Source organism: Lissotriton vulgaris, chromosome 6 (genome assembly GCF_964263255.1).
Source record: "Lissotriton vulgaris chromosome 6, aLisVul1.2, whole genome shotgun sequence".
Classification (NCBI taxonomy): Eukaryota; Metazoa; Chordata; class Amphibia; order Caudata; family Salamandridae; genus Lissotriton; species Lissotriton vulgaris.
Window position 1 is genome coordinate 233,877,709 of NC_141694.1, and position 72,089 is coordinate 233,949,797.

Below are 72,089 nucleotides of genomic sequence, written 5' to 3' on the forward strand. Positions count from 1 at the left end.
AGGGGGGGGGGGGGTGCAGCGTTCAAAGCACATCAGCGTGCATAAATACGAAAATGTTTTTATCTATCACGTACTTGACATTTTAAAGCTTTACATATTTGCTATTAAAAAACCAATGAAATTCACAGAAAAAACCATAGGTTATAGTGGATATATAGTTAGGAATTTGCATTTACAAAACCTTGAAAATTCAATGAAAAAACCATAGGTTATAGTCCATATATAGTTAGGAATTAGCATTTACAAAACCTTATTTTACTCGCATAAAACCATTGAAATTCCATATATAGTTAGAAGCGCTAACTATATATCGCGCACCCGCAATCCACTGCTGATGATGTCACATATTACATCATTCATGACATGGTCAGTGACATCACTGATGACATCACTGATGACATCTCAAATGACATCACTGATGACAACTCAAATGACATCACTGATGACATCTCAAATGACATCACTGATGACAACTCAAATGACATCACTGATGACATCTCATTTGTCATCACTGATCACATCACTCATGTGATAATACAATGAACCTCTTCAGACTCTAATATAACCTTACATACACTCAGTATAAACAGACACTCACAGACTGTCACTCATCCATGGAGTTACTCACACACCTAGTCAGTCATGCAAAGAATCAATCACACCTCCATTTCCTCAACTATAAAGTTATACACATCTTACTTATTCAAACATATAATAACACATATTTATTCTCTTATATAATCCCTGATACAAGCTCACAGTGATCGATACAGCCACTCACACATTCACTGGCTCTTATGTTCAGTTATTTATATATCTCAACTCTCACATGTATTGTGTTTTACATACGTACTTACTTGCACATGTAGCAATGAGAAATCCATTCACTCACCAACACACCCATGCATAGTCAACCGCCCATATAGCTGTTTCCACATGCACTCTTGAACTCATACTCCTAGTGAATCAACTGCTTACACATCTATGCACAGAGTCACGCACCTCCCAGCCACCCACACACACACTCAGCCTCCCATTCAAATACTTGGGCAACCAATCAATAACCCATATGGCCACTCTTATAGCTACTGATCAACACATGCAGCAGCTTACACAACAACAAACATACTGATGCACAAATTAAGACAGTTTAGTCACTAACCCATGCACTCAGTGAGACACATTTAATCACTCACTCATACAGTCAGTCATGCACCTACTAAATTCTTCAGCCAGACACTTATACATTCACTCATTCTTCAATATGTGAAACATATTTAAACTTTACAGACACATACAATCACTGGATGTTGTGATCAGTGATGTCATCAGTGATGTCATTTGAGATGTCATCAGTGATGTCATCAGTGATGTCACTGACCATGTCATGAATGATGTAATATGTGACATCATCAGCAGTGGATTGCGGGTGCGCGATATATAGTTAGCGCTTCTAACTATATATGGAATTTCAATGGTTTTATGCGAGTAAAATAAGGTTTTGTAAATGCTAATTCCTAACTATATATGGACTATAACCTATGGTTTTTTCATTGAATATATATATACATATGCATATACATATATATATATATATATATATATATATATATACATATACATATATACGTATATACATATATATATACCGCCAGTAGGTAGTTATAGTTAGGATTTTTTTCAATGTTAAATCTCAAAATTCTATTTGGAATAACTTTGGCACCGGTTGACGAATCTGCTTGAAAATTTCCTCAAAATGGCCTCTTTGAGCACCGGTCCTCTCCTTAAAGTTTGGGGGGGATTCGTCAAGCGGGGGCCGAGATAAAAGGGGGGTCCCAAAACACGTTTTCCCTATGTTAATTTCCATAGGGCGGTCGATTTCACTTTTAGCCCGAACGGCTGAATGGATTTCCACCAAACTTGGCAAAATTGTAGGGACTGGTAGCCCGATGTGCCTTTGCTATGTCTCAAGATATGTGCTCCAGTGGATTTTGAGTAATTTAGGTTCAAAAAAATATATATATCTATAGGCGCGCTCCGGTACGCGCACCGGGGAGCGCACCCGGCGCGCCACGCAACTTGCGCGCAGAAAGCTGATTGGGTCTCGGGTGTCTGTAAACATTCTAAACAGTCCGGAGCGGCTGCCATCTTGTGTCTCGGTAAAATCGAGACACACGAGGTGGCAAAAACAAAGGAGGGAATTGACCATAAGGGGGCAGGGTAGACCCCCCCTGGCCCCCTAGGTTTGATATGGGGGCCATTAAAGGGCCCCGCGGGGTCTCAAAAAGAATATATATTTTTTCGATTTTCGCTGGGGGGGCGCTCGGTACGCGCACCGGGGAGCGCTCCTGGGAGCGCACCTGAGAGTGTACTATGGGGAAAAAAGAATCACTTTTAAAAATTGTATGTTTATTAATTGTTCTTTTTGTTGTTTTTTTTTTATTTAAGTACCAACATGTAGGTATCAATGCAGAGTCTCTAATTTAATATACACAGTTTCCTTTGTAGATATCTTGCATGTTGTTACAGAAGTTATTGTGGTATATGGAATTCATAACATAGTCTGTCAGGAAAGCAGAAACAACATGGAGTCAGGAGATGATAAAGAGATGTTAAATACACATTGGAGATAATATAGTGGGAGAAAGGAAGTAACTATGAGCAAACTTTCTATGTCACACAATAAAGTTGCACAGTATATTATAAGTCTCACTTTATATTTTAAACATTTTTGATCTACTTGATGAATTACATATAAAAATGAATAATGGCTCGAACAATTTTTGATTATTAAATATAAATTTATTCTTCTGATTCTTTTTCATAATTTAATAATACTTCTAATAAAATGTTGTCTGGAATCTCTTCATTTACATTCTGTGTTTCCATTGATTCTACACACTCAAGTAATTCAAGGTCCAGAGACTCATCCATAAAGTCAATGTTATCATTTTCAGCATTTTTTTCCATTCTGGTTGTTGTTCAAAACCATTTCAAAAGATATATTCTTTCCTCCTTCCATTTTGTTGCTGTAAATTGCATAAAAAATAATTATATCAGTAGAGATAGGGCACTGTTGGGTTTAAGTTCAGACATGTAGTTTGGATTTTTTAACAGTGAAGTTATCTTTGAGCAGTGCATGGTATCAGGCTGAAATTAGAAATATAACAAAGAGTATGTGATGAAGCCTAAGTAAATTTATAATAATACAAGGGAAGCCTAACTCAATCCATAACTATAACAGAGAAGCCTATTTCAATCTATAACTATTACAGAGGGATAGTATATAACTAACAGAATATTTTTTCTCAAATTAACTTAAAGTGCACAACATACTTCACTTTCCAAACTAACAACTTATCTTTGAGAAAGCAGTTGAAGTTGTCAGTGTTATTTCTTTTCAAATGTACTTCAGGAAGCAGTAGTCAAAATGGCTGTGTTTCCTTCTCTTTTTTTTATTTATTCATGTACATAACCAATCAAATGTCAGGAAATAATCGTAGAAAATGAAAGAAACTTTTTAATTGGTTGTAAATTCTCACACTTCATATGTGTTTTGGTCATGTAATTTACCTCAGGATATTTAGTCAGGCCTGTAGCCTAAATGTCTCAATGGAATTCCACCAAATTTGGGCAAATGGTAGGGACTGCTATGTAGTAGGGCCTATTCTATATTTGATGAAAGTGTCTCCAGTTGTTTTTCTGTAAATTACTTTCCCACCTTTTTTTATGGAGCGCTTACCGGGGCGCGCTCCGGTACGCGCACCGGCAGCGTTACGGGAGTCCTCCATTTTGTGTTTCGGTACAATCGAGACACAAGATGGAGGACAAACAATGCTCGGAATGGGTAGAAGGGGGCACGGTAGACACTTCCTGACCCTCTAGGTTTTCTGAGGAGGGCTTAGGAGGCTCATAAAGGCTAAAAAAAAAAAAAATCTTGAATTTTCCGCGGGGGAAGGGCCCGGTACGTGCACCGGTGCGCGTCCTGGGAAGTGTACTTTGGTGAAAAATAGTGAAAAAAGTTAGAAAAAGATAAACGTTTTGAATGATCAGAGGTAGGGTAGCTCTGAAAAGAGCTTTTGGGTTCCGTGATTGATTTAGGTACCTACAAGTAGGTTCCAATGCACAGTCTTAAATTCAGGAGGAAAATTCTATTTCCCTCATCTGAGAAGTGCACACCATCTCCTCTGTAGATGTCTTGCATGTTGTAACGCAAGTTATTATTGTATATTGAACCCATTCCACAGTCTCTCATGTAAGCAGAAACAGATTTATTCACATGTTTCCGTGCTTTTTCAAATTGTGGACAAAATTGGTTGGACCAGTTCCATTTCTGTCTTTGGCATATATTGGAATATACCAAGGCAGTTTGTGGAAAAAGTGTCATCAATTGATCAAAGGTGTCCTTTAAAAGCATTTCCAGACCAACCCCAGTCATAGTGCCCAAATCATTTCCAACACAGTGCACTATTAAGAGGTCAGGGTTTGGCAGATGAAAAAAGGTTTTCACCAATGGTATCAATTGATGACATCTCAATCCTCTCTGGCCAATCCACTTGATTTCCAGATTTGATAAATCAAGGTTGTGATAATTTCTGTTAGCTGCATACCTTTGAGCCCAGTGGATGTAGCTATGTCCAATAATCCATACAGAATACATGATGTGAGAAGGTTCTGGTGCAGTCAGATGAAGTGTGGGAATGAAATGGCAGTTGGAACAGTAGGAGTTTACAAAAAAATAAGTGTGGAGTTTCCCTGCTCTTGAATCACAAGCAATGATTGGTGGATTCAGTTAGTTGAAAACTGAAAGTTAGGGTGCATGGTTGTGTTGTGTGAAAGAAGCAATTTGAATGGTTAAGAAAAAGTCACTAAAAGCAATAATGCCCTGGATATGCTGGTGTATTGAGAGGTCAAACATCCTTGCCGACTTAATTTGCAACATTTTAGAATAAACTTTTGAACCTGAGAGTTCAGTTAGGAGGGAGTTGCTATGGTAACAGATAGAAAGACCAGAGAGGGGGAAGGGTGTTGGTTTGAAAATAGTGAGGGAAGACATTTGATTGGTTGAAATAAGGCATTTGTGTGTAAAGATAGAGATTTTCTATGCCAGTCTTGGTTTCAGTGTATTAAGTGCACACCTTTTGCTCTGCTAAAGAAAAATTGGTGTGTTTGTCTGACACTGTTTTCAATCTCCCAAAGCATTTGTAAAGGTAAGTAATGATTTATTTAATTTAGATAGAGACTTGTTTGCTGTATGGAGAATATTTGGAAGCAGATAGTTAAGTTTTAGTAGTGAAATTGAATGCCTGAACATAGGTTCTGCGCAGTGTTTCCTAAATGTTATTCAAAAAACGATTTTGGGGGCAAATCAATGGTATTTTCATTTGGCCCTTATTTATGATTGCCTTGTGCAACAGGTGCATCACTTTATACATGGGAAATAAGTGACGCTCTTCTGGCGCAAGGTCTTCATAAATAAGGCCCTGAGTTTCTTTGCTCTTGGTTTGTGTTCTGCTTTTTGATAATGCTTGATATCAACATTTGCAAGGTAGAGGATTTGTATTTTAGGAAACAGTGAGGTTTTAAAAGTGAAATTTTGTGCTTGTACATAGGTTCTGCCCTGTGTTTTTTAAATGTTAATCAAAAAACGATTTTGGGAGCAAATCAATGGAATTTATATTTGGCTGTTATTTATGATTGTCTTGTGACACCAGTATGTCACTTTTAACATGGGAAGAAAGTGACGCACTGGTGGCGCAAGACTTTCATAAATAAGGCCCTGAGTTTCTTTGCTCTTGGTTTGTGTTCTGCTTTTTGATAATGCTTGCTATCAACATTTGCAAGGTAGGGGATTTGTATTTTGGGAAACAGTGATATTTCAAAAGTGAAATTTAGTGCTTGTACATAGGTTCTGCCCTGTGTTTTTTAAATGTTAATCAAAAAACGATTTTTGGTGCCTATCATTGGTATTTATATTTGGGTCTTATTTATGATTGTCTTGTGGCGTAGGTATGTCACTTTTAACATGGGAAGAAAGTGACACACTGGTGGCACAAGGCTTTCATAAATAAGGCCCTGAGTTTCTTTGCTCTTGGTTTGTGTTCTGCTTTTTGATAATGCTTGATATCAACATTTGCAAAGTAGAGGATTTGTATTTTGGGAAACAGTGACGTTTCAAAAGTGATTTTGAGTGGTTATACATAGGTTCTGTGCAGTGTTTTTTAAATGTTATTCAAAAAACGATTTTTGGGGCAAACCAATGGTATTTTCATTTGGCCCTTATTTATGATTGCCTTGTGCAACCGGTGCATCACTTTATACATGGGAAATAAGTGACGCTCTTCTGGCGCAAGGTCTTCATAAATAAGGCCCTGAGTTTCTTTGCTCTTGATTTGTGTTCTACTTTTTGATAGTGCTTGCTAACAACATTTGCAAGGTAGAGGATTTGTATTTTGGGAAACAGTGATGTTTCAAAAGTGAAATTCAGTGCTTGTACATAGGTTCTGCCCTGTGTTTTTTAAATGTTAATCAAAAAATGATTTTTGGTGCCAATCAATGGTATTTATATTTGGGTCTTATTTATGATTGTCTTGTGGCGTAGGTATGTCACTTTTAACATGGGAAGAAAGTGACGCACTGGTGGCGCAAGGCTTTCATAAATAAGGCCCTGAGTTTCTTTGCTCTTGGTTTGTGTTCTGCTTTTTGATAATGCTTGATATCAACATTTGCAAAGTAGAGGATTTGTATTTTGGGTAACAGTGACATTTCAAAAGTGATTTTGAGTGGTTATACATAGGTTCTGTACAGTGTTTTTTAAATGTTATTCAAAAAACGATTTTGGGGGCAAATCAATGGTAATTTCATTTGGCCCTTATTTATGATTGCCTTGTGCAACTGGTGCATCACTTTATACATGGGAAATAAGTGACGCTCTACTGGCGCACGGTCTTCATAAATAAGGCCCTGAGTTTCTTTGCTCTTGGTTTGTGTTCTGCTTTTTGATAATGCTTGCTATCAACATTTGCAAGGTAGAGGATTTGTATTTTGGGAAACAGTGATGTTTAAAAGTGAAATTCTGTGCATGTACATAGGTTCTGCCCTGTGTTTTTTAAATGTTAATCAAAAAACGATTTTGGGGGCTAAAAAATGATAAGAAAGGTAAACAGAGAACTGCTTTTTACAAGAAAAAGAAAAGTGTAGAGAAGATTGTGGATCAGGCTTTTGAAGTTAAGAAAAAATTATTTATTTTAGTAATTAATAGAATTAGGATACCTAATAAGGCAATTGATGTTTTCAAATCGAAAAGTAGATGGAAAAGAATTATTAATCGGACAAATTTTTGTGAAGTATTTTCTGGCGAATGGATGCATAGTTCAAGTTCTGAGCCATTTTTCAATGAGGAGAGTTACTTTCAGGAAAATGATTTGGTTCATGCAGTTGACACCAGTGGTCGAGCATATGAGGTGAAAGATGGTTGTGTGATGGAAAAAGAGAAACTTGTGTCTAGAGATGCAGAAGAGGTGTTAGCACATGAAGTTTTAGGGAGATGTACTAAGGGTCCAGTGTACACATGGAAGTGCAGTAGTATTTGTAGTGTGCGACAGGATTCAATCGATTTGCTTCGAAATTTCTTACGTACATTTAGTAAGAAAAGTCTCAAACAAAAAATGAAGATCTTGCAAGAGTTAGATCCTTGCAGAGTGAGAGAAAGCACAGGTTTGCATGGGCATTCACTGGCTTGTCTTTCTAGAAAAGTATGTCAGAGTGTTTTTGATCATTTTAGGATGTTAGCAGTGCATCATAATAAGGTGAGGAAATTAGTGAGAAAGTTGTATTATGCAAAAAGTCCAGCACTTAAGCTTAAACAGTTAAACAGTGCTCTTTTGCATGGATCTGAAGTGGATGTGAAGACTATTTGTGAAGAAATTGAGTTTTGTTATTTTGGGAACAAAGAGGACAGTGTAGAAATGGATATAGTAATGGATGGTAATGTGGAAGATAATGGACAGATTTCAAGTACAGAAAAGTTTGACGAGGAAATTACCAAGTTTAAGGTGAAATCAAGTGAAAGGCCTAATTTAACTTGTGTCTGTTGTCGACTGACTCATTATAAGATTCAGACTAGGTTAGTTGATTTATATGCGAAATGTGAATTTGAAAATAATAGTGAATGGAAGGATTTTGTAAGGTTTTTGTTGGTGGAGAATTCTTTTGATTTGAGTTTTGATCAGCGTATTAGTAATTATTGTTTGAAAAAATTAAATGAAAATAGAATGCCTGCTAGAGCAGTTTATAATAATCTTCAGTTGATAGATATTCCTTATGAATTGATGGATTTAAATACTTATGAATCAATTTTGATTCAATGTGTCCATCCTTTTCAAGCTATTGTTCGCATGGAGCCTAAGTTAGGAAAATTACCTCCTACAGATTTACAAAGAGGATTAAAGGGAAGAGTTGTTTATTTGCCTCTAGATGTGAAGAAAAATATTGATACAATTGGTGTAGAAAGAGTAGAAGAGGATCCTCTAGTTATTCTAGTTAATGGGGTTCCGACAAAAAGTAAGAAAATCTGGCAAGATTTAGTGGATGTTAGGAAAGTCAAAAAGGCAACGTTGTATTTGGTCAAAAACAATGAGTACTATAAAGATGTAAGTGTTGGAGCAGAGGAAACAGCTACAGAAGAAGACAGTGATTGTTCAGTTGGCCAAATTGAAAAAGTTGATGTGTCTAGAAATGAAGAAATATATGAACATTATACTGTTCATCCTTTGCATTCCAAAGAAGTAATGGGGAATGCAATTGACTTGTTTCAAATGAAAGCAGCAAAAGGAAGTCCTATTAGTGTATGGGAAGAAAGTTTGGAAGCTCGTTGTTTTCCACAGTTATTTCCAACAGGTCGTGGTGGACAATATGACGATCGACCAGTTCAAATTCCTGCAGCTGAATACCGGACTTTAAGATTATATGCTGAAGATCCAAGGTTTCGTCAATGTATTCCGTATTTGTTTCATCTACTGTATGAAAGTGATTTGTCTGGTCTTTCTTATGCAGTTAATCATATACTGAAAAGTGGAGCTCATCTGCAAAATGTTTCTGCAAGGGACTTTATGGAGAAAGTCAATCTGCAAGATAGTATTTTGGAATCTCAGCTAATCAATCTCATGGCATGTCAACGTGGAACTAATGAGTATTGGTTCCGTCGTCATGGAGAATTGAAATGTATGCTAAGAAACTTATGAACTCCTACATGGTTCCTCACTCTTAGCTGTGCTGATAATGCATGGGACGACTTACTTCAATTTCTACGAGAGGCAAATGGAAACATACAAAATATAGAATTGAAAACACCTGGAGAACTGTGTTCTTTGGATCCAGTGAATGTTTGCAGAAATTTTAATCATAGATTTGAAGCTATGATGTCTTTTATTACCAAAAAAAAATCCTCCCCTTGGAGAGGTTTTGGATTTCTTTTGGAGGAAGGAATATCAAGCGAGAGGTGCTCCTCATATACATATGTTGTTATGGATTAAAGATGCACCCAAATTTGGAACTGATTCGGATGAAACAGTGATGAGTTTCATTGAAGAATATTCAACATGTGCTGTTCCGAAATCTACTGAAGAAAACAGTTTAAGGCAACAAGTTTAACGTTTTCAATCTCATCGTTGTGGAAAGTACTGTCGTCGAAAATTTAAAAACAAGGAAAAGTACTACACGAAATGTCGTTTTGCGTTTCCACGACCAGTGATTTCTAAGGGAAGAGCAAATAATTTGATGTCATCTCTACGACATACTGTGACGAGGAAATCTCCCAAAAATACATACAATTTGAAAAGAAATGAAGAATCTAAGTACATCAACGATTACAACCCAGTGATTTTGTCCATGTGGAATGCTAACATGGATATTCAGTTCGTTGCTGACAATTCTATTGCTGTGGCTCGATATGTGACATCTTACATCACTAAAAAAGAAAAGACAGAACTGAAGGAAATGTGGGAGGACATTTTACATGAAAAGAGTCTAAGCAAGAAATTATACAGTTTCAGTCTGAAGATGTTGACGCATCGAGAAATTGGAGCATATGAATGTTCTGATCGGTTATCATCAGCAAGTCTCTATGCCAAATCAAGAACAATCATTTGGGTGAGTCTAGGTCTTGCTGCAACACGAAACCGAATTTTGAAATCTGTACAAGAAATTGAATATTTGGCAGAGAAAGAACCAAACAGTACAGATATTTTGAAGACAAATATGTTGGATACATACTATCCAAATAGAAGTACTCACCTTGAGAACACTTGTTTGTATGAAGTTCTGCAAAACTACAGTTATAAGAGGAACATCACAGAAGATATCAATAATGGAAAATCACAGAAAAATCACCACAATCCCATTCCATCCATGCCCTCCATGATGTTTACATTAAAGAGACCCCACAGAAAGACTAGGCACATGCACCACTCACTAGCCCTGGGCAAAAGGCCCCAACAGCAGCCCAAAAAATCAAAAACCACAGAAAAATCAGCACAATCCCATGCCATCCATGCCCTCAATGATGTTTAAATTCAAGACACCCCACAGAAAGACTAGGCCCATGCACCACTCACCACCCCTGGGCATAATGGATGAAAGCTAGGCAAAATGGGTGCAGGCCTGAGAACACTGCCTGCATTCAAAATGGCCCCTTGCCTCCCAGCACATGGCCAGGGCCTGCCTGTACCAGCACTCAAAATGGCCCCCACCCACATGGCCAGTCCCCAGGAACACCCCAAAAAATCGAAAAACACACAAAAATCAGCACAATCCCATGCCATCCATGCCCTCCATGATGTTTACCTTAAAGAGACCCCACAGAAAGACTCAGTCCATGCACCACTCACTAGCCCAGGGCAAAAGGCCCCAACAGCAGCCCAAAAAATGGAAAACCACAGAAAAATCTGCACAATCCCATGCCATCCATGCCCTCAATGATGTTTAAATTCAAGACACCCCACAGAAAGACTAGGCCCATGCACCACTCACTACCCCTGGGCATAATGGATGAAAGCTAGGCAAAATGGGTGCAGGCCTGAGAACACTGCCTGCATTCAAAATGGCCCCTTGCCTCCCAGCACATGGCCAGGGCCTGCCTGTACCAGCACTCACAATGGCCACCACCCACATGGCCAGTCCCCATAAACACCCCAAAAAATCGAAAACACGCAAAAATCACCACAATCCCATTCCATCCATGCCCTCCATGATGTTTACATTAAAGAGACCCCACAGAAAGACTCAGTCCATGCACCACTCACTAGCCCTGGGCAAAAGGCCCCAACAGCAGCCCAAAAAACCAAAAACCACAGAAAAATCAGCACAATCCCATGCCATCCATGCCCTCAATGATGTTTAAATTCAAGACACCCCACAGAAAGACTAGGCCTATGCACCACTCACTACCCCTGGGCTTAATGGAGGAAAGCTTGGCAAAATGGGTGCAGGCCTGAGAACACTGCCTGCATTCAAAATGGCCCCTTGCCTCCCAGCACATGGCCAGGGCCTGCCTGTACCAGCACTCAAAATGGCCCCCACCCACATGGCCAGTCCCCATGAACACCCCAAAAAAGTCGAAAAACACACAAAAGTCAGCACAATCCCATGCCATCCATGCCCTCCATGATGTTTACATTAAAGAGACCCCACAGAAAGACTCAGTCCATACACCACTCACTAGCCCTGGGCAAAAGGCCCCAACAGCAGCCCAGAAAATCGAAAACCACAGAAAAATCTGCACAATCCCATGCCATCCATGCCCTCAATGATGTTTAAATTCAAGACACCCCACAGAAAGACTAGGGCCATGCACCACTCACTACCCCTGGGCATAATGCATGAAAGCTAGTCAAAAGGGTGCAGGCCTGAGAACATTGTCTGCATTCAAAATGGCCCCTTGCCTCCCAGCACATGGCCAGGGCCTGCCTGTACCAGCACTCAAAATGGCCCCCACCACATGGCCAGTCCCCATGAACACCCCAAAAAATCGAAAAACACAAATAAATCACCACAATCCAATGCCATCCATGCCCTCCATGATGTTTACATTAAAGAGACCCCACAGAAAGACTCAGTCCATGCACCACTCACTAGCCCTGAGCAAAAGGCTCAAACAGCAGCCCAAAAAATCGAAAACCACAGAAAAATCAGCACAATCCCATGCCATCCATGCCCTCCATGATGTTTACATTAAAGAGACCCCACAGAAAGACTCAGTCCATGCACCACTCACTACCCCTGGGCAAAAGGCCCCAACAGCAGCCTAAAAAATCGAAAAACACACAAAAATCAGCACAATCCCATGCCATCCATGCCCTCCATGATGTTTACATTAAAGAGACCCCACAGAAAGACTCAGTCCATGCACCACTCAATACCCCTGCGCAAAAGGTCCCAACAACAGCCCAATATTCGAAAATTCCAAAATTGTAGTTGCAGCAACTGTAATGCCCCAAACAAACTTACTTGTGAAATTTCTAATCCAAAAGTGATCCAAAGAAAGTCAAAAAGGCCTCAAATCCAAATATCCAGCAGCATCCACAAAAAGTAATCCTTCCAGGTCAAGACCTGAATGAAAGTGACCAGCACATGAAGAAAGCACTGGGAGGAGACTGCTGGACAGGAACAGGAAGTTTGGGACTGTGGGGCACTTCCTTCCTCCCACCCCCCCCCCAAATGGACTCCTTGCAAAAAAAAGTGCAGGCAAATGTCAACCTGAGGAGTTATTCTGATAAAAATCATCATTTTCAGAAGGTTTATGCTGCTTGCTGGTGGATTTCTTGTGCAGAATTGCAAATTCTGTAATTTTACGAGTGCGAGATTGTTGCTGCCCACCGCATCTACGTGTTCTCAATTGCGAACTCTCGCGATGCGTGCTGTGCAAGGTGGCAAGCCGCGATTACGTAATCTCGGTCGCCAAACTCCCGCGGGATCCCGCAGCAAGATCCAAAATGGCGCAGCACTTGCAAAATATCGAGAAAAACAAATCAGCATACCCTGAATGACAACGCCGCAATATTGTATCACCAAGCAAAAAAATCCGCAACGTGCAAATTTGCGGATTTTCGGCAAATTCGCGAGAGTTTGCGGATTGCGAATTTACCAAAAATCCGCCAAATCCGCTAGCGGAAGGGATTTTACGCCCATGCTTAGTCGTCATCGTCAGACTGTTCATCAGCAGCAGAATACACCACTTCTACTTCTTCTTTGTCATCACCCATAAGTGAAAGCCTTGCAGGAACCTTCCTTTTAGCAAGCTTTGTCGGCTCATGGCATGCTTCCCTCTCAGACTGCATTGGTGGGTGCCAATCAAGATCTAGATCATCAGAAGGACGGGGTCTTGAAGAAGAACTTGTACTAGCCTTCCTTGACCTTTTTCTTGCTGGGGATCTGGATGACAATGGATCATAAGGAGGAGTGGCTTGCTCGGCTGATACCTCCGCTTTAATCTCGATTTCCTGATGTGCCCCTACTTCTGTAGAAGCAAGCATTGTGGGCAGGTGTGCCTCTCCATGCACCTCTACTTGCGCCTCTACTTGCGCCACTCCTTGCACCACTCCTTGCGCCATTCCTTGCGCCACTCCTTGTGCCACTCCTTGCACCACTCCTAGTGCCACTCCTTGCGTCACTCCTTGCGCCTCCTCTTGTGCCTCCCCTTGTGCCTCTCCTTGCGCCTCTCCTTGCGCCTCTCCTTGTTGCACCTGTGATTGTCGTTGCAGCAATGGTTGAACACTTGTCAGATGAGTTACACCCTGCATTGATTGGATGGTACTTTGCGATGAGTCAATGCCAACATTACTGATTGAAGGTGAAAGAGCAATTGAAGAGGCTGCCTCTGCGGCACTCATGGACTTGGGCCCGGGGGACACTGCTGCTGCAGGCGTAGTTTTTTTTTACCAAAAAAAGTGTCTGTCAGCACACCAGTCTCCTTGGGAAGTGGCGCCACTTGCTTCTTCTGCTCCTTACTGGCAGTGGCACTGGCAACTTTCTTGGTAGAGGAGCTACGGCCTCCTTTCTTTGGGCCATCTTCTTCAGATGTCAGAACAGCAGGACGCAGTTGCACGAGTTGCAGAGTTGTCTGTGGCCACCACACATTATGTCACATGACGTTGTGCACACACCGCAGCAGGACTTCTTCCTGGCACTACATCAAGTGATGATGAGGAGGATGATTCCTGGTTGTCAGTCTTTGTGCACCTGAAGCAAAGGAAGCCAGAGGAACATCAGTTAAATAAATGTTGCATATGTTGTGCTTCAATTAATATTTGCAACTAGATATTTATTATAACACAACACACCCAAAAACAGAAAGACACTAAATAAAAGTTGCAATTCTAATCCAAAATGGATGTTTAAATTAATAGAAGGGAGACCACACAGAGAGAGTTGTTTCATGCACCACTGACTGCCCCTGGGCATAATGGATGAAAGCAAGGCAGACTGGGTGCAGGCCTATGGCACAAAGCACACTGCCTGGCTTCAAAATGGCCCCTAGACCCCCATCCACATGGCCAGGCCCTGGACCAGGCCTCAAAATGGCCCCCACCCACATGGCCAGGCCCTGGACCAGGCCCCAACAACACCCAAAAAATCGAAATACACACAAAAATCACCCCAACCCAATGGCATCCATTCTCTAAATGATGTTTAAAATCAAGAGAACGCACAGAGAGAGTTGTCTCATGCACCACTGACTGCTCCTGGGCATAATGGATGAAAGCAAGGCAGACTGGGTGCAGGCCTATGGTACAAGTCTTTTTAACATAAACAAGGGAACCCAGAGAAATACCCTTAGACCATGGGTAATATACTTTTTAGAGAGAACAGGGGTCTTCAGGGAATGCAATAAAAGGAAGAATAAACATATAGACCACGATAAGTACTATAGTGCAACTTCCCAACCCATCCGGGCAGGGAATATTTAATTTTTGAATTTAAAAGGAATCAGGTTGACCAAGAGAAGGTCATGTACAGAGAGTTAGATAGGGCACAATCCTGTACCTATCCCGAAAAGTAGAAAAACCCTTAGATTTAAGGAAAGAAAAAGTTTTAACAGGCAAAGAGAGTTTTGGAGCCAATTGTCGCTTGCAAATTAATAAACAGTCATAGCAAGTCTCGACATACAGTGTATACAGAGTAATATACAATTGAATTTCAGCAACACTGTTTTTTAACCGTCAACGTTTCGATCCCTTGGCTCCTAATGAACCGGGATCATCATCAGGACTGTATTAATCACTGCCTGTTTCCAGTAAGAATGCCTGTAGAAGTAAAGAGGGAGAAAAATAAAAGAACAGCATCAGGCATCCGCCTGAGTAGGTGGGAGTGAGACAACAATTGACAGTAGCGAGGTCAAAGTGTGGCTGTCCAGCCACCATTAATCAGAGTCCATATACAATTGATTTGGAGTGCACGCAGTGTTGGCATGCAATTGTGGGGCAACTCGTGGTTCAGTAAAGGCTACATCATCTTACAATTGAACAGGTTGTACACCTATATCCAGTTTAAAAATCAAGTGAGTGAAAGTAATGAAGCCAGGCAGCTAAAAACCGGCGCAGTGAATCAGTGAAGAGATTTCAACATGAGATGCATCGTAGTAATTCGATTGGTTTGATCGCATATTTTGGAGCAATTACGTGACAATAGTGAAAAGCGATTGAATGGATACGACGCAGTGAATAGGTGAACAACTTTTTGGACTACAAGGCCAGCTAGTAGAGCGAAGACACGCGAAGTCAGTGGAAGGTACACAATGTGACTTCATGCATGCGTGTGGACGGCGCAGTGAGTCGGTGACAGAATTCCGGATTATAAGGCCAGCTAACCGAGCGAAGACGCGTGAAGTCAACAGAAGTTTCAATATGTGGCTTCATCCATGCATGTGGCCAAGATTGAATTAGAGCCATTGGTGTCCGTGAAATCAGTGGCATTTCCTTAGGCATACATTATTGGCGCGTGCTACTGGTTTGCGTGGGGTGTTGGCGATTTGTAAACATGCCGGAATCATGCAAGAAATTGCAGCCGCAGTGAGGAGTTAGGAGATCCACTAACCTGCCAAGGTGCAGGGGTTGGCTTGGTCGGGCGCTATGGCTTGATCAGGCGCTTTAGGGCGTGAGGGGTATTGTCCGTAGCCCAAGGCTAGGAGTGCCTGAAAAACGGGAATTAGACTATAATCATTCAGGCTTAGTAGGATGTTGAAATTACTAGATGCGGGAATATTTGCAATTACCTTAACAAAAGAAGTGTGGCCGTGAAGTTATGAGTAGTTGCTCCTTGAATTGTGTGGGTCAACGATCTCGACTGTTGAGTGAGAGGAAAAACCATTAGGGGTGGGATAGTGAAATGGGAGGGAATTAATCCTAATGTCGCGGGGGGCCCGCTCGGCGCTTACCTTGTTCCTGTCTTGGCATCGACAGTCGAACGGAAGTGCTGCCGTGGGTTCACGGGTCTTAAAGCGTGTGGGGGCTCGTAGCTCCTTAGGTAGTAAAGCCGCTTGGGTCAGCGGTCTCTTACTGTTAAATCAGAGAAAAACATATTAGGAGCCGGGATGGCTCAGGAGGGAGTAACCTGATGCTATCAGGAGACCAGGTCGGCGCTTACCTTCGTCCGCAGTGGGATAGGCGGAGGGGGGAGGGTGGAGACACTATGGTCTCGTTGCACAGCTCCGGCAGCGTGGATCCGCTATGCACGTGATACTCAATACCGGCAGGCTATGATTCATGAGCTGCCAACATAAAGGGCGGACTAGCCGTTCAGACCGCATCTGCGGCGGCCATGATGGAGTGGTTAGACGGACAGGGAGGACTGGGTCCAGGGTAGGGATTTGGTGATTTGGTGCTGGGTGTGATAACGTGAATGTGGTTAAAAAGTGCACAATAACGTGGCTGTGATTCTAAGGTGCACAAACCATTGGCTAGGTGTTAGGTGTTATACTTTGGGTGTAGATGCCGAGTGAGGTTCATGCTCAAACAAAGTAAAGTGACTGGCCTATTATGCCCAGCATTTATACAGATAAGATTACTAATACAAGAATATCTGTATGACAGTAGTAGCAGTAATGCAATGCATGCATTAAGTACATTTAGAATATATACTTGAGAAAAACTTTTTGTACTGCATGCAATAATGTCAGAAGTCCAGTACAACGGCAATCAATTGTTCAAATGTCATTGAAGGCAGAAAACAGCATTAATTTTTTGAGTTTTATGGGGGACTTGGTGTGCAGCAACTAGTGCGTAGATTAGAGCAGGGAAGTCCAATCCTCTGTCCGGTTTAGTCCATTCCGGATTGAGTCCAGCATTATTATGCACTTCAACTCCTCTTTGTTTAATAGACTAGTCATGCTGCCTCCTCTCTGGGGTAGTTTCAGTGCCTTTAGAACAGTCCAACGGATGTCATCTTCGTCATGATTTGCTTCCATGAAGTGTTCTACCAGTGGGGCGTTTGGTGTCCTGCATCTGATGCGGCTCCTGTGCTGGCAGATGCGGGTTTTGACTTTTTGTGATGTTTGACCCACATAGATTTTATTGCATGGACACTGGATGAGATAAATGACATTGCTTGTATTGCAGTTTGTCAGTGTGTTACATTTAAATGTGATATTGTTGAACACTAGTGTTTTACCTTCAATAGTCAAATTACAAACAGTACACCCACCACATTTGACATGTCCAACAATGGGGGACAGACCCCATGCCGCTTCAAGAGTAGAGGAAAGGTTTGGACTAGGGAGCGCAGCTCGGACCAGGTGGTCCTTTAAATTCTGGCTTTTTTTGAAAGCGAATAAGGGCCGCTAAATTTCTAGGATACCTGCGTAAATCACGGGCCAGTGTTTTAAGACCATTTTCCTTAGATTATTGGAGAGGGGAGAGAAAGTTGTTACACAAGCTATTCTGTCCATATTTTTCTTGGGGTTAGGGACAAGCAGTGTTTCTCGTGGGCGATACCATGCCCTTTTCAAGGCGTTTTTGACAATTTTTCTAGGGTAGCCCCTGTCTTTTAGTTTGTTGGCCAAGATAGCACCTCCTCTAAAGTAATCCTCCTTGTGTGAGCAGTTTCTCCTAATCCTTAGGAATTGGGAGAATGGTAGCGAGTCCCTCAGAGCCCTGGGGTGGTTGCTACTGTATTCTAGCAACGTGTTTCTCTCAGTAGGTTTTCTGTATAACCGTGTGAGGAGTTCACCTTCCTGATGGAAAATTGTTAAGTCCAAGAAATTTATGGAAAAACTGTCAGATGTGGAGGTGAAATTAAGGCCTGAACAGTTGTTGTTCATCCAGTGCATAAAGTGGCGCAGAACATCGGTGTCGAATCTCCATAACATAAAAATATCATCGATGTATCTGCGCCACATGATGATACCGGAGAAGAAAGGGTTAGATGGTAGCAAGATGACCTCTTTCTCTATTTCATCCATAAACAATATGGCCAAGTTTGGGGCAAAAATAGCGCCCATGGAGGTCCCCTTTATTTGTTGATAGAAGAGGCCTTTGAATGAGAAGAAATTTTGAGTAAGGCAAAGTTCCAGTAACTGACAAATGAATGACGTGGGGATAGCATGGGGGCGTTGGCGTGTGTCTAAGGTCTTCTGTATGACACGCAGTGCCGCAATTTGCGGGATATTAGTGTACAGAGACTCCACGTCCATGGTGCACAAGGTCTCAGTGATGGGATTGAAAGGGTGGTGCTCGATCAAATTGATCATGGACATGGAGTCTCGTACATAGCAGGCTGTCGGGGGGACAAATTCTTTTATAAAGAAATCTACAAATGCCTCTAGGGGTTCTAATATTGAGCCGCATGCTGATAGAATAGGGCGGCCTGGAGGGTTGGTGAGGTTTTTGTGAATTTTCGGTAGTGTATATATTACCGGGGTCCTAGGACTTTTTACATTTAAGTAATTGAATAATTTTTTTGTCAGAAAGCCTTCTGATACAGCATCTAATGTAACTTTACGTATCAGTTCTTGAATATCCTTTGTGGGGTTAGATGCTAGCCTCAAGTAGTGATCCTTATTATCTAATTGTCTCTGAATTTCTGCAGTGTAAGAGTCAAGTTCCTGTATGACAATCCCACTGCCCTTGTCTGCACTTTTAATAATTATGGAATCATTGGTTTTGAGGGAACAAATAGCCTGTTTCATCTTTAGCGTGATGTTATACGGTATGAACCTCCTTTGTTGTTCCATGTTTGAAAGGTCTTTAAGGACCAATTTTTCAAACGTGATCACTTCTGGTGGTATCAATCCTGCAGAGGGTAAAAAGGTAGAAGGAGGGCGGAAAGGAGTATGTGCCTTGAGTTCAGGCGATGGATGAATTTGATAGAATGCTTTCAGGCGAACATGCCTGAAGAAGCGTAGGAGCTCGGTGTGAAGCTCCATGAAATTGGGTGCAACCGTTGGGACAAAGGTTAGGCCCTTTTTAAGGAGGGAGAGTTCATCTTGCGCCAACAAGTGAGTGGTGAGATTAATGATGTGGATTGTATCAATTTGCGTGGAGCTCGGTATAACCATTGGTAATAGTTGTTTCTGGTCCTCCGCTCCCCTGGAGGGTTGAACCATCTCTGAGCTTTCTTGACCCGCCCTCGTTGTAGCGGTTCTTGTTGGCCTCTCTGTAAAAAAGAGTTGGAATTCTGGTGTGCGCCTCCTCGCCTTGATGTGCTCGAGCCTTTGCCTCCGTCTGAGTTGTCAGAGGATTCGGCGGAGGTGTCCGAAAACCCAACTAGGTTCTGTCGCCTATTGTTTCTGCCCCAGGGTCTACTTTGTTGGGGATTGGTATATGATTTGTTGGTATAAAAGTCTTTTTGCAAGTACGGGTAAGTTGTTTCAATGTTATAAGATTTTATATCTTTTTTAACTTTATTTGATTTTTTGTTCTGCTCGATTCTATAAAAATCTGCCACGGTCTTGTCTACCTGTTCTATGAGTTTTTTGCTTTCAGTCGTTGTATTAGAATCCTCGATTTGTTTCAGGATATCGGCGATTTCTGACTCTAATGATTTTAACGTTTCAGTTTCGGTATCAATACCTAATGCCAACCAATGGCGGGAGCAAGTGGTCCCTATGTAGCTGAAGCTTGTTGTATATTTGGGGTTATCTGTGAAGATACCAGGTATATTTCGGACCTGAAGGCCTAAGGGAATTACCTCTGCCTTGAGGTAGTCCGTCAGCATCAATACCATTAATTGCAGCCGGACTTGTTTTTTCCTTAGTTTTTCAAGTTGTTCTGGGATTGAGGTATTGATCTGGTTGGAAATATCAGCGTTATCTGAAAGCAAGGAAGGGCCAGAGCATAGGTGTTTGAGGTAATCGTCTGTGTATAAAGGAGCTAGATTTGACATAATTGCCTCGCTAGAGAGAAAAAAAAGGGGGGAGGTCAAAATTCTCCGTGTGGGATAAGTATGAGAAAAGTGGGGTAGAAGAGTAAGTACTAGGGGACCCAAACCAAGAAGTTTGGACAAGATGTGAGCCCTTGCAAACCAGCGTTTGCGCTCAAGTCTTTTTTACATAAACAAGGGAACCCAGAGAAATACCTTTAGACCATGGGTAATATACTTTTTAGAGAGAACAGGGGTCTTCAGGGAATGCAATAAAAGGAAGAATAAACATATAGACCACGATAAGTACTATAGTGCAACTTCCCAGCCCATCCGGGCGGGTAATATTTAATTTTTGAATTTAAAAGGAATCAGGTTGACCAAGAGAAGGTCATGTACAGAGAGTTAGATAGGGCACAATCCTGTACCTATCCCGAAAAGTAGAAAAACAATTAGATTTAAGGAAAGAAAAAGTTTTAACAGGCAAAGAGAGTTTTGGAGCCAATTGTCGCTTGCGAATTAATAAACAGTCATAGCAAGTCTCGACATACAGTGTATACAGAGTAATAAACAATTGAATTTCAGCAACACTGTTTTTTAACCGTCAACATTTCGATCCCTTGGCTCCTAATGAACCGGGATCATCATCAGGACTGTATTAATCACTGCCTGTTTCCAGTAAGAACGCCTGTAGAAGTAAAGAGGGAGAAAAATAAAAGAACAGCATCAGGCATCCGCCTGAGTAGGTGGGAGTGAGACAACAATTGACAGTAGCGAGGTCAAAGTGTGACTGTCCAGCCACCATTAATCAGAGTCCATATACAATTGATTTGGAGTGCACGCAGTGTTGGCATGCATTTGTGGGGCAACTCGTGGTTCAGTAAAGGCTACATCATCTTACAATTGAACCGGTTGTACACCTATATACAGTTTAAAAATCAAGTGAGTGAAAGTAATGAAGCCAGGCAGCTAAAAACCGGCGCAGTGAATTAGTGAAGAGATTTCAACATGAGATGCATCGTAGTAATTTGATTGGTTTGATCGCATATTTTGGAGCAATTACGTGACAATAGTGAAAAGCGATTGAATGGATACGACGCAGTGAATAGGTGAACAACTTTTTGGACTACAAGGCCAGCTAGTAGAGCGAAGACGCGCAAAGTCAGTGGAAGGTACACAATGTGACTTCATGCCTGCGTGTGGACGGCGCAGTGAGTCGGTGAGAGAATTCCGGATTATAAGGCCAGCTAACCGAGCGAAGACGCGTGAAGTCAACGGAAGTTTCAATATGTGGCTTCATCCATGCATGTGGTCAAGATTGAATTAGAGCCATTGGTGTCCGTGAAATCAGTGGCATTTCCTTAGGCATACATTATTGGCGCGTGCTAGTGGTTTGCGCGGGGTGTTGGCGATTTGTAAACATGCCGGAATCATGCAAGAAATTGCAGCCGCAGTGAGGAGTTAGGAGATCCACTAACCTGCCAAGGTGCAGGGGTTGGCTTGGTCGGGCGCTATGGCTTGATCAGGTGCTTTAGGGCGTGAGGGGTATTGTCCGTAGCCCAAGGCTAGGAGTGCCTGAAAAACGGGAATTAGACTATAATCATTCAGGCTTAGTAGGATGTTGAAATTACTAGATGCGGGAATATTTGCAATTACCTTAACAAAAGAAGTGTGGCCGTGAAGTTAGAGTAGTTGCTCCTTGAATTGTGTGGGTCAAAGATCTCGACTGTTGAGTGAGAGGAAAAACAATTAGGGGCGGGATAGTGAAACGGGAGGGAATTAATCTCTTTGCCTGTTAAAACATTTTCTTTCCTTAAATCTAAGGGTTTTCTACTTTTCAGGATAGGTACAGGATTGTGCCCTATCTAACTCTCTGTACATGACCTTCTCTTGGTCAACCTGATTCCTTTTAAATTCAAAAATTAAATATTCCCCGCCCGGATGGGCTGGAAAGTTGCACTATAGTACTTATCGTGGTCTATATGTTTATTCTTCCTTTTATTGCATTCCCTGAAAACCCCTGTTCTCTCTAAAAAGTATATTACCCATGGTCTAAAGGTATTTCTCTGGGTTCCCTTGTTTATGTTAAAAAGACTTGAGCGCAAACGCTGGTTTGCAAGGGCTCACATCTCGTCCAAACTTCCTGGTTTGGGTCCCCTAGTGCTTACTCTTCTACCCCACTTTTCTCATACTTATCCCACACGGAGAATTTTGACCTCCCCCCCTTTTTTTTTCTCTCTAGCGAGGCAATTATGTCAAATCTAGCTCCTTTATACACAGACGATTACCTTAAACACCTATGCTCTGGCCCTTCCTTGCTTTCAGATAACGCTGATATTTCCAACCAGATCAATACCTCAATCCCAGAACAACTTGAAAAACTAAGGAAAAAACAAGTCCGGCTGCAATTAATGGTATTGATGCTGACGGACTACCTCAAGGCAGAGGTAATTCCCTTAGGCCTTCAGGTCCGAAATATACCTGGTATCTTCACAGATAACCCCAAATATACAACAAGCTTCAGCTACATAGAGACCACTTGCTCCCGCCATTGGTTGGCATTAGGTATTGATACCGCAACCGAAACATTAAAATCATTAGAGTCAGAAATCGCCGATATCCTGAAACAAATCGAGGATTCTAATACAACGACTGAAAGCAAAAAACTCATAGAACAGGTAGACAAGACCGTGGCAGATTTTTATAGAATCGAGCAGAACAACAAATCAAATAAAGTTAAAAAAGATATAAAATCTTATAACATTGAAACAACTTACCCGTACTTGCAAAAAGACTTTTATACCAACAAATCATATACCAATCCCCAACAAAGTAGACCCTGGGGCAGATACAATAGGCGACAGAACCTAGTTGGGTTTTCCGACACCTCCGCCGAATCCTCTGACAACTCAGACGGAGGCGAAGGCTCGAGCACATCAAGGCGAGGAGGCGCACACCAGAATTCCAACTCTTTTTTACAGAGAGGCCAACAAGAACCGCCACAACGAGGGCGGGTCAAGAAAGCTCAGAGATGGTTCAACCCTCCAGGGGAGTGGAGGACCAGGAACAACTATTACCAATGGTAATACCGAGCTCCATGCAAATTGATACAATCCCCATCTTTAATCTCACCACTCACTTGTTGGCGCAAGATCAACTCTCCCTCCTTAAAAAGGGCCTGACCTTTGTCCCAACGGTTGCACCCAATTTCATGGAGCTTCACACCGAGCTCCTACGCTTCTTCAGGCGTGTTCGCCTGAAAGCATTCTTTCAAATTCATCCATCGCCTGAACTCAAGGCACATACTCCTTTCCGCCCTCCTTCTACCTTTTTACCCTCTGCAGGATTGATACCACCAGAAGTGATCACGTTTGAAAAATTGGTCCTTAAAGACCTTTCAAACATGGAACAACAAAGGAGGTTCATACCGAATAACATCACGCTAAAGGAGAAACAGGCTATTTGTTCCCTCAAAACCAATGACTCCATAATTATTAAAAGTGCAGACAAGGGCGGTGGGATTGTCATACAGGAACTTGACTCTTACACTGCGGAAATTCAGAGACAATTAGATAATAAGGATCACTACTTGAGGCTAGCATCTAACCCCACAAAGGAGATTCAAGAACTGATACGTAAAGTTTCATTAGATGCTGTATCAGAAGGCTTTCTGACAAAAAAAGAATTCAATTACTTAAATGTAAAAAGTCCTAGGACCCCGGTAATATATACTCTACCGAAAATTCACAAAAACCTCACCAACCCTCCAGGCCGCCCTATTGTATCAGCATGTGGCTCAATATTAGAACCCCTAGGGGCATTTGTAGATTTCTTTATAAAAGAATTTGTCCCACCGACAGCCTGCTATGTACGAGACTCCATGTCCATGATCAATTTGATCGAGCACCACCCTTTCAATCCCATCACTGAGACCTTGTGCACCATGGACGTGGAGTCTCTGTACACTAATATCCCGCAAATTGCGGCACTGCGTGTCATACAGAAGACCTTAGACACACGCCAACGCCCCCATGCTATCCCCACGTCATTCATTTGTCAGTTACTGGAACTTTGCCTTACTCGAAATTTCTTCTCATTCAAATGCCTCTTCTATCAACAAATAAAGGGGACCTCCATGGGCGCTTTTTTTGCCCCAAACTTGGCCATATTGTTTATGGATGAAATAGAGAAAGAGGTCATCTTGTTACCATCTAACCCTTTCTTCTCCGGTATCATCATGTGGCGCAGATACATCATTGATATTTTTATGTTATGGAGATTCGACACCGATGTTCTGCGCCCTTTATGCACTTAATGAACAACAACTGTTCGGGCCTTAATTTCACCTCCACATCTGACAGTTTTTCCATAAATTTCTTGGACCTAACAATTTTCCATCAGGAAGGTGAACTCCTCACACGGTTATACAGAAAACCTACTGAGAGAAACACGTTGCTAGAATACAGTAGCAACCACCCCAGGGCTCTGAGGGACTCACTACCATTCTCCGAATTCCTAAGGATTAGGAGAAACTGCTCACACAAGGAGGATTACTTTAGAGAAGGAGCTATCTTGGCCAACAAACTAAAAGACAGGGGCTACCCTAGAAAAATTGTAAAAAATGCCTTGAAAAGGGCATGGTATCGCCCAAGAGAAACACTGCTTGTCCCTAACCCCAAGAAAAATATGGACAGAATAGCTTGTGTAACAACTTTCTCTCCCCTCTCCAATAAACTAAGGAAAATGGTCTTAAAACACTGGCCCGTGATTAATGCAGGTATCCTAGAAATTGAGCGGCCCTTATTCGCTTTAAAAAAAAGCAAGAATTTAAAGGACCACCTGGTCCGAGCTGCGCTCCCTAGTCCAAACCTTTCCTCTACTCTTGAAGCGGCATGGGGTCTGTCCCCCATTGTTGGACATGTCAAATGTGGTGGGTGTACTGTTTGTAATTTGACTATTGAAGGTAAAACACTAGTGTTCAACAATATCACATTTAAATGTAACACACTGACAAAGTGCAATACAAGCAATGTCATTTATCTCATCCAGTGTCCATGCAATAAAATCTATGTGGGTCAAACATCACAAAAAGTCAAAACCCCGCATCTGCCAGCACAGGAGCCGCATCAGATGCAGGACACCAAACGCCCCACTGGTAGAACACTTCATGGAAGCAAATCATGACGAAGATGACATCCGTTGGACTGTTCTAAAGGCGCTGAAACTACCCCAGAGAGGAGGCAGCATGACTAGTCTATTAAACAAAGAGGAGTTGAAGTGCATAATAATGCTGGACTCAATCCGGAATGGACTAAACCGGACAGAGGATTGGACTTCCCTGCTCTAATCTACGCACTAGTTGCTGCACACCAAGTCCCCCAAAAAACTCAAAAAACTCATGCTGTTTTCTGCCTTCAATGACATTTGAACAATTGGTTGCCGTTGTACTGGACTTCTGACATTATTGCATGCAGTACAAAAAGTTTTAATTCAAGTATATATTCTAAATGTACTTAATGCATGCATTGCATTACTGCTACTGCTGTCATACAGATATTCTAGTATTAGTAATCTTATGTGTATAAATGCTGGGCATAATAGGCCAGTCCCTTTACTTTGGTTGAGCATGAACCTCACTCGGCATCTACACCCAAGGTATAACACCTAACACCTAGCCAATTGTTTGTGCACCTTAGAATCACAGCCACGTTATTGTGCACTTTTTAACCACATTCACGTTATCACACCCAGCACCAAATCACCAAATACCTACCCTGGACCCAGTCCTCCCTGTCCGTCTAACCACTCCATCATTGCCGCCGCAGACGTGATCTGAACGGCTAGTCCGCCCTTTATGTTGGCAGCTCATGAATCATAGCCTGCCGGTATTGAGTATCATGGGCATTGCGGATCCACGCTGCCGGAGCTGTGCAACGAGACCATCGTGTCTCCACCCTCCCCCCTCCCCCCTTCGCCTATCCCGCTGCGGACGAAGGTAAGCGCCGACCAGGTCTCCTGATAGCATCAGGTTACTCCCTCCTGAGCCATCCCCACTCCTAATATGTTTTTCTCTGATTTAACAGTAAGAGACCGCTGACCCAAGCGGCTTTACTACCTAAGGAGCTACGAGCCCCCACACGCTTTAAGACCCGTGAACCCACGGCAGCACTTCCGTTCGACTGTCGATGCCAAGACAGGAACCAGGTAAGCGCCGAGCGGGCCCCCCGCGACATTAGGATTAATTCCCTCCCGTTTCACTATCCCGCCCCTAATGGTTTTTCCTCTCACTCAACAGTCGAGATCGTTGACCCACACAATTCAAGGAGCAACTACTCGTAACTTCACGGCCACACTTCTTTTGTTAAGGTAATTGCAAATATTCCCGCATCTAGTAATTTCAACATCCTACTAAGCCTGAATGATTATAGTCTAACTCCCATTTTTCAGGCACTCCTAGCCTTGGGCTACGGACAATACCCCTCACGCCCTAAAGCGCCTGATCAAGCCATAGCGCCCGACCAAGCAAACCCCTGCACCTTGGCAGGTTAGTGGATCTCCTAACTCCTCACTGCGGCCGCAATTTCTTGCATGATCCCGGCATGTTTACAAATTGCCAACACCCCGCGCAAACCACTAGCACGCGCCAATAATGTATGCCTAAGGAAATGCCACTGATTTCACGGACACCAATGGCTCTAATTCAATCTTGACCACATGCATGGATGAAGCCACATATTGAAACTTCTGTTGACTTCACGCGTCTTCGCTTGGTTAGCTGGCCTTATAATCCGGAATTCTCTCACCGACTCACTGCGCCGTCCACACGCATGCATGAAGTCACATTGTGTACCTTCCACTGACTTTGCGCATCTTCGCTCTACTAGCTGGCCTTGTAGTCCAAAAAGTTGTTCACCTATTCAATGCGTCGTATCCATTCAATCGCTTTTCACTATTGTCATGTAATTGCTCCAAAATATGCGATCAAACCAATCGAATTACTACGATGCATCTCATGTTGAAATCCCTTCACTAATTCACTGCGCCGGTTTTTAGCTGCCTGGCTTCATTACTTTCACTCACTTGATTTTTAAACTGTATATAGGTGTACAACCGGTTCAATTGTAAGATGATGTAGCCTTTACTGAACCACGAGTTGCCCCACAAATGCATGCCAACACTGCGTGCACTCCAAATCGATTGTATATGGACTCTGATTAATGGTGGCTGGACAGCCACACTTTGACCTCGCTACTGTCAATTGTTGTCTCACTCCCACCTACTCAGGCGGATGCCTGATGCTGTTCTTTTATTTTTCTCCCTCTTTACTTCTACAGGCGTTCTTACTGGAAACGAGCAGTGATTAATACAGTCCTGATGATGATCCCGGTTCATTAGGAGCCAAGGGATCGAAACGTTGACGGTTAAAAAACAGTGTTGCTGAAATTCAATTGTATATTACTCTGTATACACTGTATGTCGAGACTTGCTATGACTGTTTATTAATTCGCAAGCGACAATTGGCTCCAAAACTCTCTTTGCCTGTTAAAACTTTTTCTTTCCTTAAATCTAAGGGTTTTTCTACTTTTCGGGATAGGTACAGGATTGTGCCCTATCTAACTCTCTGTACATGACCTTCTCTAGGTCAACCTGATTCCTTTTAAATTCAAAAATTAAATATTCCCGGCCCGGATGGGCTGGGAAGTTGCACTATAGTACTTATCGTGGTCTATATGTTTATTCTTCCTTTTATTGCATTCCCTGAAGACCCCTGTTCTCTCTAAAAAGGCCTATGGTACAAAGCACACTGCCTGGCTTCAAAATGGCCCCTGGACCCCGACCCACATAGCCAGGTCCTGTACCAGGACTCAAAATGGCCCCCACCCACATGGCCAGGCCCTGGACCAGGCCCCAACCACACCCAAAAAATCGAAATACACACAAAAATCACCCCAATCCAATGGCATCCATGCCCTAAATTATGTTTAAAATCAAGAGAAGACACAGAGAGAGTTCTTTTATGCACCACTGACTTCCCCTGGGCATAATGGATAAAAGCAAGGCAGATTGGGTGCAGGCCTATGGCACAAAGCACACTACCCGGCTTCAAAATGGCCCCTAGACCCCCACCCACATGGCCAGGCCCTGGACCAGGCCTCAAAATGGCCCCCACCCACATGGCCAGGCCCTGGACCAGGCCCCAACAACACCCAAAAAATCGAAATACACACACAAATCACCACAATCCAATGCCATCCATGCCCTAAATGATGTTTAAATTCAAGAGACCCCACAGAAAGAAATGTCCCATGCACCACTGACTACCCCTGGGCCTACTGGCTAGTGTGGCTTTAACACGCAGCTCAAAATTACAAAAAACATCCACATAGATATAATAACAGTGAGGTAGTTAATTCCATGCCATAAATGATATTTAAGTTCAAAAAAAGTCACAGAAACAGATGTATCGTGCACCCAAGACTAACCCTGGACATACTAGATACTGTGGCTACACACAATATATTTTATAAAAAGTTGTGAAAAAGTTTATAAATTGTAGTTGCAGCAACTGCAATGCCCCAAACAAACAACAGCAACTTACTTGTAAAATCTCAACTCCAAAAGTGATCCAAACAAAAAGTCCTCAAATACAAATATCCAGCAGCAGCCAAAGAGTAATCCTTCCACCTCCAGATCCAAATGAAAGGTGACCAGGACATGGACAAAGCACTGGGAGGAGCCTGCTGGACAGGAACAGGAAGTTGGAGACTCTAGGGCACTTCTTTCCTCCCAACCCCCCAAAAATGCATTCCTTGCACAAAAAAGTGCAGCCAAATGTCAATCTGAGGAGTTATTCTGATCCAAATCATCAATTACAGAAGGTTTATGCTGTCAGCGATAGATTGCTTGTGCAGAATTGCAATTTATGCTATTTCGGGAAAGCGAGCTGTTCAAATCTCCCGCCGGATGTCAGGTGCTCGGCGCATCTATGTGTTCGCAATTGTTTACTCTCGCGATGCGTGATCGCAGGCCCTTATGACGTATTCGCAGTCGAAAAGTCTTGCGTGATCACACCATGACGTACTCGCGGTCGATCAGTCTTGCGCGATCACGCAGCAAACTCGAAAATTACGCAGCGCATGCAAACCGGGAGGAAAACAACTCGGCGACTCAGAATCACGGTAAGTCAACACCGCGTGCGCAAGATTGTATTTTATGAAGCAAGACCAAGCAAAAAAATCTGCCAACTCTCGAATTGCGAATTCTTTGACAATTTTGCGCGATTTGCGGACCGCGAAATTGCCAAAAATACGCAAATTCCGCAAGCGGAACGGATTTTCAGCCCATCTTAGTGAAAAGGAGGGAAATTTCTCCTTTTGGAACTAGGGCTCTCACACACCCAGCAAGCTTGGTGTCATGCTTCATCATTTGATCCAGCTCCTCTTCGGGCCGGCGCTGCAATGCCCAACAGGCACCCTTAAAGGGGCTATTTACCGGAGATCTTTTGTTCCTTGGTGTAAGAGTGCTGTGGGTGTGAGGGCCAAGGTAAGTGTAGATGTAGGAAGTGGTGATTTTAAAATAGGTAAGGGAGTCCTCTGTTGTGTAGTTTTATTCTGCGAGGGACCATTGCAGCACTGGCCCGATGAGGGGCAGGCTCAAATGATGAAGCATGACACCTAGCTTGCTGGGTGTTTGAAAGCCCTAGTTTCGAAAGGAGAAATTCCCCTCCTTTTCACCTAAAGTACACTTATGTTCTTTTATATAAGAAGCTATCACCTTTTATTCACATTCACATGCTGGCTGAAGGTGTACCAAAATGTGTTGGGGAAAGAAAAGTTTAAAAGAACAGGTTCAAAAAGGAACTTTGCACTTATTTTCAGTCTTCAGCGTCAGGCAAATTTGCAGCGCGTTTGTGAGAATGGATCAATAAAGTTTCAGCATGCTGCTGTCGGCGTTAAGTGTATCTTAGTGAATACATATATTAGCGAGTAATGTTTAAATATTTAAATATATGTATCAGTGTTTCACTTTGGAATTGCTATCCTTTTTAGAGACACGCTTGCTTGTAAGGTTCAGAATGGAGGGGTGACTGATTGTGAGAGTTGTCAGTTCTCCCTCCGTTTGTCATCTACTGTGTCTCTGGCGGGCCTGCTGATTTATCGCCCTCCTGGATCCTTGGGAAATTTCCCTAATTCTTTCCTAGAAACAACCGCACTTCTTGCTTCCTCTACTACCAACTTTGTTGCTCTTGGGGATTTTAATATCCATCTTGATGACCCCTCTAACGCCCCGGGAGTAGATCTGCTGGATGATCTCAAAGCGTTTGGGATCAATCTGGCCAACCCGGGGGCGACCCATGAGAAGGGCCACTTGCTGGACCCCATATTCTCAAACCTGGACCACTTTAATTCATCTCTGGCGCTGGCCCTGCCCTGGACAGACCACTTTTTGGTGTCCGCAGTGTGGCAATTTGACAGCCTAGCTGCAATGGTCCCAAGGGTTCACACCTTGGAAAGAGCTTGGTCGAGGCTCCCGGTTGACACCTGGGCGGCACATCTGGAGGCAACGCGGCCCCCCCTGGATCTAACCCGTTAGTCGCGGAAGCAAATTTACACATCTGGCTTACGGATTCGTTAGACATTCTCCTACCCAAAAAGAAACAACTTATGAAGGGGAAGAGAGTGGGTTCGGCGCCCTGGTACACATCCGAATTGAGAACCTTGAGGAAGGGATGCAAGAGGTTAGAGCGGTCCTGGAGGAAAGACTGGAGTGAAACAAGTCGGAAAGAATATCGGGAGGCTTTGAGTAGATATAAATCTGCTATTCGGGAGGCAAAATCTGTATTCTTTGAAGAGAGAATAGGCTCTGCAGCCAACTCTTCTAAAGAGTCATTCAGGGTTATTAAGGAACTGCTGAATACCCCCGAACCTCAGATTATCCACGAGGACCCACGCAAAAAATGCACAGAACTGGCTTCCTTTTTAAAACAAAAATCGACATCATATTGGCTTCCCTTCCCCGGCAAGGTGAGGTATCCTCCTCGGGTGACAACCCCAGTCCTCAGTTTAGGAAGCGATCAGTGGAGCTGGACTCTTTTGGTCCTGTCACTATGGAGGAAGTTCTCTCGATTTTGAGGACCATGAAGAGTGGCTCCCCGAAAGACCCGGCACCTATTAAATACCTAAAACAGGTGGCCTCTACCATCGGCGGCCCAGTGACGGACCTTATAAACTTGTCCCTCACTCAAGGTGTAGTACCCCCCAGTTGGAAAGGGGCGGTTGTCAAGGCTCTTTTAAAGAAGCCTAACTTGGACCCCGCCGACCTCGCCAACTTTAGGCCTATCTCCCTGCTGCCGGGCCTTAGTAAGGTTGCTGAGAAGTTGGTGAACAGCCGCCTGTCGGACTTCTTGGAGGCCAACTCCCTCTTAGGCGATTCCCAAACGGGTTTCCGTCCCGGTCAGGGGACCGACACCGCCCTGCTGGCGGTTGTGGAGAATGCTAGGAGCATTTTGGATTCGGGGGGATCAGTGGCAGTGATCCTCCTGGACCTCAGTGCTGCTTTCGACACAGTGGACCATCAGGTGCTTCTCCAACGGCTGGCGGGGGTGGGGATCACCGGTTCGGCCCTCAAGTGGTTTGCTTCCTTCTTGGAAGGACGTACATTTGAGGTGTGGGAAGGCCACGAAAAATCATCTTCAATCCCTCTCCAGTGTGGTGTGCCACAGGGCTCCTCATTGAGCCCTACTTTATTCAACGTCTATATGGCCCCCCTGGAGAGTGTGGTACTGCCGCTGGGTATTAAAATCATCAGTTATGCTGATGATACTCAGTTGGTGGTAGGCCTCTCCCAATTGGCTCACCATCCTGACCGGCTGCACTCGTGTTTGGAGAAGATCTACACATGGATGTGCAGCTCAGCACTAAAGCTCAACGGCTCCAAGACGGAGCTGATGCTGCTGGGAAACTCCTCTCCATCTTTGTCCCCCAGCAGCTGGCCCGATTGCCTTGGACCTGTACCCACCCCCAAGCAGGAGATTAAGAGCCTGGGGGTTTGGCTTGAGCAGGACCTGTCTTTTAAAACCCATGCTAAAAAGACTGCTGGCGTGTGTTTTGGCTTGCTCCGCTCGGCTTGGAAGATTCTACCTCTGCTCCCAGCGGCCACTAGGAGACTTCTCATCCAGGGGCTTATCATCTCGCGGCTGGACTTCAGCAACGCGTTGTTCCTGGGTGCTCCAGAATCTACCATGAACAAACTGCAGCAAGTGCAGAATGCGGCCGCCAGGCTCCTGATGGGTCTTCCCAGGCATCAGTCTGCTCGCCCTGCGCTGAGGGCGCTGCATTGGCTCCCTGTGAGGGACAGGGTGAAGTTCAAGTCACTCAGTATCGCTCATAAAGTCCTGCAGGGGGTAGGCCCACCTATTCTGGGGGAGATGGTTCAGCCCTATAAGGCCCCCCGCTCTCTCCGGTCTGACCACCAACATCTTCTGCAGGTAGGGAGGGTGAAGAAGGCAAGAACTGGTGGCAGAAGGTTTTCGATAAATGTGGCCACCTTGTGGAACTCTCTTCCCCTACATCTGCGTTCGGAAGCTAGTCTTCTTCGGTTCCGCAAACTTTTAAAAACCTTTTTGTTCCCTGCTTAACCCCCGCATTACTTTGGTAGCTTTCATTCTCTGGTGAGCGCTGGGATGCCTATTGGTAACCAGGCGCTATATAAAACTCATAATAATAATAATAATAATAATAATAACTTTGTGTATAATTGGCTACATGGGTTGGTGAGTAGCTACATGTGTGTGTATATGGGTTATTAGATGTTTTTTTAGTATCAGTGTGAGTGTCTCTATGGTTTGTTTGAGGTAATACTTTGCACATAGATGCATCAATTACTGACTCACTGTTTGTATGTGTTTTGAAGACAGCATATGTGCAGGACTATATGGGTGGATGAGTGTGTATATGTGTGTGTTAGTGAGTGAATGACTGTCTCACTAGTGTCTTTATCAGTAACGACATATGTTTTAATCTAGTATATGTGAGTATTGATGTTTATAAGTGAGTATATGTGAAATTGTAAGAGTTCCTGTTTAAATAAGTATGTGTTTCTATAAGTGATTGTTTAAGAGAGTAAGTATGTGTAAGTTTCCTTAGAAGTAAGGTGGTAGTGTGTGTATAGTTGTATATGTAAATAAATGGATGTTCAATAGTTTATTTGCATGTGTGAGTATGTGTGTGAGTAACTTTTGGATGACTGTCGGTGTGTAACAGGATGTATAGGTGTATCACTACATATGATGAGTGAGTATATGTATGAGTGACTATATAGAACTGTTGGTGAATGAGTGGATGTGTATATAGATGGTGGAATTACTGAATTGGTTGTAACTGGTATGGATATCTCCATTTTTTTGAAAATGTTAATTTCTATTTTTGAATATGGGTTTCAAGGGTTACATTACACTGAAAGGAGGTCTGTCACTCTGTCACAAAGATGGTGTCATCAGTGATGTCATGAGTGATGTCACTGACCATGTCATGAGTGATGTAATATGTGACGTCATCAGCAGTGCATTACAAGCGCAGGTTATAGTGAGTCCAACTAACTATAACGTGGGAATTTCAATGGTTTTATGTCAGTAAAATTTTCAGCTAACTATAACTGGTGTCAAACCTATGGTTTTTTCAGTGAATTTAATAGGTTTTTTATATGCTAATTCCTAACTATAACTGGTGTGAAACCTATGGTTTTTTCAGTAAATTTCATAGGTTTTCCAAATGCTAATTCCTAACTATATATAAGGCCCCAAATCTATGTTTTTTTCTATGAAGTTCAAAATTTGGTTAATAGCAAATGTCTATAGCTATGAAATGTAATATTTTTGAAAATGAATGAATCCTATATTTTATTTGTATTTTAAACAAATTATTTTTTTTTGACCCTTGAGCGCTCCCGGGGCACGCCCCGGTGAGTGCCCCGGAGAGCGTAGTCGTTTGAAGCGCCCCGGTGGGCGAACCGGGAAGCGTCCCATTAGCGCCAATGTCGCGAACGAAAACATGATTGTGACGTATCGCGTAGTCGCGTCCGCATGATACGCACAGCGTAAGCGCACCCGGAAGCACTCGAGTGAATACGATCGCGCAACGTAATCTTCCAATGCGCTTACGTGACGCGCTTATGCGACGTGACCCGGGCGCGCCCTGGGGCGCGTCGGTCATGTGACCTGAAAATAACACTTTTAATTGGTGCAGAACAGTTTTACTTTCATAATGATGAAATCACTGGTCTTGTGACCTGAAAATAACACTTATCATTGGTTCAGGACTTTTTTTTTTCCAAATGATGAAAGACCCCACCTTTTTTCCTTATTCTGACTTTGTCCAATGACTGAGGAAGACCTGTTTGTACCTTTCTGTACCTTTTTGATCTCTATAATGGCTTCAGTAGCAGCAGCAGCTGGTGCATCTGCACCACCATCACCACCACAACCACCAAGAGGACCACCAAACAGTACATTGCTGGTCAAGAAGAGGAGGAGGAGGAAGAGGAAGAGGAGGATGGGAGAAGATGGCTGCCTGAACAAAATACCCCATACAAGCCCAAGTCACACATTGTATGGGAGCTTTTTTCACTCCCAGAGGGCAAGAAAAAAGTGAATGGGGCCAAGGTAACTGCCTAATCTGTAAAGAACAACTCTCAAGGGGCAACCCAAACAAAAAGTATTCCTTTGGTAACAATACCATGATTCGACATATGATCCGTAAGCACCCTAACAACTATTCTCGTGCAGAGCTCAGGGAACTGGCCAGTAACCTCCCCCAGTCTTCAAGGACCACCTCCAAAAGTAACAACGTATCGCGTAGTCGCGTCCGCATGATACGCACAGCGTAAGCGCACCCGGAAGCACTCGAGTGAATACGATCGCGCAACGTAATCTTCCGATGCGCTTACGTGACGCGCTTATGCGACGTGACCCGGGCGCGCCCTGGGGCGCGTCGGTCATGTGACCTGAAAATAACACTTTTAATTGGTGCAGAACAGTTTTACTTTCATAATGATGAAATCACTGGTCTTGTGACCTGAAAATAACACTTATCATTGGTTCAGGACTTTTTTTTTTCCAAATGATGAAAGACCCCACCTTTTTTCCTTATTCTGACTTTGTCCAATGACTGAGGAAGACCTGTTTGTACCTTTCTGTACCTTTTTGATCTCTATAATGGCTTCAGTAGCAGCAGCAGCTGGTGCATCTGCACCACCACCACCACCACAACCACCAAGAGGACCACCAAACAGTACATTGCTGGTCAAGAAGAGGAGGAGGAGGAAGAGGAAGAGGAGGATGGGAGAAGATGGCTGCCTGAACAAAATACCCCATACAAGCCCAAGTCACACATTGTATGGGAGCTTTTTTCACTCCCAGAGGGCAAGAAAAAAGTGAATGGGGCCAAGGTAACTGCCTAATCTGTAAAGAACAACTCTCAAGGGGCAACCCAAACAAAAAGTATTCCTTTGGTAACAATACCATGATTCGACATATGATCCGTAAGCACCCTAACAACTATTCTCGTGCAGAGCTCAGGGAACTGGCCAGTAACCTCCCCCAGTCTTCAAGGACCACCTCCAAAAGTAACAAAGCCACTTCATCTGGACCAGAAACATCAGAGATGATGCCTTGTATTCAGCAACGATTTGCTGATTTTAAAATCAATTGTACTGAATGTGGCAAGCTTATCGCCTATGGTGAAAAGAGCGTAAAGCTCATCGTCCTTGCTGGGGACAATCACAAGTGCCCCAAAAAGAAGTAATTTTTTCCGTTTTTTGTTTTTTGCTCCAGTTGAGCCAGTTTCAATTCCCTTTTTTTGGTTTCTCCCCCTAAAAAAATACAAAAAAAATATAAAACTGTTTTGAAAAGCCAAAAAAAGTAAAAAATGTTCAAAAAACATAAAAAAAATATAAAACAACAAAAAGAAGAAAAAAACAGTTCTTTTTAAAACTACCTCCAATTCATAAAAAAAGGCTTCATTTTTAAAAAACTCTGTCATTCTATTTTCCTCATGGTACGCTCCCCGGTCCGCTCCCCGGCGAGCGTACCGGGCGCTCCCCCGCGCAAAACGAAAAAAATAAAAATGTTTTGCCCCGCAGGGCCCTTTTATAGCCCCCACATCAAACCTAGGGGGTCAGGGGGGGTCTACCCTGCCCCCTTATGGTCCTTTCCCCCTTTGTTTTGGCCACCTCTTGTGTCTTGATCCTACCGAGACACAAGATGGCGGCCGCTCTGGACTGTTTCGAATGTTTACAGACACCCGAGAGCCAATCAGCTTTCCATGCGGAAGTCGCATGGCGCGCCCGGTGTGCTCCCCGGGGCGCATACCGGGGCGCTGCCATAGATATATATATTTTTTTGAACCTAAATTATTCAAAATCCACTGGAGCACATATCTTGAGACATAGCAAAGGCACATCCGGCTTCCAGTCCCTACAATTTTGCCAAGTTTGTTTGAAATCCATTCAGCCGTTCGGGCTAAAAGTGAGTTTGACCGCCCTATGGAAATTAACATGGGGAAAACACGTTTTGGGACCCCCCCTTTTATCTCAGCCCCTGCTTGACGAATCCCCCCAAATTTTCAGGGAAGGAGCGGAGCGGGCCATTTTCTTGGAGAAATTCGCGAAGATTCGTCCACCGGCGCCAAAGATATTCCCAATTGAATGTTGCGGATTTCCTATGGAAAGTAGATCCTAACTATAACTACCTACTGGCGACCGCCAGTAGGTAATATATATATATATATATATTCTTTAGGCAAAGAACGGACCCAGCCCAGCTCCAGTGCGCAGCCAGGAGGTCCAGATACACCACAGCACAAACAGGGTCCAATTCTGGATTTTCAGGTAAGGTAAGTTTTTATTTTCACAACACCATCGTGCAGACAAGGAGGACGGTCATATATATATATATATATTTAATTTGTACTGAACAATATTTTATTCCCCTTATTTTTGTACTTAACATTATAAATACAGGGATACAATCTTTTGGTAAACAATAGTTTATGTTGAATGATATTGTTTACCTCTATATAGTGCCAATGATCCAGTTGGATACATGGGAATGCCCATGCTCCACCCATGTAATGTCTACCCAACGCAAAATAATGCAAAGCAGCACAAGGCACTGCGTCGCATTTCTTTGCATTTAGTAAACCACGCAAAGCCATAATAATCGACTTTGCGTGGCTTAAAAGTGACACAACCCTGATGCAAATTCTTGGTAAACCTGGGCCAAAATGTAGTAAGGGCTGGAAATGATCGCTCATACATTATATTTCCATCAGGATTATATCTTTGCCTTTTAACTTAAATAAATAAGACATACAATATTTTACTGCATACTGAATCATCAGGACTTCAGTGCCTCGACCAGCAGTCCATACTATTAACCGCTGATTTGAGTGACTGGCCCTACTGCCTGCACTGTTAAATTAAATTTATTTGCAAAGTGAAACATGTTGTAAAGGTTAAAAATCTCTCATCAAATGTGGTCATTAGTTTGATTGTAATTACTACCTTTCTTACTACACAGAAGAGAATTGGAAAACCTCATTTTTAAATAATTCATCTGAAATTAGAGGACTTGCATTAGATCTAATCATAATGGCTTAAGTGCTTGAAATTAAAAGCATCTCACATTCATTTGACACAGATTCCGGATGAGATATTATGATGTTGCTGATCATTTATCTAAAATAGGTGTTACTCTCTCACCCTGTGAATATAATTTTTGTCTACATGTGTTTAAGAAAGATTAATAATGGCACTTAACTTCTGTCATAATCTTAAATACATGACTGGCAGTCCATCATTATCCACATTGTGTTTTCCCTACTGACCTTTTAGGCATAACAACTCCAAAAGAACACACCTTTTATTACAACCAATAAATATGAGATAATGGGACATTCCTTAATTATGATTCATAGTACAAATATACAGAAAGCGGTTCGCCTGGTTTATAAACGAATGTGCACAAAACATTGAAATAAAGATTTAATCAGCTCTACTAGAGAATAAATCTTGTTTTACAAGTTACACATTACATTTGTACAAGGAACTATAAACCGTGAAATTAGAACAATATAAACTTCAAAAATACTCTGAAATGGGGGAAAGCACAAAGCAGTGCATGCTGGTGCATGTTGGTTGAGCCTCACTTTTCCAGGGTCTGCCTTGGTAAGTTCACTCGTACAAAGAGTTGTATAAAGTGGAAAGATGCAGGAGAGGCTGTGACTGTTGGAGAATGAGCTCAGGGCAGGCAGGAGTACAGGATTATTTCTCAGGGGCATTGAGAGATGATCATTGCTGGGAGGCATGTGAATGAAATTCCACAGAGCCACAGAGAAAAAAAGGAGAAATTCAATGGTTCCTATCAGAAAACGAAACACAGATTTATAATGTGACAACATCAGTTAAGGTTCGCCAACCAGCGCAGAAGAGCATAGCATCAAGATAAGAATAAATAAGGAGGTATAGATTTACATTCTCCACATCTCCTTACGTTGATGATATATTGTTGGTCAATATTAGAGAAATGTGATATTAAATTTCGGAACCGTGAAACAAGATGAAAATTGTTCACCATGAATACCAGAAAAAGCAGTGAAAAGCTAGTGATGTAGTATGACTGGTTTGGCCTATGTGTGTGAAAAGAGAGGGACGAAGTACTGTTATGTGTCTGTGTATGACTGAGCCTAGTGGAAATGCTGTAGAAGATTTTCTGTGAATACCATGAGAATGGTATGAAGCATGGAATTTTGGAGTTTGTGTGCAGAGTGAAGCACGGGAGCTGTTTACAGTTGGAGGACAAATAGAGACATAATGCAATCTATCAGTCTACACTGTAACCTAAGGGTCTGATATGAAGAAATTACTTTCAGACTCCAGTCTCCAGTGTGAGGAGCCAGCCCTCCAACTACAGCCTTAACTTTACAAGGATCAAAAGGAAAACAGAACTATGTCACAACCCTATCAACACCCTTTTTTGAGTGATAGGATTATGTGCTTACTAGCCCCCATCTCCGGCACGAAAGAGCAAGAGTGACATAGCTAATTTACCAAAAGCATTAGTAAATTAGAATATGATTCAAGATGATGACTATATGAAGGAATATTAATGTGGGTTGATACTAGGTTTCGCAATGGGCTCTGGCACCCCAAAAAGTCTAATTGCATTATAATGGAAGAAAATTACAAGAAAGAATGAGGAATTTGTTAATCATTAATTGGAATAGTAGCTTTCTATTGCATTAAAAAACAGCTTCCTTGGCCTTAGGAATTTCCAGAAAGATGAAAAAGACACAGATTTAAAGTGCATTAACCACTATTTGTTATATCTAGTAAAAGCCCAAATCAATTGTGAAGTTGGGTTTTTAATAAATAGTTAGTGGAAGTATTTTTGAAAACATTACCTTTTCCTCCCTGAAGCTCCTAGAGACTGCTTTGCATTAGCTCTCCAGAAGCTTCCCAGTAAGTGCTTGACTTTAATGAGATGTGAAACCTATTCCCAGACCAAGAACAAGGGCAAGGAAGTGTTTATCTTCCACTTGCAAAACTCAGAAACGTCATTAACTTGTAAAAGGACCTTCCCTTTCACAAGTAAATGTAAGGTGAGAGAAAGGATTACTATTTTGGATTACAGTAGGGCAAACATGAAGTGCTGCAAAAGTGGGTTGTGTTGCCCTGGGGAACTTTTATCCTATTGTTTAGGGAGGAGCATGGAGTCACCCCCCCACCCACTAGCTGGTGTCAAACATTAATGTGGCACTCCAATCTACCCACCTCAGATCCCCTGCTGAACCTGTGGGAGAACAGAAGAAGGACTGCACCTGAGATGCTGAACCCAGGATAAAGAAGTGGACTACAAAGATCAGTTAGATTACCTCCCCTTTTGCTACAAGGACACAGCAAGTTGCAGGAGGCCTTTTCCCTGAAGTTCCTAGCTGACCAGTAGCAAGTGGATCTCCCTGACTGGACCATGCAAGCATTCTCTGCTGGAGTGAATCCTGACCCCAATGTGTTATTAGTGATGCCCTGGGGACTGTCTGTAAGTGGTATCCTCATCAGATCTTTTAAAAGTTGGGACTTTGAACTTATAGAACTTTGGAGGATCATTAAGAGCCACCAAAGCCAATCCGCCCAAGGTGCAACTTTGGAGGACGGAAGAAGCAGGTTTCTTCCACTTGCAGCTTCTCTGCAGCTGTAAACCTGTTTCAGCAGGCCCTCTGAGCTCTGAAAACACTGGAGGCAGGGAGGACAAAGGTGAAGTGTCAGAATATTCTAGTACTGAGGTTACCCTGTTGAGCACTCCTATTAGTACCCGTGTGTCCTTGTCGGGTCTCTATAATAGTTATGATGATGAAGGGTTATCAAATCCCCCTAGATTCTCTCCTGCATCTCCTCCTAATACAAACTATATATCACCCCCAACGTTAAAATTATAAAAAGAGGGGGCGATCCTTTAAAGATCCGGCAAGCCAAAATAGTGAAGAGGAGTTCCATCTCAATACTGGTGGACGTGGTCGATTCATTGACTCCTCCTATGGTCCCTCTAATGACAACTCATTGTTCCCTTAGTGAAGGTGGCCTCTTGGGACAAATTGAAAGTCTGGTAAAATCACTAATACAGCCCCTGTTAGAGAAGATTAATGTGTGTAATACGCACCTAGATCTCATCGAGAAAAAGGTAGGAAAAAATACACTCTTATTAGCAGAGTTGGCGAAGGGGGTAAATATCATAAAATCTAGAGGAACATCTGTTACAACGATGTCAGCATCTAAACAAGTCCCACTATGCCCCACTCCCTCTATAAAAACAAATCAAGTTGGGAAAAAGCCAACCGGTCCTCCCCCGAAAAAAGTACAGACACCCCCCATGTTGAAAAAGAAGCCTGCGCCTGAAATTCAAACCTTAAGTAAAGCAGGCGACAAAGCGGGGGATAATTTGATCGTGGAAGAAAGGGCAGAGCCTGCGCAAAACAAGGCTATTAAGCAGAAAGGGACAGGGAATCTCCATATTACAAACTGGCATTCACATAGAATAGTCGATTTACCGCCAGAAGCTGCGCCTTACGCAATAGTCATGGCGGGGGTCCCTGAGCTCCCTATGGGCACCAGGGATGATCACCGAGCTTTACGAAATAAAGTGACCCAATGGTTACGAAATAACAGACCCTTGCCTGCCCATATTAATGGGGAAATTCTAAATGTTAGGCGTTCAATATGGGTGGGCCTACGACCAAAAGATAAGAAAGGGGATGTAATTATTGTAAAGCGGTCAGGCATATTGGGGATTGGTATGATTCAAGAAGTAGCGATTCCATTTCCACTCATTATCTTAGCTACTTCTACCCATATTTCCCAGTGCAACATTCTAAAAATAGGGATGCAGTAAGGCAGCCTGTAAACAGGTCTAGCTTTAACCAACATGGATACAGTCAGACTCCTTTTTCCCAGATACAGAGACCACTTAATTTCCACCCAAGGCATTTCCTTCCATCAACCCCAGGACCTAATTTTGGGAATAATTACTTTTGGGACAATAGAGGCTTTGCCTTACCTCCTTATAATATACCAACCCATAATCGTTTTGATGCCTTCTCAGGCCTTGAATATGTGGTTTGACACATGAAGGATACTTGCCAGACCACAATATTAGGATCAGGGGACCCCAAAGGTGATTTCAAGGGGAATCCAAAAGAATATATGCTAGGGGAGGGTAATGAGGTTTCCATTCAAGCAGAATTGGTCCCAAAAATGATTCATCGTGACATTAAAGAGGTTTGCTGTAAGACCTCAAGCTCCTCAGTGTTAAAAGAGGGGGATAACTGTGGAGGAGTAAGTTCCCCTTTTGAAAAGGTTCTGGGTAAGATTTCCTTGGGTGAATTTGTGGTAAATGAGAATAGGAAATCTTGTACTCTCCTATTTTGGAATGTGGCAGGATTAAGGAATAAAATTATAAACCCATCCTGGGAAACTGTTATAAATGATCGGGATATATTGGCCCTCCATGAAACCTGGTCTACTGAACCAGTCTATATAAGCGGTTATAGAAGCTTTTTTACTCCGGCCGTGGGGGGTCAACATGGAAGAGCAAAGAGAGGCTTAATTACGTTCCTTTCAAACCAGCTTAAGTACGAGAAAGTTTATTTTATCCCTAAATCTAGTTACTATCAAGTAATAACCCTAAGCACTAAGCACTAAGAAGGGAATCAATGTTGTTGTCATAAACTTTTACAATATTATTCTGAAAAATGAAATTCCCAACACTCTAAAAATGCTTAGGGACGATATACAACATGAAATCGACAAAAACAATAGGGAGTTGATAATTTTATGGGGGGGGGGGGATTTTAATTGTCCACTCTGTTTAAAGGGTAAACATGGGATCTGTGGCCTAATGTTAGAGCAGGATATCAATCTAACACACTTTGACCACTCTTTGATCGGGGATTTACTAAATGAATTACTGTTCATGTATGACCTGGGATACGCTAATGAAATAGCCCAAAAACCTACTCCCTTCGGCCCTACATTTATTGGTAGAGGAGCATCGTCCACTATTGACTTTATCATTACCTCAAATAGTAGTAGTTCTTTAGCTTTATTCGATTTTGGTTAAAATCATAAAAGCATACATTTAAAAACATTCATGACAAAAATTACATACAAAAATACAAAGTGGAAGAAAGATAAAACATTAGTCCATGTTGCGTGAATAAGTTCCTTTGTTTCAAAATAGAATTCATGATTTTCCATACCCATGGCCGGTGTACATTGCTACAGGGTGGTTAAAGGTGGAAAAGCCATGACCAAGCAGTTCACGAGTATTTCTGCCCTTCGGGTAAGCTGACTCTGCCCTTCGTTTTAGTCTAGGGGCATATACCAAGCTTGGGTAGAAGTCGTGTAGGTCCCAGATGGATATAGGGCCAACACCTTCACGGGGGTACAAAGTTCGCAGGTAGGGAATGACTGAGCTGCTTCTAAATTTTACTAGGACAAGGTCACCTTCAATATCTTTTTGTAGGGGGCCTAGCCAACCCACCCTTCTAACAGACTTGATGGTACCGTCAAGACCTAGGGGCAGGGGCCTGTTTTTAGTTAGCCAAAATGTGACTTTGTTGAATAGGTCTTGTTCCCGCTCAGTTTTTCCATGTTTGATTTCTGGGACTCCCGCAAGAACACACACAAAGGGTGCAGCCTCCGGGGGTAGCTGTATGTGAGTTGTTTTCTTATTAGAGTCTACTTTTATGGCGGTATATTGTAAAAGGCCCGGTTTATGATTAGCTTTAGGAGCATTGGGGGATGGAAGGATAGGGATTAGGGGGCGTGTTTCATTGTTACTTTTAGTACCAAGTGGGTTGGGACCGATTGATGTTAAAGAATTTTCAGTGCGGGTTTGGTTGGCCTTTAAACAATTCTCTATTCCCAACAGCCTATCCTCTAGCGTGGTAATTTTGACAATCAGTGGAGAAATGAGTGAGCCAACCGTTTGTTCATACTGGGCCAAAAAGTTCGAATTGAAGGAGGTAATCCATTGGTCTATTTTTTCTTCCAGATTTTGAAGGGGGTTAGTTGCAGGCAATGGAGAGCTAAAACAGAGTTTTTGTTGTTTTGATGTATTCCCTGTGGGCTTGACCCCATCCCACTTCCTTTTGCTAGATGGAATCTGCAAGGAAACTGTGTTTGGTGTGTTAACATTATTGGGTTGGGCCAGGGGGCTGAAGATTGGGGTTGGGGTTGACATACTGGTTCGTTTATCGAGGCAAGGGGAGGAACTTTTGATTTTGTTTCTGCGTTCCACGGTGGCATACCTTGTTTTGCAGAGGGAATTTAGTTCATCCAGCAGCGAGAGTTGTTGCGGTATGCCATTGGTTGGGTCGGGCGATTGGTTGATGGATATGCTAGACTTGGCAGATTCATTCATATTGGTGGTGGGCAGAGATGGCCTGCATAGAGCTTGTGACCCTGAGTGCAAGCCTCTCCGGCTGATAGTATTATTGGTCACCCCCTTGTGTGTCATCCTGGGGTGTGCAAGAGTTAGGCTATAACAAGGTCTCAAGAAAATCTGAGGAGTTTAAAAAAAAGTATCCAACTAAAGTTCAGTTTGTGATCCCTTGCCAATATGCCAGGAAGGTCATAAAGTTATTACCTTAGCGGTGTGATGGCGTCAGGGGGAGTGGCCCCGTCCCGTCCTCCTCGTGCCTCTGAGGGCCATAGAGGGCCCGCCCTTTGCCCGGCCTTCGCCCGGCGCTGACCCACGCGCGATCCCGCGACACGGGGGCTGGTCTGCTTATCTAGCGCCTCCTGGCGCGGGATTCATGTGTGGCGTCGCGTTGCGCCGCTAGGGCGTCTGGGGATTGAAGTCCTCTGTGCACCCCACAACACTGCGGCCGCTGGGATGGACTTGCGGCAGCAGTTAGGAGCTGGGCGCTGGCGGTGGGTAAGTCTCCCACAAGTGTTCTGCTGTCCCTCCCGCTCCACCGGGGCTAGTCTGCTTATCTAGCACCTCCTGGCACGGGATTCATGTGTGGCGTCACGTTGCGCCGCTAGGGCGTCTGTGGATTGAAGTCCTCTGTGCTCCCCTCACACTGCGGCCGCTGGGATGGACTTGCGGCGGCAGTTAGGAGCTGGGCGCTGGCGGTGGGTAAGTCCCCCACAAGTGTTCTGCTGTCCCCCCCTGCTCCACCGGGGCTTGTCTGCTTATCTAGCGCTTCCTGGCGTGGGATTCATGTGTGGCGTCGCATTGCGCCACTAGGGCGTCTGGGGATTGAAGTCCTCTGTGCACCCCTCACACTGCGGCCGCTGGGATGGACTTGCGGCGGCAGTTAGGAGCTGGGTGCTAGCGGTGGGTAAGTCCCCCACAAGTGTTCTGCTGTCCCCCCCCGCTCCACCGGGGCTGGTCTGCTTATCTAGCGCCTCCTGGCGCGGGATTCATGTGTGGCGTCGCGTTGCGCCGCTATGGCATCTGGGGATTGAAGTCCTCTGTGCTCCCCTCACACTGCGGCCGCTGGGATGGACTTGCGGCGGCAGTTAGGAGCTGGGCGCTGGCGGTGGGTAAGTCCCCCACAAGTGTTCTGCTGTCAAATAGTTTTAGTCATAAGATCGACAGGATAAAGACTATAGAGTTACCCATAAGTGATCATCTGCCCCAAATAATAGAGGTTGAAAACCCTTTCTTTGAACATCATGAAGACGTGCTCTGCCTAGGTACAGTCCCTGATGTGGCAGAATGGGTACGCTCTAAAATGGGGCAAGGTCGTTCCAGAAATGTTCCTCGCGAAACTGCTGAAAGCTTGTTCAGATAGTTTCGCAATTTGCCTAGGGGAGAAGTCTCAAAGTGAGCAGATAATAGAGCACTTTAATATAATAGCTTCTGAAATAAAAACAGTCTGCGGGTGGAGGCAAAGAAAAGGATAAAGGGCAATAAAAGTCGGTTCGACAACGCATGTACAAGGGCACTGACTGACTTGAAACACGCAATTCACAGGTCACCCCGAGATCCGCTAGAAATAAGAGGTTTGAGGAAAACATATAATGAGGCTCTAAACAATAGAAAAAATGCTATAAAAAGGAGGCTTTAGAAGCTCTTTGCGAGGCTTCACAGTCCAAGGATGCATTTGCATTTTGGAGGGCCGTTAATACCCCTTTCCTCTTTGACAATCTCAAGGCCCGCATGGAGATAGCAATTACTGAGGAGGACTGGGTGGAGCATTTCTCAAACCTTTATAGGTCCCAAGATGAATCTCACACTATAGATTCGTTTATAATGGGTAATAGTGGAGCTGGGGCTGAAAAATTGGTGATAACCTTGGAGGAAGTCATGATGGGTGTGAAAGCAACGAAGGGAGGCAAGGCCGCAGGGCCTGATGGGATTCCTGCAGATCTATATAAAGCAAACATTGAGATCTGGGGCCCCATGCTGGTGCAGCTTTTTAATGCTGCACTTGCAAGGGGCTTAAATTCGTCTTGGTTCACCTCGATTATCGTACCGATATACAAGAAGGGAGATAGAAAAAATTGCACCTGTTATAGGCCAATCTCCCTTCTTGACTCATCCGTAAAAATCCTTGGAAGAATCATCCTGGCAAGACTCCGGAGCTGGGCGTCTGTGGGCAGCGTCGTCAGTGTCGGAGGGTTCGGTGGGTGGGCTGAGTGCCATGTTTGTGTGCAGTCGGTCTTCAGGGGTTTTGCTCGAGTAGCAGCGGGAGATCTGTTGGGTGTGGTGGTGTGTGGTGCGTTTCTGGAAGGCGAAGTGGATGTAGCGGTGGTTGGTCCTGAGGAGTTCGGTGGTGTGGCTGACGGAGACGTGCAGGCTTGAGGAGATGACAGGGTCGAGCGTGTGGCTGGTGGAGTGGGTGGGCGTTGTGACGAGTTGCTTCAGTCCGAGGTTGGCGAGGTTGGCGATCAGGATTGTGGAGTTTTTGTTGTTGTTGTTCTCAAGGTGAAAGTTCAGGTCTCCGAGGAGGATGTAGTTGGGGGAAGTCTGGGTGTGTGTGCTGATCTAGTCGGCGATGGAGTCGCTGAATTGGGGGCGGGTTCCGGGGGGGTCGGTAGACGAGGGTGCCTCTGAGGGTGGAGTTAGGGTCTGTGTGGATCTAGAAATGCATGTGTTCGACAGTGCTGAGCGCGTCGTCGGTGCTAGTCGAGACCATGATGCTGTTCTTGTGGACGATGGTGATTCCTCCTCCGACTCCGTTGGTGCGGTCTCTGAAGGTGATCTTGTAGCCGACTGGGATGGCTCTGGCGATATCAGGTGCGGAGGAGTCATTAAACCAGGTCTCTGTCAGGAAGGCGACGTCCGGGGATGTTGTGTCGAGCAGGGCCCAGACCTCGACAGCATGCTTGTGTGCGGAGTGGGTGTTCAGTAGTATGCATCAGAGGTGGTTGGGGTCTTTCTTGGCTGGTGGTTTGTTTGCTCTGAGGCTGGTGAAGCTGCAGTTCTGGCAGGTGACGAGGCCGTGTGTGCGTTTCGGGGTGGCCTTGAAGCAGGTGTGGCTCCGTCCGGAGTTGAGAGCCTGCAGAGTGCTGGCGTCAAAGTGACGGCGGTCATCGTGGAGGATGCGGGGGCCAGGGGTTCTGGCGTTGGGCACGTTTTCCATTCGCAGACGGACTTGCCTTAGGCGCGCCCGCTGCGGCCAGCATATATGGGGAGTTGGGAGGGAGGAGCAGCTCGGAGGTGGTAGGCGGGGCAGCAAATGGGCAGTCAGGTGGGCAGGGCCGCAGGGGACGCTGCAGCAAGGGCGGTGAGGGACAACAAAGGTAACAGAAGGAACAATCATTTGCAATGCAATAGGTCTTGCATTAGGAAAGTTTGAGCTATTGGTATTGTAAAAGACAAATATTTTATTTATGTGTTGGTTTTGAAAATAGCAAAATTAATAGCTTTGTTATTTACAATGCCAATAATTTTAACTTTCGCAAATGGGACTCCAATAGCATTTGTAATGCAATATGTGTTGTATTTACGTGACTTAGATGTATTGATATTTCAAATAACAATGTCTTTTATTTTTTTTTAATAATTAATACTTACATAAAAGTTATTGTGTTTCATAATGACAATAGCTTAAACTTTTGTAAATAACTTTTGTGAAGATTATGTTCAGTGTATTTTATTGTGACGAAAATCCACGAACAGAAGTGAAATATTAACATCTTTTTGTGACATTTGTAATAAAGCTTGAAACTTTGAGAGAACATATTGGACCCAGTTGTTGTTGAATGGTTGCACAGATTGATGCTGGTGGCGCTGAACTGGGATTTGCTAACTCAATACAGATTTACAAAATAGGTTTGCGACTACATACTGAATCACATATTAAAAAGAAGGTGTTTACGGAGTCCCTTTCAATTTACTATTTCTCATGGTATGTATCAATGCTTTGTGACCGCAGTTGCGGTCATAAATCATTTATAGTTTATTGACACCTCGAAGGAGGTGGGCACCCACTAGCAAAAGGGACCAATGACCACATTTAAATATAATTGGATTCAACCTGCTTCTTGGTTGATTGATCCACACTGTCATTCTTGGCATACAGCGTTAACCAAAAGACAATGCTGCATTGGTTACACACAGAGGACATCTAAAGATGTTTTTTTGCCTTGGTATCTGACAACATCCATACTGGCCCTTCTTGAACGATAGAGGTGCTCTCTGTCGATCCCGGCAGCGTTGTCTGTTAGGCTGCTATGCTCAAAGCAATAATATGTAATTGTACAGAGCAAAACCTTGAAACATAGATGCAAATATATATAATTGATCACTTTATCAATCTAAGTAGTCTTTTTTTTTTGATTTCAAGAAGATTTTATTGAGAGAGATAATGATCCAAGTAATAAAAACCAAGTACAATAGAGGTGATACAATCTGACATAAGTAAAAAAAGAGAGAATATACATCACTCAAGAAGTAAGTAAAATAGATGTAAATAAATTAAAAAAAAGACAATCAATGCAAAGTTGAGAATATGAACCAATATAGGCTGTCAGTGATCAAAAGCAAAACGCATCACTCTCTAAAATTGAGGATGGGGACAAGGGAGGAAGTAGGAGAATAGAAAGAAAAAAAAGGAAAGACGGGAGAAAGACCCAGCAGAAAGAAAGAACGGGATGAGAGGACAGGAAAGCTGAAAGAAGAGAAAAAAGAAGGATTCCCACATGAGCGACCCATTGTAACAGAAAGAACAAACAACAATTAGACAGACGAATCAACAGGAAATTGAGGTACTAACCCTTTCGAGGAGAGCTCCATATAGTCATCCAAGGATTTCCAAACCCCTTTAGAGATGAAAGGCGATAGGTGTGCTAGATCTACTGAGGTGTGGGCACTGCGTAGGAAGGATACCCACGCCCACCACGTATGGTAAGAGACAGACGAAAAGGATTTCCATTCCATAAGAATGATTTTAACCGCTACAGTTAAGAGAAGATCTAACAGTTGTAGTTCTATCGGGTCTAAAGGAAGAGGAGTAGGAGCAGCCAAGGGGCCTAGTAAGACTATAGGAAAGGAAAGTTGGGGCTCAATATTAAAAATAAGGGATAAATGTTGCTGAATAAGGTCCCAGAAAGGTTTAAGTAAGGAGCAATGATAAAACATATGTGGAAAATCACCACTCACCAAGCCGCAACTCCAACAAAGGTCGTCGTCTTTAAGGTTGAGCGAGTGAAGACACGCAGGCGTCCAATGGAGGAGATTGATCGAAAAAAATTTAGATTGCATTAGGGAAGGAGCTATTTTATTCCGGAGAGCCAATTTACCAATGGATTGCCAAGCTTCGGATGAGATATGATCTGTGATGTTGTGATCAAAATGGCGCGACCATTTTTGTTGTGCCACCGTCTGATCAGGAAGCGATGTGGAAGACAAAAACTTATAGATTTTGGAAGCAACATGACCAGCTTTGAGCCAAATGTGGAAAAGCGAAGTGGTGGAGGAGGAGGGGTGAAGACGAGTTTTAGAAACAGCAACCTTGATTTTAAGAAAGGTATAGAAGTCAAGATTTGTTAAAGAGTGTTCATGTGCCAAGGTAGAGAAAGGTAACGGATCACCAGAATCACTATATAAATGTTGGACAAGAGAGATTCCCTTTGCAGCCCAGTAAGACATGAGGGCGGGCGAAATAGTAATCTTGATTTTGGAGTTTCTCCAGATAGAAGACCACCTAGTTTTATGTAAAGGAATTGCCATCTTTCTATCTACTTTCTTAATTGCAGTAATTGTATCAATAATGATAGAGCGGGAAAACAGAATATGCAAAGTGGACGTAGTACAGAAAGAGGCAAGTGGTAAAGGTGATGCTAATTCCTGTTCTATGAGTATCCAAGAGGGGACATGACGAGTTGGAGGAGAGAACCAAAAAGCACCTTGAGAGGCCAAGAAAGCAGTCTGGTACTTCTCCCAGTCCGGAAAGTTACATCCACCCAAATCACAAGGTCGACGTAAATATTTATATGCTAATCGAGCCCGTTTACCATTCCATAGAAACTTAGAAGTGAGAGCATCAATTTCTCGAAAAAAGGAATCAGACAATTTAAGTGGCAACATGGATGAGACGAAATTGATAATTGGCGTGATCATCATTTTAAGGGTTTGTAAACGACCCCACCATGAAATATGTTTTGGAGACCATGTATCCAGAAGATGACGTACTTTGGTAATAGTCTGAGATTCATTATAAGCAACGGTGGCATGCAGAGTAGAACAGAAATAAATTCCCAGATATTTGAGATGTGAAGACTGCCATTTAAAACCAGCCAAACCCATATGAGCAGGAAAGCAATAGGCATTTAAAGGGAACATCTCCGTCTTATCTTTGTTTAGAGTATATCCCGATACTGTTGAAAACAAGGAGATGGTGTCAGAAATAGCAGGGATGGCCAAGGCGATATCATCTGAAAAAATGAGAACATCGTCAGCGTATGCGGCAGTCTTGAGACAGTGAGAACCAAAAGAGAAACCTTTAGTATTAGGATGTAGATCAATCAACCGAAGAAGAGGATCAATAGATAATAAAAATAAGAGTGGGGATAGGGGACAACCCTGTCTTGTGCCCTGGCAAAGATTAAAAAATGAAGACGTAGCGCCATTGACTCTAATGTTAGCCTTAGGTTGGGAATATAAAGACATTACCATATTAATGAAAGAATCTCCAAGGTTATGTGCACAGAGGACAGCTCGAAGGAATGGCCAAGAAACCTTATCGAAGGCCTTTTCTGCATCAAGGGCCAAGGCCGCGGCCGGACGTTGGGACCGTTTGGCAGCGCCGATAATATGGCAGAAAGTGCGGATATTGTCCCTTGCCAGACGACCCTTAACAAAGCCAGTTTGGGAGGGATGTACAAGGAGGGGAATAAAAGATTCTAAACGCTTAGCCAGGATTTTAGCAAAAATCTTTGCTTCCATGTTTAGGAGCGAAATAGGCCGGAAGTTTTTAGGATCCGAATGGTCCTTCCCTTCTTTCGGGATCACAACTATGGTGGCTTCAGCAGCCGTACCAGAAACAGAGCCATCCTGAACAAAGGAATTAAAGACAGAGTGTAACCTAGGGACAAGCAATGAAAGAAAGGTTTTATAAAATAATATTGGATATCCATCCGGGCCAGGGGCTTTCCCAGAACGGGTGGCCTTGATCGCCGCGACAATTTCCTCGGGAGAAATAGGTTCGTTCAGGATGGAGCGATCTTCCTCAGAGACTGACTGAAACGGAATCGATTTTAAAAAGTCTTGACACTTGTCAAAAGAGGATTGGTTAGAGGGGGTATATAGTTTGTTATAAAAATCACAAAAAACTTCAAGAATCTCCTCCGTTTGAAACTTTTTAGAGCCAGTGTGATCTGTAATAGAAGAAATTTGTGAGGACTTAAAAGAGAAATCTTGAAATTTTAGGGTAGCAGCCAAAAGTTTCCCAGCTCGATTCTTCAAAAGTAACTTCTTGGACTTTTGTGCTTGGACACCAATATGAGCCCTTTTAGTAACAATTGTATTATATTTGTATTTTAGGAGCTTTATTTGCTGTAGACTAGTCGGATCTTTGGTGTGTCGAAAGGAAGCTTCTAGAGTTTTGATTTCAGATGATAAGTCAGTAAGCTCTTTTTTAATAGCCGAATTACGTTTGGACATACATTTAATGACTTGACCCCGAAAAGTACATTTAAAAGAATCCCAAAGAGTTATTGGGGAAGAAACAGAGTTCTCGTTTTCACGGAAAAAAGTATCTATATCCGTAGAAAATTCCGCCACCTGAGAGGAGTCATGTAACACTTCAGTATTTAATCTCCATGAACGACCACGTGGTTTAGGAGTAAAGGAAGATAGCGTAAAAGTGACCGCGGCATGATCAGAGATGACAATGGGGTGTATAAGCGGAGAAGAAGAAGAGGAGACAAGAGAAGAATGAACTAGGAGATAATCAATACGAGAAAAGGAGGAATGCGGCGAGGAGAAGAAAGAAAAATCACTACCAGTGGGATTATGAAGACGCCAGATATCGTGAAGATGAGAAATGGAACACATGTTAAGCATTTGTTTGTGTGCCTTAGGAGGACGAAACTGAAATGCAGAATTCCTGTCCAAAAGAGGGTCCATTGGTAAATTAAAATCGCCACCAACAATGAGATTGCCAGCATGTGGGGTATTATGTAAAATATTAGTAATGGATTTCCAAAACGCTGGATCATCAACATTCGGAGCGTAAATATTCATAACATACAAATCATGCTGTCCATCTGACACTTTAGATAAGAGCCAACGACCCTCAGAATCATGCTGAGAAGAGAGAATTGATAGACCGGAATTCCTTGAAATTAACGTAACAACTCCATTCCGTTTGCCAGAGGCATCGGAACATGAAACATCCGACACCCATTCCTTCTTCAAAAACAGCGCTTCTCTGCTAGAGATCTTGGATTCTTGAAAAAGAACTAAATCTGCAGAGAGGGACTTACAGTAATCCAAGATTTTAGACCTTTTCACCGGGTGATTCAAACCTTTAACATTAAGGGATAACACATTTAAACCTGGCATGTAGAAAAGTAGGGATCAAAAGAAGACAACACTGATAACAGAATAAGATCGAACGTGAAAAATATAAGGGACCAACTTTTAATCAAAAGAGATTCTGCGGGAGCATCCATGTGGGAGAACCAGAAGAAAGAAAGAAAAAGAAGAGATGAAAATAGAATAGGAAGGAGAGAGAGAAGAGGCAGGAGGGGAGGTCTAAAAAAGACCCATATCATGCAAGGGAGAACGTGGAAGAGGCAAGGAAGGGACCCGTATTGGAGCATAAGTGGGTAAAAAAGAATAGCCCAATACTAAAATACAACGACTGATAATAAGAAAAGCAAGGAGCAAATAACCCGGAAAATATTAGTGTAATGCAATACCTGAACTGATAAAGAAGAGATTACATCAATGCAGAATGGGGTAATAATATACTAACGAGAGTAATATCTATACTAAGCAACAATAGTAGAAAAAATAATAACAGTGTAATTGTGTACGAAAAAGCTAACCAGCATATAGCATTAAGTGAATATAATACATATTATAAAAAGTTACAACATAGTTAAAGAATAACGTATACCTGCATTTGATTAACACTATGGAGTCGACTAACAGAAATAAGAAAAAGAGGAGCGTGAGAGAATAGAAAAAGAGTATTGTAGATAAGAAAGAGGGAGAGAATAAAAGGAAGAAAACAAGTATAGTAAATAGCAGAGCAAATAAAGAAGAGAATTGTACATCAATTATAATATAAGAACATCCTAGCAGGAGATATATGTGAGTAAAAATGCAAGTGAAATAAGTAAAAATACGCTAATTATATATGAAAAATCTTAAACAGTAGATAAATGTAAGGCAGGTAAAATGCATAATTAGAACAATAACATCATAAGTAAAAACAAATTTTGACATTAATAAAGAAGAATATGAAGCTAAATCGTCGAAGTAAGAAAAAAGAGAGGAAAGGGAACTTGGATGAAAAAAGAGAATGGAAAAGACTAGGAAAAAAAGAGGAATGACAGTGTTGAAGAAATAATCAGGAGGAATTGAGAAAAGGACGGCAGATAGGAAGTAAGAAGAGAAAGAATGAAAGGATAAGAAAAAAGTGTTAACGTAGGATAAACAGGATGAACATATAGGTAGGTTGAACATAAGGAAGAATGAGAAAAACGATATCAGTATGGACGAAAGATGTGCAACGTTAGGACGAACAATGTCAGAAGGGTAGACCGATATGTAAATTAGTTGGAACAAGAATGGTTGAAGACAAATGAGAGATACAGAATACGTTGATTAAAAGAGAAAGAAAAAAGAACAACAAGCAGGAGAAAGTGGAAGAAGATAAAAGAAGAAGAAAAGCAGTAAAGAGATACTAAGAGGTACCAAGAGAAAGAGAGCTATAAAAGGAACGAACAATTATGGAAGCCAGAAAGAAGAATAGAACAAACATGAGTGGGAACACAAGAAAAACAGAAAAATATCATGAAGATCCATGGAAGTTAAGGTCGGCCAAGAAGCTGACCAGGAGAGAAGAGGAGACCAATACTACAGAAAAATACATCCAGAGAAAAAAAGGAGACAGTTCAAGTGCCCGAGGCACCCGGAGCCTGTGAAGTCGCTTTTTGAATCTCCATCTCGATCTCCAGCTGGTTGTCCAAGAAGGTAGTTAGATCAGCCGGCTCATCGAAAATTCTAGAACGCCCCTTATAAGTGATGCGGAATTTCGATGGACCAGAAAACGAGAAGGGAATACCCATTTCAGAGAGACGCTTTCGAAGATTCAGGAAACCTTTTCTCCTGATAACCGTATCCCTGGCAAAGTCCTGAGAAATGGATATCCTATGACCGTCCCAAAAGACTTGTTTAGCTTTCCGCATATGAGATAGAATCAGTTCAGTATGCTGATGCCGCAATGGTTTAAAAATGATTGCTCTCGGCTGGGTAGCTGTCTTAGATCGAAACGTAGGAACACGGTGTGCTCTTTCAATTTCAAAGTCTCTGTGGAAAGAAATGTGTAAGGTATCCGGAAATCAATGAGATAAGAACTCTATCATAGATGAAGATGACTTCTCTGAATCTTCCGGCAGACCAAAAATGCGTAGGTTAGATCTACGATTACGATCCTCCTGCTCAGTTAAGTCTCTGCGCAATGCCGCCATGGAGCGCTCCAAGTGGTTGAGGGATCTGGAGTGTTTTTGTAACCCATCCTCTGCAGAACTGATTCGTGATTCAGTCGCGGATACACGAAGAGAGAGGGTCTTAAAGTCATTCCTGATAGCAGCCACCTCCACTTGTAATAAATCCGTGTTTGTTTTCGTGGACTGCGCAATATCATGTACTTCATTGAGGCGCGCTAAGATTGTGTCCAGCGTTGAAGCGGCTTCTGACTGAGGAGGGTCAGGCGTAGGAGACAGTGACTTAAGTCTTTTCAACGACGTGCCAACATCCTTTGAGTCTTTATTGGTCGAAGAACGCCCCATATTGGCAGCCATAAAGAAGCAGCCTCCAGAAAAAATACACAACCACTTGAGGAAAAAGAGAGACGAAAAATTGCGCAGACTATACCATAAAAAGTATAGATATAGCACACTAAACTCAATGGGCGCTAAAATATGACCAGCGGCGGACTTATATTCAAGGCAGACAAGTAGCAAGCAATAACACAGCTACAAAAACACAGGGGAGCACAATAATGAGCTTGTGGGAAAAAGATTCATACCCACATGAGAGAACTGCCCTGAGAGAAACAACGCATGGACAGCTTAATCACCAGCCAAGCAGCAAAGATTCAGCAGAAAAAAAAGTAAAAGCGTTACCAATTGCAGGCATCATTGTGAAGATGAAAGGAACATCCGTTACAAATTGCAAGTTTGTAGCCCAGGCGGCGCTTCTGAGGAGAAGAGAGATTAGCGCGAAGAGCGGGAAGATGGCGGCCGCTCGTGAGGTAAACGAGCGCCTCTGAGGCAATTAGCAGAATTCATGCAGCCGGGAACCAGACGAACATAAAAGCACCTTCAGGCAGCGCTCCTCATGTTCCGGTGCCGAATGGTGGATTTTCCGCCGTTAAGGGGAGCTGAACACGGAGAAAGCAGCTCCACGGGCCAGACTTGCCACGGAGCTCAAGCGCGATCCGCCATACTGCAGCGGCGCGCAAGCCACGCCCCCAATCAATCTAAGTAGTCTTAAGCTGGAGGCATTAAACAACCAAATCCTTCATATGGCACACGTGATCAATCTGTATGTGTCCATACCTATACTATATTGTTTGTTCACCAAAACCCAATCAGATCTATCCGTTCACATCTTAGACAGGTTGACAGCATCATTTTCTGTTTCCAGAGTCACACATTTCCCCCCCCCCCAATGTGTCCATTGATCTGTTTGGCATGCCTTATTTTGTGTTAGTTCTCCATCACCTGTCAAATAAAGTAGCGATTATTGTCTGCCAAAAACCAGTACCGTATGGATATGGGGACTTTTACCTCGACTTGAGTTGCTACAACCAAGTTAGTCCGTTGAGCAATGACTGCCTGTTAATGGATACACTGATTTGGTGACTCGTTGTACTCATGAAAGGTCCTTTTGCAGTATCTGTACTTCTTGTCTGTGGTGCCAAAAACAATTTTAGGAGACAATCTCCGACATGGTGATCTGCTGACCCCCAGCAGGCCACCATTCCTCTGATGGCAGCGATTCGTAGTGGGTTGCAATTTACACCCCTTCTCATGCATATTTACGAGGAAGGTCAAACTGAAATCCCCTACGAATTGAAATTTGCAAACCGACTTGTCAGTTCATAAAAAAATAACATTCAGTAAAAGTAGATGTGCAAATTATGACCACTTTACCAAATGCATTGCACGAACCAAAGTCCCCAGTGAATCTACTAAATCCGTGGCAGCTCTTGCTTGAGATGCAGTCAATCCCCAAGAGAAACGCAATTTATGTTAAAACAGTACAAACAGTTTGAAAAGTCAGAAGACAACATAATAAATCTCTCATCCCAAACCCTTTTAGAAAAAGACAGGAGTGTAAAAGTCCCAAGAAAAAGTAAAGCACCAATCAGAAGAGGTCAGTGTTTGAGATTAATTAGGAGTTATGCCTGATTTCGGGATTGCCACGATGGAGCAGAATCACTTACACCAAGAAGGTCATCACAGTTAAACATTTAACCTTCTGACTTAGGGGCACATTACAAGGACAGTGCGACTGCCACTGACAGGCCATCGGTGGCGGTCCCACTGACATACCGCGCTTCGGGTCGACCACCGCATTACAAATAAGATAGCGATTTAAAGGGTGCCAGGGGTGTCCAAAGGACACACTGTAGCACCCCTTAAATGCAAATTTAAACAGGTGTTGCGCACACACATGTCCAAAGGACATGTGTGTGTGCAACATGCAACTTAGAAAAATGCTTTTAAAAGCATTTTTCTAAGTTTTTGCTATTTACCACGAGGTTTGACCTCGCTGTAAATAGCGGCCCGAAATAGCGAATTCGGAATTTGAAAATGGATGATGAATTGCATTTAAGGAATGTAATTCCTCGCACATTTGCGAATTCGCTATTACCGATTTTTGCACTTGGGATGATGAATCCCAAATGCAAAAATTGCGCTCGCAAAGGGCCAGATTCTGAGAATCTGGCCCTTTGCGAACGCTATTCACCTTCATGAATCTGGCTGTAAGTCCCTTAGCCACTGAAATAGTTTTTTAAAATTAAGTCTGTCTGAAATGTAAATTACGCTACCAAAATTGTAGTAATTTTCAGACTTTTGCAATACCCTTGTTATATGAAGTTCCAGAAAGTCACCATGTGCCACTTTGCATTTTTTGCTCCATTTGCGATAGTATTTTACTGCGAATTTTTCCTTGCACTATAAAATTCTACAGCAAACACATGGGAACAACAGTGCTAGTGACTGAATTTTACTCTAAAATATTGCACAAAATGACAGATTTACATTTCACGTTAACACCTACAATTTTGCCTTGTTTTGCTGACATTTTACATAATTATGCAAAAATAAATTATGTGAATTTTGAACACTCCTAATTAAAATCTTCAAGCGGGCAAATATTTAAAGCTGTGGCTAGCAAAGTTCCCTCGAAGTTTAATAGGTCATTGTCGAGCTCCTGCTGAACACCTTGGTTTTGGTGCCAAAATCTCGGAGTAGGACAAACCTAGATTTCGTAGCCACTGGGGTCGATTTGGGGGTCAGTTAGACTTTCTGCCTCGCCCTGGTGCAAAGTTTACATTCAGACTTCGCAACTTTTTTGTAAGTCAAATTTCCTAATTGGGGCAATGCCAGAAGCTGTAGCTAGGCAGGCCTGGATTCGTATTCAGTCACATATTGTTACCTTATATATAAAGCAGGATCATTATACTCAGGGCCTGTTTAGCGCTTCAATCTCCCATATTACCCTTTAGTCACTAGAAAATAAAGACAAAAAGGGAGAGTAGAGAAAATATTTATTCTCATGTCCAAGAATAAAAGGGTAAGTTCATCAAAATCAAATGTCTCAATGATAAATGATAGGCATTTTTATAAATATCCAATAAATAATATTCCACACAGCTCCATGACTAATCTGTGACCTGGTATATATGTTTCCATGGTAAAAAAATGTACAACAATATTAAAAAAGGCGGAATATTTGAGAAATACTGAATGGTAAACATTGTTACAGTAAATATCTGAATTCTTGGGAAGAGGTTAAAGCAGACAGCTTTGTCCAAGCTTGAATCGTGCACTTCCATTTAGAACCTCAGACAATGTATGTCTGCCAGCCAGCAGCACTTGATAAATTAGTATAAAAAGAATATGGAAAGCAAATTGAAACACATACGACCCATTGTCAAAGTCAGTTACAGCTGTCATGTCTGATGTCAGTTCTACCGAGAGGATATATCCCTACTGTAATATTAGCACTGCCAATCAAAGATAGACAAAGCAACATAAGGTCCACCAAATGTGACATTCATTTCTTACAACACTTGCCACACACAAAACCAGATGATACTTTAGTCATCAAGAACGACATGATAACTGCCTGTTGCGTCGTCAGGATATGCAACGCATATAAACCCATACTCAATTTGTATTGTGTACTGCTGTGAAGCTCAGTTTCCTTGGAGATTGCCCACAGTGCCTAATTTTAATCCACTTTGAATTGCAACTATATTGAGGCTTTGCTCGGCAGCCCCTGCTTTCAAGTTACCTATGGTGTGCATGCAACACTAGAAGCAACTGGTGAGGCTGACAAATCATTCCTCCTCAAAGGAGGGTGGACATCATTAGCAATCTAAAAATATATCAAGCCATCCCATTTTTAGGTTTCATTCATTGGTAAAATGGAGAGGCAAGATGCCAACCTATGCTTTGACCGGTGTCAGTGAGACCGAGTCCATCAGCGGAGTGGCATTACGTGGTCTGCACCTACAATGCACCCCATAAACAATTTGAAAAATAAATCACAATCGCTGTCTTTTGTCCCAGTGCGGCAGTGTACAAGTAAATGGTATCTGATGCTGGCCAGCAAATACTGAGCAACCTTGTTCTGAAGGGTTTCCCATAATTACATTAAAAGAGGTGACTGAGGGCAATACTCCTGGGCAATTGCAGCAAATTGCAAGCAAACATTCTTCCAAGCTATTGAGATTTTGTGGTCGTATCATGATGAGCTGTGCCGGGGCAAGAGCTGAGCACCTGCTTGTTTTTTTTTTCTGCGGGTTTTACGTTTATACATATAGGGCCCGATGTAGGTAAATCCCATTTACCGATTTAGAAATACCGAATCTTACCGATTCGGTATTTCAAAATCGGTAAATGGGATGTAGGTCCCAACATCTGGATTCGTTACCGAATCCTTAACAATTCTTTAATTACCGATTCGGTAAATACCGAATCGGTAATGCCCATTCATTCCTATGGGCTTTGAAGCCCATAGGAATGATTAGGCATTACCGATTCGGTATTTACCGAATCGGTAATTAAAGAATTCACAAGGGTGCAGGGGGTGTCACTTTGACACCCTCTAGCACCCTCAAAACGGGCATGTGTGCAATGTGGCACACAGACATGCCCTAAGGGCACGTCTGTCTGTCACATGGCACATGTGTACATGCACAGATGTGCATGTACACAGGAATCGGTATTTTACCATGGATTTGTATTCCATGGTAAAATACCGATTCTGTAAGCCATGTGCCAAAGATACATTTTCTACCTACATTGCTTTTTCGGTAATTTTAACGAATCGGTAAATATTACCGAATCGGTAATTATTTTACCGATTCGGTACATATTACCGAATCGGTAAATATACCGATTCGGTAATGATACCGATTCGGTAAAATTACGGAAAATGTGCCCCTACATCTCGGTAGCCCTTTACCGATCGGAAACGGCCGAATATCGGTATTTTCGGCCGATTCGGATCGGTAAAGGGCTACCTACATCGGGCCCATAGCTACTAATTTCTCTGAGTTTACACATGAAGTTTAGAAAGAAGACATTCAAAACAGAGAGATGCAGTCACTTCTCACCATTTCTTGTTCAGTCTAAGGTTCATGCAGTAACTTAGAGAAACTCCACGTTATACTATGAACTTTAGAGGCCTTAGAAGCAAAAAACAGGTGTTCAACATTGCAGTTAGTCCCGTTGAAAAAGTTACCTTCTAAAGTTCCTGGTAAAGAGTTCTGTTTGCAGTGGAGGAGGCCGTGAGGAAAAGTGAGTGTGTCACAGAGGGTCGTCGCTGTAGACCGAAGAGCAGGTCAGGCATTGCAGATGGTCATCTCTATTGCAAAAATATCCTGTTTGGCGTTGCTGACGTTCATTGATGGAGCTTCCCTTTGGGACTACTAAATGCCTTCTGTGAATACCGAAAGTCTTAAATTTAGGATTTTTCTCAGTTTAGGAGTCGTAAAGTTAGGAATCCTAATTTTAGGACTCCTAAATGCTTTCTGTGAATACGGAAAGTCTTAAAGTTAGGATTTCTCACAGTTTAGGAGTAGTAAAGTTAGGACTCCTAACTTTAGGACTCCCTAATGCCTTCTGTGAATACCGAAAGTCTTAAAGTTAGGATATCTCTCAGTTTAGAAGTAGTAAAGTTAAGACTCCTAACTTTAGGACTCCTAAATGCCTTCTGTGAACACTGAAAGTCTTAAAGTTAGGATTTCTCTCTGCACTATTACTATCCTCCAAAGGATTTCCTACAGTGATCTTGAACAGGTGAAACCTGAAGAAATTGTGTGGGCAAACACTATCCATTTCTAGTTTGTAAAACTCAGCACAGGGAAAAATCGTTGTGTAACTGTGTTAAGTCTATTTCTTAGGTTTGATATTTGAAAATCTATAGTAATCGCACACACAGTATATACAATACCTGGCTGTGAGCAGTTACCACATAGGATGGTAAGGTAGCTGTAATGAGATCTTTAATTTTGCCCTTTGGTCCACGCAGGGCTCAAAGAGTGAATCAATTTTTAATCAAGGAGATATGAGAAGGGTCATTGATGTGTGCACTGCAGTGTACGTTAGCATGCAAAGATGACCTGTAAGAGTTCATACACAGATTTAAGCCATGGAAAGTCTGGACATCTGTTACTCTGAACTGGTGGCAATTCAAATTCAAATAAGTAGCATTTCTTGTCACAACAATTCAAAACTGACTCCAGCAAAGTAGACGGTGTTTCCACCTGTGCGATGCAAATCTTTGTAAAAAGTTGTCCAGTTTTGTCAGAGCTTAACCCCTTCGATGCTGATGACGAGCTCAGCTCGTCATCAGCCACGGTGGTCGTGTGCGGATGACGAGCTGAGCTTGTCATGTAACGCGGCTTTTGGAAAAAAGCCGCGTAGCGCAAAAATAACCGCAGCAGCGATGCGGTTAAACAATTTTTACAAGGCTCATTTTAAAAAACTGTACTGAAGATCACAAATGTAATGCATGCTGCGCCCTCAATTTTTTGGGATGAAGTAGCAGACCAACCCTTTCAACATTTTTGGGGAACATTTATTTTTCCCCTAATTTTATCCTGTTATAATGATCACTTTCCTTGAGGAGAAGGCACATTGATGTCACTTGTATCCTGTCAGATCTAGGGGTGCGGGAAGTTGCAAAGACATTGACATGCAGATGCAAAAATGAGCTGAAGGAAACATTTATTCAGGGCCGTTGAGGGCAACATGTTTATTTAATGAATGTCTTTATATTTGTTGTTTCATAAAAGTTAAAAAAGAGCATAGTGCACAAAAGCACATCATAGAGCTCTTTAATAATATGGTTTGAAAGATTACATCTTAATTTAAGCAATTGTTCAAGCAAATAAGAGTCATGTAAATAGTTACTTGATGAAAGGCAGGCAAATTATTAGAAGTCATCATAGCAACATACGGCACAAAGAGATAGGAGCTTGCACAATCTAGTGAAATGACAATAGTATTAGACAATTGTGACAGTGCAGACAGGACAATCTGCAATATTTCAGAGATTCAAATTTTCACATAGATGGAGCCATATAGAAAATTTACAATACAATCAAAAGTGCAATTGATGTGTTAGGTTTGTTTATTTTGCGCACTTGTACTAGGAAAATTCCTTTTTAAACTCACCACTTTGAGGGCACTCACGAGCAGAACACCAGGCATGGGGAGCGGAGCTTAACGCTACCGCGCTGCCTGACATTGTTCACTCCCCCTCGACGAGCACCGCAAGGACGCAGGCCACGCCCCCTTTTTAGGCCACGCCCCTCACAGTCGCCACCAGCAAGCACCTATAAAATGTGCCTGGGACGGAAGCGCAGCGGACGAGCGCAGCGGGAGTGCCGTTTGCGCGCCGAAGGCGCGTCTAAGGCAAGCCCGTCTGCGCCCGTCCACGCCAGACCGCGCCCAAACCCCAGAACCCCTGTTTCCCCCACTCAAACCACCATCAAATATTCTAGCGACACCCTGCATAGATTAAGAAGCCTTCCAGCTCCCCTATGCAACGGCTCGATTTCCCCAGAGGAAGGACACTCCCGCTGCCTAAACTGCCCTTACAGGTTTTGTCCTCAGCCCCCGTTAAAACCAATTTGCCTCAACATGGCCCTGCTAAACTGCAGATCCCTCCCGAGGCATCAAATTGAAATTAATCTACTCCTAAAGGACTCGGATATTGAAGTACTCTTCCTTACGGAAACCTGGCTCACAGCCGGCTCAGAACAAGACATTATCCAATCTCTCCCACCGGAATACCTCATAAAATTCCACAACAGACCCGTAGGTATCGGTGGAGGAATAGCGGTCTTATATCGAGATTACCTCTCCTGCCAATTCAAAGAAAGCCCTATTAAAGACTGCGAAAACATTTTCTTCTCCGTCCACCGGCCGCCCTCGACCACCCTCTCAGGGTTGCTAGTGTACCGCCCACCGGGACCGGTACGACGCTTTAATGACTCTCTTATTGACTCCATCTCCTCCCTCGCTTGCCTATCCCCGAATTTTACGCTCCTGGGAGATTTAAACCTCCACTTCGATGACTCCTCCAGCAAACCAGCTGCGGACCTTAAAGCAGACTTTGGCTCCCTTAGTCTCGAATTATTAAACAGCCTACCCACTCATATCAAAGGACATCTGTTGGATCCCGTATTTTCCAACCTCCCGAGACTAACAACTCAACCCCCTATCCCCCTTCCCTGGTCAGACCACTTCTTGGTCCCTTTCAAATTACATCTAGCGACTAAGGCCCCTGACAGACTTCCGCCCCAACCCCCCTCTCGCCCATGGAATAAACTGGACATAAACTCCTGGGCCCAAGCCCTATCCTCATCTATACCCGTACTCGACCAAGATCCTTCTAAAGCAGACGCCCAACTACAGGAGTGGATCAACCAATCCCTAGAAACTACCTTGCCACTCAAACACCTCCCCAGCATGAAGAAAATGGCTAAATCACCATGGTTCACTCAAGAACTACGAAACCAAAAAAAGACATGCAAAAAACTTGAATGCACATGGAAAAAAACTTGGTCGCCGGAATCCAAAAATGAGTACAGAGCCGCCATCAAGCTCTATAAGAATTCTATAAAAACAACACAGGCTACCTTCTTTGAAGGAAAGATAGCAGCAGCAGCAAATTCTGCGAAGGAAACCTATCGCATTGTACGTCTCCTTACAAAAATCCAAGACCCCCTACCCCCTCCGGACCCAGAGGGCGTCCGATGCACTCAGATGACCGAATTTTTCTCCGCAAAAATCGAGAAAATCCTGACCTCACTCCCGATCCCCACTTCCCCTCACTCTGCTACTCAACCACCCCTCCATCCAGAGGCTCCACACCTACGAGCCTTTACTCAGATCACCACGGAGACTTTCTTAGCTACCCTGCAAACTGTGAAAAGTGGCTCTCCATCTAACCCAGCTCCCATCAGTAAGTTAAAACTGGTAGCCCCCACTATAGCCCCAACCATCACCAACCTCATCAATGCCTCTTTTAAAGAGGGCTCCGTTCCAGCCAACTGGAAGAAAGCTACCATCAAAGCTCTCCTGAAAAAACCCCACCTAGACCCCACGGACCCCTCCAACTTCAGACCCATCTCGCTCCTCCCTGGGATCAGCAAAGTGGCCGAACGGATAGCAAACCAGCAACTTTCCAATTTTCTGGAGACGAATCATCTACTACGTGACTCTCAGACCGGTTTCAGACCGGGGCAAGGCACCGACACTGCCCTATTGGCAGTGGTCGAAGAGGCGAGAAGCATCATAGACGCAGGAGGATCAGTGGCAGTGATCCTCCTCGACCTGAGCGCCGCCTTTGACACGGTGGACCACTCTATCCTGGTCCACCGGTTAAGTCTAGTTTGAATCACCGACTCTGCCCTTGCCTGGATTAAATCCTTCCTGGAGGAAAGAACCTTTCAGGTGTCAGATGGCACCGCCACGTCCAAGGCTCTACCCATGCAGTGTGGGGTTCCTCAGGGCTCCTCCCTGAGCCCCACACTTTTTAACGTTTATATGTCCCCCCTTGAGGACATTATCACCCCCTTCGGCGTCAAAACAGTAATGTACGCTGACGACACACAGCTGGTGGTTTCCATCAACCAATCAAACACCAGCCTAGATAATCTCTCCAGGTGTCTAGAAAGAGTCTCCCAATGGATGTGTGACTCTCGACTTAAACTGAATGGAGACAAATCGGAGATCCTTCTCCTGGGTAATCCAAACAAACTCCCAACAAACCTCTCCTGGCCACCCTGCATGGGAACTCACCCAACCCCAAAAACCGAGGTCAAAAGTCTAGGCATATGGATCGACCAGGACCTTAATTTTAAAACCCAGGCCAGAAAAACCTCAGGGACCTGCTTTGGCCTTATCCGCATGTCCCAAAAGATCCTCCACCTGATCCGCTTCCAGTCCAGGAAGCTACTGATGCAGGGGTTGGTTAACTCCAGGTTAGACTATGGTAACGTCTTGTACCTGGGAGCCCCAGCATAAGTCATTCAGAGACTGCAGGTGGCTCAGAACGCGGCAGATCAAATCCTAACGGGAACCAAAGCAAGATGCTCGGCGAAACCAGCTCTCAAAAGCCTTCACTGGCTTCCAGTGAAGGAGCAAATTACCTTCAAAACGCTGTGCATCTCACACAAGATAATGCACGACAAAGGCCCCCCAATCCTCAGACCCCTGATGAAACCCCATCAGTCCATCAAAAACCTAAGATCTGACTCTCTCGCCCTTGCCAGGCCATGAGGAGAGAACACAACCTCCTCTCCTTTCGGAAACAATTAAAAACCTGGCTCTTCCCTTAACCCTCTTCCTTACCGTCCCCCTCCCCTCTGGAATGCTCTGGAATACTTGGTCTTGTTAGCGCTGGGATGCCCGAGGGTAGCTATGCGCTCTACAAATCCCCACTCAAACTCAAACTCAAACTCAAACTCAGGCATTAAGTCAGGTTTAAGAAGATAAGAGATGTGCGATGATTGGTGTAGGCATCTTTGTAGCAAGTAATGACTGAGAGTGCAAGAAAATGCCACTTTTTGCATGATCACCCCCATTTCAGTTTTATTGATCCTGTTGTTTTTTGGACTACATACTCTGCATACTCTAGGATCCCGCTAACCAAGACCCATTGCATGTGCTCTGACCCCCAAAAAGGTAACAAATTGGTTACAAAACCCTGATTGGCTCATTTAACTTGCATATAAGTCCCTAGTATATTTTCTCCATGTGCCCACAGCTTGTAAGTTAAACAACACTAGTGTTCTACAGTACTTATTGTGCCAACACTAAAGTGACTATGGAAAGCATGACTATAGGCTGTCATAGCAGCCTACCTAAGCAGTTTTAAAACTGCCATGCAGACCTGTCATGATCACCCTTTTGACAGGTGTAATCTTTTCTTTTAAATAGTAGTAAGGCTTCCCTGAAGTAGGCCTTACCAGCCCCAAGGCAGGATGGGTAGTATTTAAAAGTAAGACATATGTATTTAATGTTTTTACAATTTTACAGTGAAAAGGGCCTAACCCTATTTGGAGATGCAGCAAGGCTGGTTGTGCCAGAAAAAAAAACAAAGGGTTACTTTATTATGGCAAATACATATAACTTCAGATTGGCACTAGCTAGTAAAATATTTTCAGTACTCATTTTCATAGTTAAATAAAATCTCACTAAATGCTAAAGCCAAGTTTTATCTGTTTCAGAAATAATGACTTTACAAAGACACAATGTTTCTGCCTAAAGCCTCTAGTTGCCTTTTCAGAGTTAATTCACAACTGTCACCTGCCAGCTTGCTGTTCCCCTACACAATGGGCTGAATGGCTCTCTGGGAAGGGAACAAAAAGGTCCTTGTGTGGGATTATGGGTGACTCCCTGACAGAATGGCCTTGGGGATGTTCCCTCCAATTGAAAAAACTCAATATCCCTGTCACAGGGAAATGTATCTCACACCTAGGCCTGCTCTTGCAGTCCCACGTGGGGAGGAACATGTTTAATAATTGGCTTGTATGGGGAGTTTCTCATTCCCTAGACACCTCTAATTTCCCTAGACATATCTTAAGGGTGCACCCAGAGCTCTGTCCAGGGAAAGAACAAATCTGCAATTGTGGATTGCAGTTGAACTGTGTACTGTGGGATTGTGTTGGGCCAAACCACAGCAAATTATGTCACAATGTGTAGGGTTGTCACATGGTACTTTTTCCCTATTGATAAGGGAGTCTTCCTACACCCACAAGGTAGCTCCAACCATAAATGTGGCACCACCGGAAACCTTCTTCAGAACACATCTTGAGCTGAGGAAGACAGAAGAAGGACTGTACCTGCTGCTGAACCTGTGGAGAGAGACCCCAAGGGTTGAGCCTGCTCCAACTTGTACCCAGGAGAAGGAAGTGTACCCCAAGGGTCAGTAGGCTGAATGTCTGTTAAGCTACAGCGCCACAAAAGCTGCAAGAGGCCTACTTTTTCCAAGAGCCCTGCTAACCAGTTCCAAATGGATTTGCCACGATTTGCCCAGGACCCTGCTGGTGTCTTCTGGGCAGAGTGAGTTTTCTCCCAGCAGAGCCATGGATTCAGGACCCATAATGTCATGGACCCTTGGTTGGTGTTAGAATGTAATCCTCTGATCAAAAAAACCTGCAAATCTTGAAAATGTGAAACGTTTTTTGCACTTTGCCTCCAGAGTACCAGCAGAAACTGGGTCCGACTCCAAAGCCGCTGACTTTAAATCGCCGATCAAATTCAACCCATTGCATTCCCCTGCTGAAAGAAGTTTGAATTACTGAAAAGTTTCCAAGTCTTAATATACAGGGACTTCACCAAGGCAAACATTGAACAGCTTCAGTCCACCAATGGGGCCTTCATCGGTACAGATTCCAGACTTTTCCCGCTTGGAGATTCCTGCCATTGGTGTTGACTGCACCAAGTTTCTGACCAGATTTGACGATCACCTGTCGTCAAGAACTCTTCTCCCAGAAAATCTTGTAATTCAGAAGCATAGCTTTCCACCGGTACTAAGCTGGTCCCTGTACCCAACCAGCAGTTCCTCACTGTTGGCTTTAACTTTTGACTTCAACCTGGTCTAACATGACCAGATAACTGCCATTGCTATTGTGACCAAAAACCTCCAAAAATTATATGTCCGGTTCCCTACATCCTATTTTTGCTGCTTTGGTTTTTATTTGGTCATTATATTTTACTATAATCTTAGAAGTTGAAATGGCAAAATTTTTGCAGGGTTATCCCCAAACGTTTTGCCTCTCCCTCTTATTTTTTCCTGACCTGTGGTTGTTGGCTTAGGGATTCTGGGCACTTTACCACTGCTGGGAGTCTAGGCTGTACTAGTAGACCATTTGAGGGGGATCTCCTAGTGTCAGGGGAACCTGGAGCATCTGTAAATGGAGTACCAGCGGTTCCAGTGTCTGGCGGCATCGCTCCTAATTGGAGGGTTCAGAGGTCCAGATGGAGGGGTGAGAGGAGAGAGAGTCCCCAGTGGAAGAACCAGTGGGTCAGGGGCCAGCCGTAAGGGCTGAGTCACCTAGGAGTGACCATGGTGCAACCACTTCTGTCGTGGGGGGTCTTCATGCACTGTTAGATGGACATGGTTAGATGGTGCGGGAGATCAGCACTAGGCACACCGTCATGCAATGCATGAGGTATGTGTTACCCTCAGGGGGAAGCTGTGTGTGCGCCCAGAAGTCCTGGTGTGCCAGGCAAGTGTTCAACTGCAGTGTTTAGTCCCTTGGTTGGGAGGCCAGGTGCAGGCTCTGCCTGAACTGGAGGGAAGGACATCTGTAATAAGTGTCTGTTAGACCTGACATCATTGGCTTGAGTCTCTCCTCCATTTTTTCTGTTTGCCTCCACTGTTTTTCGATGTTTTGCTGGTATATGCTTTGGGCGCGGTGTCACTGCTGATCAGTGCCACAGCGCAAGTGCTCCCTATGTTAAATTGATGTATCTATTGTATCCATGTTTGGCCTATTTGGTTTACTGTCAGTCCCTAGTCTAGTGCACCAGGAGTGCCGGGGCTTGTAATTACAAATGCCGCTCGTGGGCTTGCAGCACGTGTTGTGCCACCCACAGGAGCGGCCTCGTAAAAGAATGTCTACAGGTCGGTCATTGCGAGACCCACGTGCAGCCTAGTGCTGTCGCGCAGGCTGCGCAAGTATACCTACTTGCCAGCCCCTCAAACCTTCCCTTGACTTCATATTAGTCACCCCTATGGTAGGCCCATGGGCAGGGTGCATTGTAAGTATAAGGTAGGACATGCCTGACCAAGTTGGCATGTCCTGATAGTGAATTACAGCCATCTTCGTTCTTCACTATTGCAAGGTAGCCTGCTCTCCATTAGTTAGAATGGGCCACCGGGATTATTAATGCTATGATCCTATCTGGCTCGGGGAGCATGGTGCAATGTCGAGTTTGGTATCCCTGAACTCGGGGTTTAATTACGCATCCGTTGGCATGGATGGTTTTTGGCCTCTGGGTTTGAAAATAGCACTTTTAGAAAGTGTCTATTTTCTTGTCTAACCATATCTGGTTCCTGCTGGTCTTGCGTGTGTGTGACAGGAGCTGGGTGGCTCCACAGGTCTGGATGAGTCAGTGTGGGATGAGTGGGACATTTGCGTTGAGAGTAGGGGGAGAGTAGTTGTTGATAGCCTGCCCTGCCTGATACAATGCTGGCTCCACCTCCTGCCAAGCGGCTGATGGCTCTGTGCCTGCCATGGACGATCCTAGCCCCACCTCCTGCCAGGAGGCCGATAGCTCTGCTCCTGCCAGTGTCAATGCTGGGTCCACCTCCTGCTGGGCGTCTGAGGACCCAGCCCTGCTCAGTGAATTTGCCAGGTGCTTCTGCCTGGCTCCACCCACAACAGACCCAGGATGTTGGGAAAGTCCCAGCATGGACAAAGGGATCAAAGCCGGAAAGGGGTATAAGAGAAGGACCCCTGAACTAAGAGATCAGATCACTTCTGACAAGGAACCCTGTAACCAAGGACAAGAGGCCTGCTGATCTGAGGACTTGCCTACCCCTTCTGCCAGTGTGCTGTTTGCTGGGGGGAATCCTGCAGTGCTTCTTTATTTTTGCCAAGGAACCAGGAGAGAGGAACTTTGTGTGTACTCTCACGCTTGCTAAGAAAATCTCCATGGACTGGAAGAGTGCCAGTCTCCTGCTGAAGTCACAGGGCTAAACGACTTCATCTGCTTAAAGTGCTATTTGCTGGAACTGTGAATCCAGCACCTCTGAAAGAACCAGCAATCCCGACACCGACGGACGTCACCGACTCCAGCTCGACATAGTGGGTAACGGCCCCAGTGTCCTGCTTCCTCGACGAACGGCCGCCGGGCCCGACCGACGCCAGCAGCAACGCCAGTGAGTGGGAGTACGGCTCTAGCTCCAGAGGACCTCGTGTCTGCACCGCTGCTGATCGCATCAACTGTGTGCCCTCTCGACGCCGTGAGCGCTGCTCACTCTGTGCAACCGCATCACCGACGACGCCTGCTGAGGCCTGATCGACACCGAAGACGCGACGCCGGATTGCTCGACGCCGCTGATCATCGTGTGCTTCATTTTCCAAAGGTACTGTGTTGTTGAGAGTCCGTGTGGCTCCGGGCTCGACATAGCGCTCCACGCGGTCGACGCCGAACCTTTGGGTTAACTCTGCCTCGACGTAGTGTAGCTCCCGTGTGGGTTACCCTGTTGTTAAGAACTGTATTGCCAAGAAGAAGATTCGCTTTGATACTAAAGACTTTTGTGCTAAAGAAGAACCTACCTTTGAACTATCCTTTTTCCCTTCCCCGAGTATTTATTACGATTGTGTACATTTTTGTCGTTATTTGGTCTTGTGCTAAGCCTTATATAAAAATACCTATTTTTATAATACTACTGTGTCGTGTCCATTTGTAGTGTATTCACTGTATTACTGTATGTGGCCATAAATGCTTAACACACAGCCTCTGAGATAAGCCTGTTCTGCTCTGCCAAGCTACCAAGGGGGTGAGCAGGGGTTATCGAAGGGTGTGATCCCCTTGCCCTGACTAGAAAAGGTGTGTCCCTATTTGTCAGAAGTGCATACCTTTGCCAACTAGAGACAGCCGGTTCTAACATTGGATGCAGCGGTGAGGATTTGGACCTTGCATTTATGACCCATGTGCAGTGATTAGTGTGCGCTACATAGTGAAAGCAGACCATAGCGCAGTCACAATCTAATTGGGAAGGATCCTATTTTTGGTTCTCCGCTTTTCTGAAACTTGATTTTTTGAACACTGCCAGTTTTGACCATGAGTGACACCGGAGTCACTACCCCTGTTGTTGTTGTTGTGGAGGAATTCGACAGAGCGAAGATAAACGACTACGGCTTGAAGAAACTAAAATCCTTCTGCAAGCAGTTTAAAGTTCCCACCAAGGGCCTCTCGTTGAAGGAGGAATATCTCAAAGCGCTGGAGGCCTGGTTGGAGACCAGAGATCCCACTGATCCGGTGGTGGTACCGCCAGTGGAAGGGGATGAGGAGGCGCCAGCGAATGGGCCCGAGTCCTCTCCCGGAAGCAGTGTTTCCTCCAAAGGTCTTTCCCCTGAAGAACGAGAAGAAAGGGCGAAGGAGCGTGCATACAACATGGAAATGGCAAGGCTAAAGATAAATGGGCAGTTGGAGTTAGAAAATGCAAGAGGTAGAAGAGAAGCTGATTTGGAGATCAAAAAGTTAGAGTTTGAAAGAGAGAAGTTAGCTTTGGAGCGTGAAACCAAGTTGAGGGAGTTGGACATCCAAGCTAAGAAGTTAGAATTGAATCCCTCTGGTGGCAGCATTCCATCTGGGCCTGCAGAAAGTAAGTTTTACTTCCCCAAAGATGTGATAAAAGATTATCATAGGAACGAAGATATTGGTCAGTGGTTTAAAGCATATGAGTTAGCATTGTTGGCCCACCAGGTCCCTGAGAAGAATTGGGGAGCGGGGTTGTGGGGTCGCTTTGTGAATGAGGGGAGAGATACCCTGTTCGACCTGCCTTATAGGATGTTGTATACTCATATGAAGGATGCTTTAATGTTGCGGTATGGCCTAACCCCCGAGAAGTACAGACAAGCTTTTAGAGAATGTAAGAAGTTGCCTGGTACGACGTGGGTTGAATATGTGTCTTATTTTTGCAGAGCCATGGATGGTTGGGTAAAGGGCAGCAAAGTGGAAAGTTACGAAGCTCTTTATGATTTGTTTGCTTGGGAGTATTT